Below are 71684 nucleotides of genomic sequence, written 5' to 3'. Positions count from 1 at the left end.
ATAATTTAAACTACACAAATAAAGTAACTTGAAATAATCTAAAAGATAATTGATACATTCCCAAAATCATGTCCTGCAATAACTCAACCAAAATAGATAGTCTTAAACTCAACCAAAAATGGTGAACTTTTCCAAATTCGCTAATTTTTTTCAATTTAGATTGATTAATTATTTAAATTGATGATTTTTTAACTCGATGATCTTTTTTATATTCGATGAAACTTTTTCATATTTGATAGTCTCTGTTCTTTTTCATATTCGATGAAACTTTTTATATTCGATGAAACTTTTAAATAGATAGTCTCTGTTCTTTTTCTTCCAAGACGTTCTTCCAAGACGAACTACCCACGGGACGTCGGGATGAGATGTTCGTTCTTGATTTCTGCGAGCCCTGTCGGCATCGATGGGCGCGGGGACGAGGGCGGCTATGAGCGCAGCGACGAGCGCAATGCTTCGAGCGGAGGGGGCAGTAGGCGGCGACAGGAAGCGAGGAAGGCGGGCGCGGCGCGGGAAAGATGAAAGGATAGGGGTGAACCCTTTAGTCGCGGGCGAGGGCGACGGCGGGCGGCGACGAGGGCGAGGGCGACGGCGGGCGGCGTCGACGAGGGCGAGGGCGACGGCGGCGGCAGGCCTTCGGCGCGCGCGGCAGAGAATCGGAGAAGACGAGAGAGATGGAGAAGACGGCGGCAGGGGAGGCGACCCGCACTTGTATTTATAGCCCCCCCCTTTAGTCGCGGTTGGGGACGCGACCCGCGACTAAAGGTACCCTTTAGTCGCGGGTCGCCTCCCCAACCGCGACTAAAGGGTTTTTGGCGGGTTTTTTGCGTTCCTGCGCCCCCCCCCTTTAGTCGCGGTTGGGGAGGCGACCCGCGACTAAAGGGTAACCTTTAGTCGCGGGTCGCCAGACCAACCGCGACTAAAGGCCCCCCCCAAATCTTCTTTTATTTTCAGAACCTTTTATCTTTTTCTTTTCAGAAAAATCATCATTGCTTTTATAGAAACTTCAAACATTTTATTTTCTGTTTTCTAAGCATATTTTCGTAGGAAAAATATGCATAGAGACAATACATTGAATCTCCCTAAAACGGGACAGAAAAAAGAGAATCCATTTAAAGGGAACATTGGCCACAGCCTCTCTCCCCCCCGGCCTGGGCCGGCCTTCGGCCTCGACCCATCTTGCTCACGCCAGCCTGGTGCGGTGGCTGTGATGCCCCGCTGAGAGGCCTCTCGCCCGAGCCGTGAGCGCGCCGCCCCTTTCTTCTCCTATCCGCCCGCTGAGAGGTCGTTTTTGCGTTCCCCGCGCGCAACGACCTTTAGTCGCGGTTGGTCTGGCCTTTAGTCCCGGTTGCACCAACCAGCCGGGACTAAAGGTTAGATGACCAGCTCTGGATTCCTCTTCTTCCCGCCATTTCTTCCCTGTCTTCCCGCCTCTTTCTTCCCGCCACTTTCTTCCCGCCTCCTGTCTTCCCGCCTCCTGTCTTCCCGCTCCCATTTTTCCCGCCATTTCTCACTACATATATGTAGCCCGGCTTGGCCAGCATTATCACATCTCTACAATCTCTCATCACTCTCTCATGGCTTCCACCGCACCCACTCTAACCTACCAGCAGGTGGAGGAGCTTTGCGCCTCGAACTACCCTTGTCCACCGGGCTACCGCGTCCCCACCGGCTGGAGCCTAAGCGCCGGCGGCGTGCCGGTCCCTCCCGTCCCTCAGGGTACTGCGCGCTGGGCGGCCATCACGAACCACTACTACCTCGACCTCACGCCGGAGCAGCGGATGAATCCCCGCTGGCATCCCGATAACCAGCATACTTGGGACGCCTTCTTCATCAATCGGCGTGAGAGGGCGCTCGCCAGGTATGAGGAGGACGGTCTGCCTCCTGGGAACTTCCACGAGGCCGGCCGTCGGCTATGGTGGTACGGCCGGACTCTGCAGAGCGTCATGGACTACATCACGGCCGGCGATATCCCCCGCCTGCGCTACCCTCAGTTCGAGCCACGAGCGCCGCCCGACGACAGCGACGACAGCAGCGACGACGACGGCGGCAACTTAGAAGGCGACGACTACCAGTACAACGACGACGGCGGCTATGAAGACTACGAGTATGCATATTATACGCCTAGGCAGGAGTATGACTAAATCACTCCAAATTTCATGTATCATCAGTGGTATCTCGAATCATTCGAAAATGGACACCAAACACATCACGGGTAATATAATTCACATGATCCATTCAACAAAGTTTGGTACAATAAATTATTACACATCATTTCTTCCCTTGTGTCCCTGCTTGCTTACGATTGTGCCGTATCCATGGAGCATCCTCATCATTTAACTTAATGCTTGGGTCGGTGTTCACTTTGAAGGGCGGAATTTCAGCAAACATATTATAATCTTCTGACATGTCTGTCTTGTCCTCCACTCCCACGATGTTTCTTTTCCCTGAAAGAACAATGTGGCGCTTTGGATCATCGCATGATGTACTGATCGTTTTCTTATCTTTCCGTTTCCTCGGTTTGCTACTCATGTCCTTCACATAGAAAACCTGAGCGACATCTTTCGCTAGGACGAATGGTTCGTCAAGGTAACCAAGATTGTTGAAATCCACCATTGTCATTCCGTATTGCTGGTCCACCTTTACCCCACCTCCTGTTTGTGCTCGTAGGTCAAATTCCTCTTGTTTGTGCTCATCCCACACACGGACACCACCCCGCAGCTGTAAAAGTTCATCAACTAATGGCCTTAGGTACACATCGATGTCGTTGCCGGGTTGCTTCGGACCTTGGATGAGCACTGGCATCATAATGAACTTCCGCTTCATGCACAACCAAGGAGGAAGGTTGTAGATGCATAGAGTCACGGGCCAGGTGCTATGGCTGGAGCTCTGCTCGCCAAAAGGATTCATGCCATCCGTACTTAGAGCAAATCTTATGTTCCTTGCGTCAGCTGCAAAATCTTTGAACCATCTGTCGATCTTTCTCCATTGCGTTCCATCTGCGGTGTGTCTCAACTCCCCGTCCGACTTACGGTCCTCTTTGTGCCATCGCAACAACTTGGCATGCTCTTTGTTCCTGAACAGACGTTTCAACCGTGGTATTATAGGAGCATACCACATCACCTTGGCGGGAACCCTCTTCCTGGGTTTCTGGCCCTCAACATCGTCACCAGGGTCATCGCCTCTGATCTTATAACGCAATGCAGTGCATACCGGGCATTCATTCAAATTCTCGTATTCACCGCGGTAGAGGATGCAGTCGTTGATGCATGCATGTATCTTCAGAACCTCTAAACCTAGAGGGCAGACAACCTTCTTTGCTTCGTACGTACTGGTGGGCAACTCGTTATCCTTTGGAAACATATTCTTCAACATTTTCAGCAAGTTTTCAAATGCCGAGTCAGCTACACCTGCCTCTGCCTTCCATTTCAGCAAATCCAGTGTGCAGCCCAGCTTTTTCAGACCATCATCGCATCCGGGGTACAGCGCCTTTCTGTGATCCTCTAACATGCGATCCAAATTCTTCCTCTCCTTTTCAGTTTCGCAGCGTCTCCGTGCATCAGCAATGGTCCGACCAAGATCATCAACGGGATCATCACGTGCCTCTTCTTCACCTTCCCCTTCACCTTCAGCATCCTCCATGAAAGTATCACCGAAATGAGCAAGATAGCTTTCATCGATGAAATCATCCCCTTCTTCATCTTCTTCCATTATAACCCCTCTTTCTCCATGCTTGGTCCAACAATTATAGCTTGGCATGAAACCGTGCCAAAGCAGATGCATGTGAACATCTCTTGAGGAAGAGTAACCCTTCTGATTCTTACAGTTAACACATGGACAGATAACAAAACCCCCCCGCTTGTTCGCATTAGCCACTACGAGGAAATCTTTCAAACCCGTAGTGAACTCGCCGGAGAGTCGGTTAACGTACATCCATTGCCGATTCATCTGCATTATTATAATATAAAATATATAATTAACCATCATGCATTTGTTAAACTAACTAGCTACAAACAATATAAATTAAACAATGAACTACACACATGCATATTTTATCAATGACACATCAAAGGTTCATCAAGTTGCTAACCGCGATCGAGGAGTGTGGCTCCAACACTTCATGTCATGTTTGTTTCATGCTCTTGGGGCATTTCATCAAACACCTTATGTGCATAAGAGGAACCAAAAGCAAACCTACACCCACTTGTGAAGAGAATGGCTCCAAATGGCTAAGTGTTGGCTGCTGGATGGGTATATATAGGGGAGGGGCTTTCGTTGCAGTTGGCCTGGCAAACCGTGACTAAAGGTGCCCGAAGGCCTTTAGTCGCGGTTGTCCTGGCCAACCGCGACTAAAGCCCCTCACGTGCACCAGCTGGCCACCGAGCGCCCTGGGCCCAGGCCTTTGGTCGCGGTTCACCTCCAGAACCGCGACTAAAGGTCCCATTAGTCGCGGTTCCTACAGCTTCGCGACTTATGGGGCTGGACGGAAGCCTGTTTTTCCACCAGTGCCCTGCAACTGCCTGGAGCGCCCCTGCCACCCGTCAAACGCACTTCCAACCACAGCTTCAAGCACCGCAAGAATTCAGAGTGGGGATGGCCGAACCACCGCCCCTGCGCCGCCACCTCGACAATCCAAGAATACCCCAGTCGACACAGCCGCTGCGAAGCGGTTTCTGGCCGATCCTCGGCTGTCGTCCCCGACTTCCAGCACATAGGTAGTCATCTCCTCTAGGATCGACGGTTTCCCAGAATACACTAGCCTAGAGCGTACACTCCATCATGGTCACCAGAGCAACAGTTTCCTTCACGGCACCTGAGTACTCCAACAGCTACTTGTTCTTGTCTTTAGTTTAGATGATCTATTTTCTGAGTTGCATCTTGTTGTGCACATACCAGATATAACTCGATCAAAAAATACATTCGTACAGGCTCCAAGAATTATTTTATCCAATTAGGGTTAGCAATCAATGTAGAAAAGAGTTGTCTTAAAAATGACTTGAAAGAGACGATGGTTAAATAAGATGTCGCTTCTTAACACAGCAAGATGATGCGAAATGCTCTCGGCATCAAAAGCCTGTCGAGACCTTGAGTATGCACACATCCACATGGGGTCTCAAGCCTGTCGGGACAAACCTTTTCAACACCACATGTGTCTCAGGCAGCGCGACCATCTTTCTCCGATGATGTTCATCGTTTCTATGGAACCCTTGCAGGGCAACTCTGACAAAGCCACCAATGAAGGAATTCTATCTCACGTTGCGCAGCCCTCTGCCAATATCCTGTATGGAGATGATGCTCTCTGCGAACATAGGCTAAAGAAAGACGACAAGCCTCCAAGATCCAAAGAACCATCCTTTAGGTACTCATCTCCTCTAGGACCGACGGCTTCCCAGAGTACACTGGCCTCGAGCGCCCAATCCATCATGGTTGACCATGCAGTGAACTTTTCGCAGTTGAATCGTGGATACTACGTTCTCACCAAAGCAACTTCAAACTTTGGAGGACAATGAAAGATTCTAACTAGAATTTGTGAAAAAACTTTCAGATTGTTTCATGAAACATAAATACTGAAAATAATATTTTTACTCAAAAAAATCTCATTTTGTACATTTATGTTGGACTGAAATATCTGAAAGTTATTTCCCACATTCTAGTTAAAATGTTTTGATGTCTTGCAAAGTTTGAAGTTTAGATGTTGTCTTATTTAGAAGAAGCAAAAAAGAGAAAATATGATGCTGTAAGTTATAGTTGTATAGTACGGAACTCAAAGCAATATTGAAGGGTAAGGATAAGGGGTGTCCGAAAGCCCGTGCTATAAGAATCCACTATCCTATGCAAACTGCTTGTTCTTGTCTTTAGTTCATATATATTCATGTCTCCGTCCATGCAGGACTACAATTAGGCTAGTATATGTTCTCGTCCCAATCCCCTCTTAAATACCGACTCTTATATTCCTACCCAAGCAACGTGGTGAATTAAAGATGGATGCAACACAAAATTTACATCATACGTCACTGTGAATGATAGTACATGATGGTTAACACTTAGAAGCATGAAAACCTGAAACCTTGTAGGAGTAACAAGGATGCCTGCCTATTAAATGGATGAAGTAAACCAAGCACAACCGTTGTGATTTGCTATCTTTTTTTAGAAAAGGAGGTCGAGCCCCGGCCTCTGCATCGAATGATGCATACGGCCATATGTGATTTGCTATCTGCAAAGACTAAGCACGGATCCAATCCAACAGGTAATAGCTAAGCTAGCTAGCACCACCAATATATATATATATATATATATACCGACCAATGATGAACGTGTCTCTTATATCATGTGCTGCATGGCGGGCGGCACGGTGGAGCCTTCGACGCGGCCCTGCTGCTTCTGGAGCTCCAAGTTGGCCTCCCACCCGATGTCCATGACGAAGCCCCGGTTGCGGAGCTCGCGGTACTCCTGGCAGATGGCGCAGGACTCGAGCCAGAAGTGGACGCAGCAGTCTGGGCAGGGATTCTCCTGGAGCCCGTACTGGGCGCGCATCTTGGTGCGGTTGACGCAGGAGTAGATCCACTGGCACTCCCACGCCGTCAGCACCCCAATTACCACATACAGGCATGCGGCAGAGCCACTCGACGTCGCCCCCTTGTCCAGGATCTCCGCCACCCGACCCACCACGATGCACGGGCAGCACCACCCCAGCAAGCATACTCCGTGGTCCTCGGCGCAGTCGAACAGGCCCGTGGACCAGGGGGTGGTTCCGGTCTCCATGCCGGCTTCTGGCGACCTCTTACCAGCCGGCGGGCTCGATCGGAAGTGAATGGACCTCTTCCTCCTGCAGCTATCCGGCCACCGGCGGAGCGAGGGGCAACCGGGTGACCTCCAGGAGGGCCAAGGCTCCTGTATATAGATATATCATGAGACGCCCATGATTAATTAGCCCGCACTATTGTTAGCTCTTTTTCCACAGGCAAAAATAGGTGCACATGATTTCCATGCATGTTCCATCTCCTGATAAAAATAGTATCTACCTACTCCTTTTTTTTACATGATTATTACTGATACGATTCCTTAGTTAGTTGATTACTGATACGATTCCTTGACTCAGTAAACTAGTTTCTGCAATTAACATGGTACCTGCTGAATCTTGGAGCATAAGTATTGTTAGTTAATTTTGCTCCTGAACTTGGGAGCAACCCAGTGAATTTATGGTGATGGCTTGGTAGAGTTTGAACAACTCTTATTAGATATTATCGCTGTTTAGTAAGAAACATGTTGCTGTGTCTAGGTCGACTGCCAAGGCCAGATATAGAGCTATGGCTCAAGGGCTAAGTGAGATGTTGTGGATCAAAAATTTATTAGAAGAATTAAAGATATGGAAGACTAGTTGTATGAATGTGTGGTGTGATGTGATAACAAATCAGCAATCAACATAGCGCACAATTCAGCTGCAGGATGATAGAACCAAGCATGTTGAAATAGACAGATTCTTTTTCAAAAAAAAACTTGACGCTGGGATCATGAAGATTGAGCATGTGAGTTATGAGCAACAGATTGCAGACTGCTTGAATAAAGTATTGAAAGCTAAAGAATACAATCTGATGTGTGACAAGATGGAAATGATAGATATCTATCATCCCTCTTGAGGAGGAGTGTTGTATGTGTGGCCCATATGATCCTGGCCCACTAGCCATGTGGCTATCTGACCTAGTGAGAAGATAGATGGGGATCGAGCAGTGTGTGAGTAGCAAGCCAAGAGACATTGCCGATGTTGCTCCAGGTACGCTCCTCCTCCAAATTCAACGAGTTTACTCCTTGGATCGATGGCTAATGAAAGAGCAGCAGAAACTGCAGAAGAACCAAAGTTACTAGATCTGTTAACTCTCACGAATTTGTAGTACAGGTATTCAGTCTGGGATTAATTAGCTGTGCTCCATGGATTCCAACTTTAAAAGCCATGTTGTGAAGACAACTCCTCTATCTGATTGTTCAGCACAGTTCGGAATAAATCAAAGTGCAGTCGTGCAGAGCGGATTTGGTATTTGAATCTTAGACAATGCAAAGAGTTCCATTGATCTTGCGGCTCGGCCAATGCTCAGGGCCAACAATGCATGAACATTACAACATCTTCTGTCAGACGGCGGCATAAATACCATAGGTTCAGCTTTACAATGTTTCCATAGGTTCAACTGAAGAAAGTCCCCATCTATCACGTCTGTTGCCCAATCCGATGAGCATTGCTAGACCATGTACCCCTTCTTAGTGTAAAGAGAGGTAACATGGGTCAGCTACCAAGTCCCCGAAGTAGAGACTGGTAACCACCATCATACGTACAATTTCCGTGAACTTGTTTGCTTCAGTAAACCAACCATTTGGTGATGTCTGCCATGTAGGGTCGTTGGTATCCGCTAAACACCATTGTACTGGTGGTATACCTGAGTGGATCCTTAATTGTTGAGCTCCTGATTTTAACTACTCGATGTCACGTTACTCACAGTTTCTGGTCAGTTTTGTGTATCCTAACTATGGTCGGAAATTTCTTGTTCTACCTGTTACGCGACCGATGATTTGGTCAAGCTTCTAGATACTTGGCTGGATCGATGTGATTGGAGATTTCGAAATCCTTACTTGTGAAATATAAATCAGGGGAAGACAAACGAGCCATGTGTTGGGAAAGGATGAAAGCATCAAATATTTAAAGAATTTATAAGTTATTACTGTAAAGTTTGGTTTAAGCGTATGCCTAAGCAGGTTCGAGCTGCGTGTTATATAGAACAGAGATTGCAGGATCTGGCTGTTGGTTGTTAGATTGATCTCCAAGCAATATCTATACAAAAAGATAGAGATCAATCTTAACCTCCTAACCACCAGAGTTTACATAACACACGCCGACCCTTATTTCCATGTATTCGGTTTATATACACACCGAAATACATGTTTACAATATATACTTTAACACACACCCTCAATCATAACTTCACCAAGTTGAGATTGTGTTTGAATTCTTCCATTTTTTGCCAAGACAAGGCTTTGGTGAATACTTCTGCTATCTGGTAATTAGTGGGGATGAACCGAATATCAAGCAGCTTGTTTGCTACTCGTTCTCGCACAAAGTGATAATCAACCTCAATATGTTTGGTCCTTGCATGAAATACTGGGTTTGCTGACAGATACTTAGCACCAATGTTATCACACCAAAGGCGTGCAACTGAAGAATGATTTACACCAAGTTCATCAAGTAGGGCTTGTACCCAAATTAACTCAGTTGTGGCATTTGCTAATGCTTTGTATTCAGCTTCAGTAATTGACCTTGACACAGTTGCTTGCTTGCGTGCACTCCAAGATATGAGATTTGGTCCAAAGAAGACAGTAAATCCTCCTGTAGACCTTCTGTCATCAGGACAACTTGCCCAATCAACATCTGAAAATGCACTCACCATAGTTGAGGTTGATCTTGTGAATTTTAACCTTGTACTCATTGTACCTGTGAGATATCTCAGAATTCTCTTAACAACAGCCCAATGTTGAGAAGTAGGAGTACGCAAGAATTGACATACCTTGTTTACTAGAAAACATAGGTCAGGACGTGTAAGAGTTAGATATTGTAAGGCACCTACTACACTTCCGAATTTTGTAGCATCTTCAGCTCACAAAAGTTCACCTTCTTCTTTAGACAATTTTTCAATAGTGGACAGAGGCATGTTTGAGATTTTGCAAAGCATCATACCTGCCTTTTTTAGTATATCTGATACATATTTCTCTTGACTAAGAAGTATACCATTTGTTACCTTCTTAACCTCTATTCCCAAGAAGAAATGCAAGTCAGCAAGATCTTTTAGAGCAAAGTCCTTTTGAAGATCTTCTAGCAATACATTTATTGCCTCCTGTTATGAACTTGCCACAATAATATCATCAACATATACCAACATGAAAATGGTAACATTGCCTTTCTTGTAGAAGAAGAGTGAAGTATCAGCTTTGGAAAACTAAAAACCAAGCCTTATGAGTTTTGTACTCAGCCTAGAGTACCATGCTCTAGGTGCCTGTTTCAAACCATACAATGCCTTATCACGCTTGCATACATAATGATGTTTGCCTTTCACCTCATACCTAGGTGGTTGTCTCTTATATACTTCTTCCTCTAGAACGCCATGAAGAAATTCATTCTTCACATCCAATTGACGAAGGCTCCAATTGTTTGATACTGCAATAGAGAGAACGAGTCTGATAGAAGCTTCTTTCACAATAGGACTAAAGGTGTCCTCATAGTCTATACCATATCATTGTTTAAATCCTTTTGCTACTAATCTGGCCTTGTACCTATCTATCTCTCCATTTGCTTTCTTTTTGATATAAACCTATTTGCAATCAATAATGTTTCTACCTCTTGTAGGAGTAACTAGATTCCATGCCTTATTCTTCATAAGAGCTTTATATTCCTCATCCATTGCATTTTCCAATTCTTGTTTTCAAAGGCTTCAGCTAAGTTAGAAGGCTCACCCGTGATAGCTAGACCTCCAAAACGATGACCTTTGTCATACCTGACTGTACCATATGTACGAACTTTCGGCATAGTGATACCATGCTGCGATCTTGTTCTCTGCGTTGATGCCAGAACTGCTACACGCGTTGATGCCAGAACTGCTATAGGTAGAGACAATTCAGAGAGATCCTGAGCAGCATGTGTATCAGCAATCGGTCTCGAGATCATTCTGCACCCGCTGCTGAGCAGCCATTCCAGTAGATGACCCACCTGAGCCAAAACCGCTAGATGACATGGTAGGCGAGGATTGCACAGCAGACGATGATGAATCCATCTCGGGACTGCTGCCTGCACCTGAACCATCCTTGTGTTCCATGTTTGTCCCTTGCTGCACAAAATCTTGATGCAAAACTGGATTTCCTCCAAAGTTAATAGCAGGATTTTCATGAGAATTACCCAAGCGATCATTAGCTATATGTTCGTCCCCATGATCAAGAGGATTAGAAGTTTATGAAAGAAGAAGAACTTCCGACCGAAGAGTGGCTCCGGCGTATGGATTCAGTTGAGCAAAAGGAAACACCGTTTCATCGAATACAACATCCCGTGAGATGTAGACATGGCGAGCAGCAACATCAGGGCATTTAAAACCCTTGTGAAGATTGCTATATCCAAGGAAGACACACTGTTTGGATCTAAACTCGAGCTTGCGAGTGTTAAAGGGACGAATATTAGGCCAACACGCACAACCAAAAGTGCGAAGGGCATGATAGTTGGGTACTTCATGGAACAACTTTTCTAATGGAGTTGAAAGGTTTATCACCTTTCTCGGAGTTTGATTTATCAGGTATGTAGCAGCAAGAAAAGCCTCATCCCAAAATTTCAAGGGCATGGAGGCATGAGCGAGGAGGGACAGACCAACCTCGACAACGTGACGGTGTTTTCTTTCAGCAGAGCCATTTTCCTGATGAGCATGCGGGCAAGAAACGTGGTGTGTGATGCCAACTTGGCGAAAGAAGGAGTTTAGTCGCTCATACTCACGACCCCAATAAGTTTGCATAGTGATGATTTTACAATCAAAAATCCGCTCAACTAGTGCTTGAAATTCATGAAACACTTGAAATACTTCAGATCTATGATTGAGAATGTATATCCAAGTAAATTTGTTGAATCATCAATGAAACTGACATATATAGTAATTCTTTTTATTGATAGAATCATGGGCAGGCCCCCATACATCAGAGAAAATAAGCTCTAAAGGAGCATTGGAAACACTACTAGAGTTCGGATAGGGAAGTTCATGGCTCTTGCCTTTTTTTACAAGCATCACACACTCCCTCTTTATTCAACTTGCTATTTGAAAAGGGAATTGTCGTGGGTATAAGCCTGACAGTAGATGTGTAGGGTACGAAAAGGATGGGCAGAGTCCTAGCTACGGCGAGGATGTATGAGTTCAGGCCCCTCTGCGGTGGAGGTAATAGCCCTACGTCTCAGTGCTCAGGGAGCTTGTTGTCGAGTGGAATAGGGAATACAATGAGTTGCTAACCCCTTTACCAGCGGGGGAGGGTGGCTTATATAGAATGCGCTGCCCTCCACAACGGTTCCGGTACAGGGGTGGAGTAGTGGCGATTGAATGCATACGTTACAGGTAACGTACGACCTAAATGCTAATAAATGCACCTGGAAACGTACGACCGTTTCCCTCCAGGGGGGTTACGATGTACCGAGTGGTATCCAGTCGGTCAGCTTGATATCCTCCGAATGTTAGTCCCCGACTAGATCATCGAGGACCTGTTACCGACTGGATGATGGGGACTCCTTAATTCAGTCGGAACTGACTAAGGCTCTTGTCCTTTGTGAGGGGTAGTCCTTGGGTAGGACCTACAGGTCAGGCCTATGACCCTATCCTAGGACTATAACCCCATCATTAGTCCCCGAATGGATTGGGGTTGGAACGACGAGGCAATGCTTGAAGTTTGAATCCGACTGGAACGGATTTGGCTTGGGCGTTGCTTGCCTCGATCCATTTTATCTTTTCTGACCAACGATCCGAGTGGAAATTTCCGTGGAACAACCTGTCGGATACCGAGTGTTTTCGGGGTATCTCTTGACGCGACCCGTCAACTCACAGCGGCGGATTTTCCGGGATCTTCAAATTTCGGTTTCCGCGCGCCCAGCGGGGATGACGCCGGCGCGCTCGAGTAGCGCCTGACGCCTCGATTCTCGCGCCTTCAACTCCTCCACTGATATCGCCGCGGCCGGTCGGGGGATAAGGTTTCGGGTCCACTTGCCAGCGACCCAGTCGGAGCCTTACTTAAATCCCGGCCGCAAGGGTTTTTCGTTACGCCCGCCGGATCTCTTGCCATTGTTTCGTCCTCCTCGCCTCTTCCAGCGCGCCTGTCATTGCTTCGTCCTCCTCGCCTCTTCCAGCGCGCCTAACCTCTCCACTCCTCCTCCCTCCCAGCGAACTCGCAACTTCCGCCATGACCAAGGGTCAGACCAGCAAGATGGAGGCGAGGAAGAAGAAGGGGAAGGCGGCGGCTCCTGCTCAGCGGCGGCAGCGGCCGTTGCCGGCGGGGTGGATTCAAGGCGACTTCCTCCCCTCCACGGTGACGGAGGGGGATCTGCTGCAGCTGGTGGAGGACGGGATGATCGTCCACAAGTCTTGGAGGCTGCCGGCGGAGAATGAGGTCGAGCCGGCGCCCCGGGAGGGGGAGCGCGTCTTGCTGCTCAGCCATGTCTACCGAGGTTTCTCCCTGCCCCCGCATCCTTTCTTTAAGGGCATCATGAATCACTTTGGGGCACACCTTCACCACTTCCCTCTGAATGCCATCGCCCATCTCTCTGCTTTCATCGTTATGTGCGAGTGCTTCATAGGTTGCCCCCCCCATTGGGGGTTGTTCAAACACATATTCTCTGCTAGATCTCAGACTATCAAACGACTCAGCCAGTTGGATGATAAAACGCATCTTCAACAACTCTGCGGAGGCTTAGGTTTCCAGAAAAAGAGTCGGAGTAGTTATCCTGCTCTCCAGCTGAGCGAGTCGGTCAGGAACTGGCAGTCGACGTGGTTCTATTGCCAAGACGTCGCCTGTCCGAATGCCTCCTCAGGGCTGCCCCCTTTTAGCCTAGATCGTCCCGCTCCACCTAAGCAGCTCGCGCTCACGAAGGCAGAGAAGCTCGACATCCAGCCCCTGGTAGACGCGCTCGTGGACATCGTCAGGAGGGGAGTCACCGACATGGATTTGCTAGAGACTTTCCTTGGTCGGCGCATACAACCGCTGCAGGCCCGCGACCACGCCATGTGGCACTACTCGGGGGTCGAGGACTCCACTCGGACCAACGTCTTGAGTGTGACCGAGGAGAAGGTGGCGTCGTGGGTGCTCCAGATCACTGGCGCCTGCGAGAACCCCAAGGGGTCTCGGCGAGTGAGGGCTTTCAGCGCGGACAATCCTCCTCCGAATCGGGTGAGTACTATGCGCCGAGTGCACGTATCTGTTTTGGTTTCATTGCTTTTTTGAATCTCTGTCTGTCGCTTGATGTCACCGACTGTTTTTCACGCAGAAGTGGACCAATTGGTTTTCTCCTATCACGAACGGAAACCCGGACGAGGAGGAGGAAGAAGGTAGCCAAGAGGGCAGCGTGGAGAGTGCTGAGTATGTCTCCGACAGCGGGGAGTCGGAGGAAGAGATTAGCGAGGAAGAGGAGGAAGACGAGGAGCAGGACTCGCCGCCTCCGCAATTAGAGCATCGGACCAAGCGCCGACACGAGCCTGCCGTCCCCTCGGCTCCTCCGGCATCTTCGAGCGCCCCGCCGGCTGCTCCAGCGGTTCTGAGCGTTCGGAGCACCAAGAGGGCCAGGGATGCCGTCGCTGAACCTGCGGGTCAGTCTTCCAAGGCGGCCAAACTGAGTGGGTCCAAACCTCGGAAGGCTCTGCCGCGGATGAGGGTTGTTGTCCCCGTCACCTCCACGTAAGTGTATTGATCTTCTAATTTCTTCTGATATCCGAGTGAACTCCTGTTTTATTGGTCGGATGGATTTCACTCGACAGAGTCGCTACTTCTGCCACCTCTCCGGCGCGCCAGGAGGACGACCCCATGGACACGGACAACGTCGTCTCGTCCTAGCCAGGTGCGTTGTAGTGACTTCGAGTGTTTTATACTATCGCGTCTCGAATTCTATCTTCGGTCTTGTCCTTCTCTTTTTCTGAGATCTCGCGACATTCGGTCTGGCAGGGGCGATTTGCGTGGGCGAGGGTGACCAGGAGGAACCCGAGCCCGCCGCAGAGCCTATCCTTGAGGCCGTCCCGCCAGTTGCTGCTCTCGCCGCTGACGTGTTGCCGACTGAGGCGTTGCCGCCGACCGAACCGGCGCTGGTGGTTGAAGAGCCGACTGGAGCGGACCTTGGGATGCCTCAGGATCTTCAGACGATGCCAGGCTCGTCGAATGTCGAGTTCAACATCCAGCGTCTCCCGGAGGAGCAGGTGGGAGCGACCAAGGGAGCCATGGTGCAGGTGGAGCTGATGACTGGAGAAGCCATGAGGGCCTATGACTCCGTCGCATCCTTGTACCAGCAGAGCTTGGAGCTGCGGGATGATATCCGAGTAAGTGGGCTAGTAAGTATTTACTTTTCTCTTGTAACCCGCTGGGTGTTCTTGGATAGCATCTGTTGTTTGCAATGGGTTCACTCTGAGTGAACCCAGTGGGTGTAGTCCCCGAGACTTCTGCCGAGTGCTTGCACCGGTAGTTGTCTTTATACATATTGTCTTTGCTTTGGTCAGGTCTGTAAATAATATGACCGACTGCGAGCAGTTGTGGCACTCGGAGTGCACTTACTGTAAGAGTCCCCGAGAGTAATTTGTACTCAGGTCGGGTAGTGTTGGCCTCGTAGGCGTAGGTTGTAACATGCATCTCAATAGGGCGGGCCTGCTTGAGTTGCATACCAGTGGGGTCACTCTCAGTGAACCCACTGGGTGTAGTCCCCGAGACCGCTGTCGACTGCTTGCTTCGGCAGGGGTCTGAAGAACTTAGACTTTTATTGTTGAATTATCTGATTGCCTCTTGATGCTGGCTGGCAAAAAACTTGTGAGATGGGGACCGCATACGAGACTCTGAGGGCGGAGAAGATGCAGTTTGCTGGTGAGCGGGATGCGGCACTGCTTGCAATGGATGGTATGAAGGTGGTGCTGGCGGAGCGAGAGAAAGCGCTGGAGCAGGCGCGTGAAGCCAACAAAGTGCTGATGGAGGAAGTTGAAAAGATGAAGAAACAGAGGACTGCTCTCACGGGTGAGATGGTCGTGCTGAATAAACGATGCATAGCTCAGGAGAAGTATGTCAGCGACTAGGCTCGGCAGATGATGACGCGTCTGGCTGGTAAGTCCTGTTTTTCGAGTGCTTGTGGTATGTGCGTCACACTCGGCACTTATTGTTTGCTTGTCCTGTTGTCACAGATTTTTGCTTTGACGCTGAAGCTGAAGCAGCTGATGTGGAGCGGTCGATTCTCGAGAACGTTCCACTCAACGAGGACGCCAATCGGGATCTGCTCCGGGCGCACATCCGCGTGGGCAAAGTTGGCCCTTTCATCGGTCGACTGAGAGAAGTCGTCGGCTGAATCGAGAAGGAGCTTTGGCCAGAAGATGAGTCGCGGCAGGAGATGGAGAACCTGATGGCTCGGCTGGAGGAGATTCCGAACCGAGTTCAGTCATGGAAGAAATCGGCAGCTCGCTGTGGTGCAGATGTTGCTCTGTCCCTGGTCCGAGTCCATTGCAAGGAGGTGCGCGAGGAGAAGCTGAAGACATTGAAGGTGGCCAACACGAAGAAACTTTGATTTGAAGACTTCATGGAAACCTTCCTTGAAAGTGCCACCCGCATCGCCGACGGAATCGACCTGGACACCTTCGTGGAGCCCTCCAGCCCTGGCGTTACTCCAGACAACGCGTAAGAAAACTTGGTCCTCGATATGCCGAGTGTTTATTTGTAAGAAACTTTGGCCACTCCTGTTGGCCGTCACATTCTTGTTTCGGTGTGGGTAAGCTTGATCCACACCGAGGCAGTATCTTTGTTTGAACTTCGAATCGAATCTTTTGCTCTTCTGTTGCAATGTTGACTCGAGTTTTTGTTTGGCATTTGTTGGTGAAACCAAAAGCAAACAATCGGAACATGTCAGTTGTCTTGACATCTGCATGAGCCTCATTGAGGGTCCGTAGAATTGCCGATTGGATCCGTATTAGCACCGAGTGAATCGGTAGGATCACCGAGTGGACCGGAAGGCCGTACTCGGAGGTCGAATGGTACTTGGGCGATGCGGGATCGCAGCTAGGTTGTCGAGTGCAACTATGAGGTCACACTCGGGGCGAATTGGAACTGATGTAGTGGTCAGTTGTTTTGACATCCACATGAGCCTCAATGAGGGTCTGCAACTCATGTAGTTGTCAGTTGTTTTGACATCCACATGGGCCTCAATGAGGGTCTGCAACTCATGTAGTTGTCAGTTGTTTTGACCTCCACATGAGCCTCAATGAGGGTCCGCAACTCATGTAGTTGTCAATTGTTTTGACATCCACGTGGGCCTCAATGAGGGTTTGTAACTCATGTAGTTAAGCGATTCTGGATCGCAGCTAATCCTCCGAGTGCAGGCTCGGAGGAAGTTGATACTTAGGCGATTCTTGATCGCATCTAAGTCTCCGAGTATGACATTTTGTGTGCACTCGGGGAAAGTTATTCCTTAGGTGATTCTTGATCACAGCTAAGTCCCCGAGTGTGACGGTAAGTGCACACTCGGAGAAAGTTATTTCTTAGGTGATTCTTGATCACAGCTAAGTCCCCGAGTGTGACGGTAAGTGCACACTTGGAGAAAGTTATTTCTTAGGTGATTCTGGATCACAGCTAAGTCCCGAGTGCGACGTTTAGTGCACACTCAGAGAAAGTTATTTCTTAGGTGATTCGTGATCACACTAAGTCCCCGAGTGCGACGTTTAGTGCACACTCGGAGAAAGTTATTTTTTAGGTGATTCTGGATCACAGCTAAGTCCCCGAGTGCGACGCTTAGTGCACACTCGGAGAAAGTTATTTCTTAGGTGATTCTGGATCACAGCTAAGCCCCCGAGTGCGACGTTTAGTGCGCACTCCGAGGAATTTAATACTTAGGCGATTCGGGTTTGTGGCTAAGTCTCCGAGTGTGACTTTAAGTGCACACTCAGAGAAATGGATTACTTAGGTGATTCTGGATCACAGCTAAGTCCCCGAGTGCGACGTTTAGTGCACACTCGGAGGAAGTTAGAACTTAGGCGATTATGGATCGCAACTAAGTTTTTTTTTTGTGTGACCGGAGTCAGCGACCGCGGAAGAATTCTGAATCTGCAAAAACTGAACCTGCTTTATATTATTTCATCAATACTTGTTCTTTACACTGCTTCAGTCGACAATCAGGAGGTCTCCGTTCCACGCACGCGGTTCGTCCGTCTCCCTCTGGATGCTGTAGAGTCTGTATGCTCCGTTGTTCAGTACCTTGGAGATGATGAAAGGTCCTTCCCAGGCCGGAGCCAACTTGTGAGGTCTTTGCTGATCCACTCGGAGCACCAAGTCGCCTGCTTGGAACGCGCGACTCCTGACGTGGCGTGCATGAAAACGCTGCAGATCTTGCTGATAAATGGTTGAGCGAGTCAGTGCCATCTCGCGCTCTTCCTCCAGAAGGTCTACTCCATCTTGCCTTGCTTGTTCTGCTTCAGCTTCGGAGAAGAGTTCGACTCGTGGCGCGTTATGAAGCAAGTCACTCGGAAGGACCGCTTCTGCTCCATAAACGAGGAAGAACGGTGATCGCCCTGTAGATCTGTTCGGGGTTGTGCGGAGACCCCAAAGCACTGAAGGTAACTCGATGACCCATGCGCCAGCGGTGTGTCCCACCTCTCGCAGGAGTCGGAGCTTCAAACCTTGAAGAATAAGCCCATTCGCCCGCTCAGCTTGTCCATTGGATTGAGGATGTGCTACGGAAGCAAAATCCACTCGGATACCTTGGCTTGCACAGAAACCTTTGAATATGTCTGAGTCGAAGTTTGTCCCACTGTCCGTGATTATGCTGTGAGGTACACCAAATCTGGAGATGATGTCTCTGATAAACTTGACGGCTGTTGAGGCGTCGAGTTTCTTAATGGGCTTGGCTTCGATCCATTTCGTGAACTTGTCGACTGCCACCAACAGATGTGTGTATCCCCCTTGGCCTGTCTTGAATGGTCCGACTGTATCTAATCCCCAAACTGCAAACGGCCACACAAGAGGGATTGTCTTCAACGCAGATGTTGGCTTGTGGGACTTGTTGGAGTAGAACTGACATCCCTCACATCGGTCGACCATATCTTTAGCCATCTCGTTTGCCTGCAGCCAGAAAAAACCAGCCCTGAATGCCTTGGCGACGATTGCTCTCGAAGAGGCGTGATGACCGCAGGTCCCCGAGTGAATATCTTCCAGGATCAATTGCCCCTCCTCTGGGGAGATGCATCGTTGGAGAACGCCTGAAACACTCTCCTTGTATAATTGGTCATCAATGACAGTGAATGCCTTCGACCTGCGGACTATCTGCCTGGCCTGGACTTCGTCTTCTGGTAGTTCCTGTCTCAGGATATATGCAATGATCGGCACAGTCCAATCGGGGATGACAGCAAGAATCTCCATGACCAGATGAACCACAGCAGGTACATCGAATTCAGTCGGATCTGTTGAACTCTTTGGTTGTAGTGGCTCTTCTGTAAAAGGATCTTCTTTGACTGAAGGGAGGTGAAGGTGCTCGAGGCAGACGTCACTCGGGACTGGTCTCCGAGTGGATCCGAGTTTTGCCAACTCATCAGCTGCTTGGTTCTTCAGTCTCGGAACATGGTGAAGTTCTAGACCTTCAAACTTCTTCTCGAGCTTCCTTACTGCATTGCAGTATGTGGTCATGGTGGGGTTCCTGACGTCCCACTCTTTCATCACTTGATTGACCACCAAATCCGAATCGCCGTAGACCATCAGGGGACGGACGCCGAGTGAGATGGCCATACGCAACCCGTAGAGGAGAGCTTCATACTCTGCCTCGTTGTTGGAGGAATCGAAGTGTATCTGCAGCACGTACTTGAGCTTTTCACCCTTTGGTGATATGATCACAACGCCAGCGCCGGAGCCATTCAACATCTTGGACCCATCGAAGAACATTGTCCAATGGGCCGAGTAGATGTGGGTCAGTTGCTGTTGTTCTACCCATTCTGCTATGAAGTCAGCCAGAGCTTGAGACTTAATAGCTTTCTTGGCCTCGAACTTGATATCGCAGTACAGCATCTCCATTGCCCACTTCGCCACTCGGCCTGACGCGTCTCGATTGTGGAGAATTTCCGACAACAGAGCATCAGAAACGACGGACACCGAGTGGTCTTGGAAATAATGGGCCACCTTCTTCGCAGTCATGTAAATCACGTAGATAAGTTTTTGATAATGGGGATACCTCTGCTTGGAAGGGGTCAGGACTTCAGAGACGTAGTACACTGGCCGCTGAACTTTATATGCTTTGCCTTCTTCTTCTCGTTCGACTGTAAGAACAGTACTGACGACTTGATTTGTAGCCGCGATATACAGAAAAAGGGGCTCTTTACTGAGTGGAGCAGTAAGAACCGGCTGGGTGGAAAGTAGGACTTTGAGGTCATCAAATGCGACTTGGGCTTCGTCTGTCCACTCGAAAGTATCTGATTTCTTCACGAGTCGGTACAGAGGAAGCGCTTTCTCGCCGAGTCGACTGATGAACCTGCTCAAAGCCGCTAGGCAACCTGTGAGCCGTTGAACATCATGTATTCTGACCGGCCTCTCCATTCGGACGATGGTCCCGATCTTTTCGGGGTTGACGTCGATCCCTCGTTCGGAAACGAAGAAACCGAGTAACTTTCCGCTGGGAACACCGAATGAACATTTGGCGGGGTTGAGCTTGATATCGTACCTACGAAGGTTGGCGAATGTTTCTGCCAAGTCAGTCAGCAGGTCAGAACCTTTACGTGACTTGACTACGATATCATCCATATACGCCTCCACATTCCGACCAATCTGGCCGAGGAGACATTTTTGGATCATGCGCATAAAGGTAGCTCCTGCATTCTTCAAACCAAATGGCATAGTGATGTAGCAGAAGCACCCAAATGGGGTGATGAAGGCTGTTTTTAACTCATCGGGACCATACAGACGGATCTGATGATAGCCCGAGTAGGCATCAAGAAATGACAGACGCTCGCAACCCGCAGTCGAATCGACAATTTGATCTATGCGGGGGAGCGGAAAATGGTCTTTCAGGCAGACCTTATTGAGATGTTTGAAGTCGATGCACATTCGGAGCGACTTGTCCTTCTTGGGCACCATGACAACATTGGCGAGCCACTCGGAGTGGTGAACCTCGCAAATGAAGTTGGCTGCCAACAACTTGGCCACCTCCTCCCCGATTTCTTTCCTCTTGTGCGCGGCGGACCGGCGCAAGCGCTCTCGGACGGGCCGAGCGACGGGATCCACATGCAGTCGGTGCTCAGACAACTCCCTGGGTACACCTGGCATGTCAGAGGGTTTCCATGCGAAGATGTCCCAGTTCTCAGGGAGGAATTGGGTGAGCTCGGCTTCCTATTTAGGATCGAGGGTGGTGGAGATGTTCGTCTGGCAGCAGTGTCGTCCGTCGGGTGGATGCTGACCTTCTTCGTCTCTCCCGCCGACTGGAATGCGGATTCAGAAGCTGGCTTCTTTGAGCGCATCAGGTCGGCGGGGTCGACTGTTTTCTTGTACTCGTCGATCTCGAGGACGGCCATCTGTTGGTCGGCAATTCTTGAACCCTGCTGCAGGCACTCTTTGGCTCGCTGTCGATTGCCTGTGATGGTGATCACACCCTTCAGGCCTGGCATCTTCAGCTTCAGGTATACGTAACATGGACGGGCCATGAAACGCGCATACGTTGGGCGACCCAGAATTGTGTGATAAGCGCTCTGGAAGTCGACCACTTCGAACGTTAACTTTTCCTTGCGGAAGTTCTTGTCAGAGCCGAAAACAACATCCAACGCGATCTGGCCGAGTAATTTGGCCTTCCGTCCAGGGACGACTCCATGGAACTGCATGCTGCTCTCGCTGAGTTTGGACATCGGGATGCCCATCCCCTTGAGTGTGTCGGCGTACATGATGTTCAAGCCGCTGCCGCCATCCATGAGGACTTTGCGCAGTCGGACTCCTTCCACCACTGGGTCGACGACCAGAGCCTGTCTCCCCGGGGTGGGTACATGTGCTGGATGATCCGACTGGTCGAAAGTGATCGCAGTCTGAGACCATTTGAGGAACTTGGGGCTGGTTGGAGTGGCCATGTTAACCTCCCTGTTCACCAGCTTCAGTCGACTCTTGCTTTCGACGTCAGCAAAAATCATGAGTGTCGCATGGACTTGGGGGAACGGATCCTCCTTATCCTCCTCATCTTGTTCATTGACCTTCTCACTCGGTTGCCCTTCACCGAACCCCTGGATCAGGAGGCGGCACTGCCGAGTGGTATGCTTCGGATATATGGGGTTGCCCTCTTCGTCCATCTTCGTATGAACCGGGCATGGTTGGTCCAGGATGGGATTATTGAACGGCTTCTTCTTGGGGGTAAACTGCGCCTTCCCTTTGCCCTTGAACTTGGCATTGGTCACGACTGCAGCTTCTGCTTGCGGAGTGGATGGAGCTTTTTGCTTTTGCTTCCGAGTGTTGCTTCCATCTCCTTCGCCGACTGTCTTGTGCTTGCCGCTTCGGATGCGGTCCTCTTCTTTGCCATTTGCGTAGCGAGCTGCTATCTCCATCATCTTGCTCATGGAGATGTCACCTGTTCGACCAAACTTCAGGTACAGCTCTCTGTACCGCACGCCTGCCTTGAAGGCGCAGACTACTTGATGCTCGGTGACGTTCTCCACCGTGTGGTAGAGAGTTGTCCAACGCTGAATGAAGTCGCGCAGGGGCTCATTCGGCTTCTGGACGCAATGCTAGAGCTCCACGAGGCCCGCAGGGCGCTTGCACGTCCCTTCAAAGGTCCTGATGAACACTCGGGCCAGATCCGCCCAACTGTAGATGCTCGAGGGGGGCAACTGATTCAGCCACGCTCGCACCGAGCCGTCGAGCATCAGAGAGAGGTGCTTCATGGCGACATGGTCGTCCCCTCCTCCGATCTGGACTGCCACTCGGTAGTCATCTAGCCATGTTTCCGGCTTGGACTCTCCTGTAAACTTACTGATCCCGCCGCCAATCGGAAGTTGGGCGGGATGTCAGCCGAGCGGATGGCTCGACTAAAACACTCGGGACCAGACACAATGGTCCTGCTTCCACTTGGACGGTCCATATCGTGACCATCTCGGTGGGCTCGGCCCCTGTCGACTCTTCGCTGGGCGATACGCCCTCTTGCGTCGGGTCTTGGGTTGTAAGTGTCGCCGACCGAACGCCGATCATCATGATGTCGGGACCCATAGGGCCCACCCCGCGGAGGGGTGCGTGAGCGGCGGCGATCTTCGTGAATCACGGAACGGCTGCCTCCCCTGTGGCGCTGATGGGAACCAGGGCTGTGAACCGACCGATGCGTATTCGCATGAACGAAACTATTATGGATCCTATTGTGCGACTGGGAGCCGCCGAATTCTGTTGCTGCGCCGTGTGCAACAGGGCTCGGATCTGCTCGATCCCTCTTCCTGCCTCTGAATCAGTCGGCTGGAGGGAATCGGCTATCTTGGCAGCCGCAGCCAAGTTGAGGAGGGGTGTGCGGAACAACTCCACGTTGCTCCGTCGAGTGTGCCGACTGGCAGAACGGCGAGGTGGACGGCGCGCACCGGATGTTTCGCCGACCTCGCGCTCGCTTCGGCCAGCTTGACGGGGATCTTCATGGGAGTTGGCCAAGTGTACTTCTGCTGCGGGCCCGCGACCCGCATACTCGGAAGGAAACTCAGTCGGAACCGAGTCCGAGTGCTGGGACAGCGGGGCAACCACAACGGACTCTAGAACCGCCACTTGTGAAGATGCGTTCTGGCGCGCCTGGGCGTGTTGCACCCAACGCTGGAGCCGCGGACGGCGAGACCGCTTGCTGCGGCGCGTGACGGCAGTGCGGGTCGACACCGGAGTCGACTGTTGGAGAAGAAGAATGCCGCGGGCGCCGGCACGGAAGTGCGTAGCCCCACGACGGGGAAGTGCCTCGACGTTGAGAGGAGCATCCCGAAGCCACGCCGAATCGTCGACGATGAAGGAGAGAGCGCCGAAGAAGATCTGGTGACCCATGCTTGAACCTCCACCGGACGACATGACAAAAGGAAGTAGTCGCAAACTTGCCGGAAGTCGCTTAGACGCCTGCCCCAAGGTGGGCGCCAACTGTCGTGGGTATAAGCCTGACAGTAGATGTGTAGGGTACGAAAAGGATGGGCAGAGTCCTAGCTACGGCGAGGATGTATGAGTTCAGGCCCCTCTGCGGTGGAGGTAATAGCCCTACGTCTCAGTGCTCAGGGAGCTTGTTGTCGAGTGGAATAGGGAATACAATGAGTTGCTAACCCCTTTACCAGCGGGGGAGGGTGGCTTATATAGAGTGCGCTGCCCTCCACAACGGTTCCGGTACAGGGGTGGAGTAGTGGCGATTGAATGCGTACGTTACAGGTAATGTACGACCTAAATGCTAATAAATGCACCTGGAAACGTACGACCGTTTCCCTCCAGGGGGGTTACGATGTACCGAGTGGTATCCAGTCGGTCAGCTTGATATCCTCCGAATGTTAGTCCCCGACTGGATCATTGAGGACATTGTTACCGACTGGATGATGGGGACTCCTTAATTCAGTCGGAACTGACTAAGGCTCTTGTCCTTTGTGAGGGGTAGTCCTTGGGTAGGACCTACAGGTCAGGCCTATGACCCTACCCTAGGACTATAACCCCATCAGGAATTTTATTTTTCCTAAGAACATGCCACACGATTTGCAAAGACGGATGACCTAATCGATTGTGCCACCTTGATGAAGAAATCTTGGTGGCGCCAAAATCTTATCTGCCCGGGCTCAACGAAGCTGATGCAAGGGGATAAAGACCGGCTCTACACCTGCCTTGGAGGAGGATGTTCCTCGTTGCCTTGTCCTTGATAAAGAAAAGCCGAGGGTGAGTCTCAAGAAAAACGTGGTTATCATTGGATAAACAATGAGCATAGACAAGATTTCTTGTAAGACCGGGCGAATAGAGGACATCCTTTAGATGAAGATTACGAGTGGGAGTTCAACATAAGCTTGACCAACATGAGTAATTTTCATACCTGATCCATTTGGCATGTTCACCTGATCATGCCCATTGTACCTCTCCCGCATGCACTACTGGAAAACAGTTTTTTGCCATCTGCCTTGTCTTTGCCGTCTGCTAGCTGATGGCAAAGAGTGTCTTTGCCGTCAGCTTCAGCAAAACAGACGGCACAGTATAGGCTGATGGCATACAGTCTTTTTGCCATCTGTCATCTCTTTGCCGTCTGCAAGCGGACGGCAAACAGTCCAGAGGCAGACGGCAAAGATATAGATAGGCCCACCTGACCGCGGGGTGGCTAGGTCAAACTGGAGTCGGACCTTTGTCGTCTGCTAGTGGTCGGCAAAGAGTCCGGAGGCAGACGGCAAAGAGTCTAGACTCTTTGCCATCCGCCGGCAGACGGCAAAGCGCTAACTCCGTTAACGGCTCCTTCCCCCCCCCCACCCCGCCCCTCTCTCTCTCTCTGTAACGGCTCACCCCGCGCGCCCCTCGCTCTCTCTCCCCACCCCGCGCGCCCCTCTCTCTGTAACGGCCGCCGCCACCACCGTCGCGCCGCCGCCCCCGTCGCGTCGCCGCCCCTATCGCCCCTGCCGCCGCCCCTGTCGCGCCCCACTGCCGCCCCTGTCGCCCCCGCCGCCGCCCCTCTCTCTCTCTCCCCCCACCTCGCCCCCGCTGCCGCTGCCCCACCACCGTCGCGCCGCCGCCCCTGGCGCCCCCGGCGCCGCCCCGCCACCCCCAACACCCCGGCCCCTCCACAGCCGCCCCTCTCGGTGAGCCCCCACACCCCCAACCCCACCCCCCCCCACCCGCATTATTTTTTAGTAGTTTTATTATTTTTTAGTAGTTTCAGTAGTTGTTACTGTTAGTAGTTTTAGTGGTAGATTTAGTTAGGTTAGTAGTTTTAGTTAGGTTAGTTAGTTAGCTTGGTTAGTTAGGTGGAGGAGGAGAAGAGGAGAAGAGGAGGAGGAGGAGGACAAGAATAGGAGAAGAAGAAGAGGAGTAGGAGGAGGAGGAGAAGAAAAAGAAGATGAAGAAGAAGAAGAAGAAGAAGAAGAATAAGAAGAAGAAGAAGAAGAAGAAGAAGAAGAAGAAGAAGAAGAAGAAGAAGAAGAAGAAGAAGAAGAGGAGAAGAAAAAAATAAGAAGGAGAAGAAGAAGAAAAAGAAGAAGAAGAGAAGAAAAAAATAAGAAGGAGAAGAAGAGAAGAAGAAGAGAAGAAGATAATAAGAAAAAAATAAGAAGGAGAAGAAGAGAAAAAAGAAGAAGAAGTTGATTTTTTATTGTTTGGTATTTAGTGGTAGCTAGATTCTTTTTTAGTTACTTAGTGGTAGATTCTGTTTTTGTTATAGTGGTAGATTCTGTTTTTTGTTATTTTTTTGCTGTTTAGTGCTATCTAGGTTTAGCGATAGGTTTAGTTAGCTTGGTTAGTTAGGTTAGTTAGTTAGTTAGCTTACTAGAAAGAATAGGAAGAAGAAGAAGAGGAGGAGGAGGAGAAGAGGAGAAGAGGAGGAGGAGGAGAAGAAGAAGAAGAAGAAGAAGAATAGGAGGAGGAGAAGACAAAAAGAAGATCACATGTTTGGTATTTAGTTTTTTGGAATTAATTCATAGTTTTAGTGGTAGATTATGTTAGTTAATTAGTAGACTTAGTGGTGGATTCTGTTAGTTTATTCGCCCATCATTATTGCTTAGGTTCAAGACTACTTCAAAGAAGATCACATGTTCTTTTGTTGAAATCAAGTCTATCAAAATAATGTATCGTCTATACTTATTGGTACCGGAGCAAAACAGGACAACTTAAATAATATTGCCATCCTCAAATGTAGAAAATATCGAAAAGTTTTATATGACCTGAAAAGTAGTATAGGTAACCTGGAAAGTCCTCTGGACCAAAAGGGCAACTTCTGGACCTGCGAACTTTGCGTGGTAGGTGCATGTCCATGCACCAGGGTAATTAACCCAACAATGACATAATTAGCCCATTTAGCTCCAAAATACCATAATAAGCTCAAAATGGCATAAGAACCTTGGTTAGCTCGTGAATATTATATACTTAGCTTGTTTTCCTCTAAAATGACATAATTAGCCCATTTAGCTCAAAAAAGACATAATTAGGTAATTTAGCTCCAACAAGAGGAGAAGAGGAGAAGAAATAGGCAAAATGAAAAGATAGAAGAAGAAGAAGAGAAGAAGAAGAAGAGAAGAAGGAGAAGGAGGAGGAGGAGGAGGCCAAGGACCTTCTAGTCCTTCTCCTCCTCCTCCTCCTTCTTCTTGATTTCTTCTTCTTCTCCTCCTCCTCCTCTTTCTTCTCCTCTTTCATATTAACCTTGCTTTAATTAACCCAACAATGACATAATTAGCCCATTTAACTCCAAAATACCATAATAAGCTCAAAATGGCATAAGAACCTTGGTTAGCTCATGAATATTATATACTTAGCTTGTTTTCCTCTAAAATGACATAATTAGCCCATTTAGCTCAAAAAAGACATAATTAGGTAATTTAGCTCCAACAAGAGGAGAAGAGGAGAAGAAATAGGCAAAATGAAAAGAAAGAAGAAGAAGAAGAAGAAGAAGAAGAAGAAGAAGAAGAAGAGAAGAAGGAGAAGGAGGAGGAGGAGGAGGAGAAGGCCAAGGACCTTCTAGTCCTTCTCCTCCTCCTCCTTCTCCTCCTCCTCCTCCTTCTTCTTGATTTCTTCTTCTTCTCCTCCTCCTCCTCTTGCTTCTCCTCTTTCATATTATCCTTGCTTTAATTAACCCAACAATGACATAATTAGCCCATTTAGCTCCAAAATACCATAATAAGCTCAAAATGACATAAGAACCTTGGTTAGCTCATGAATATTATATACTTAGCTTGTTTTCCTCTAAAATGGGATAATTACCCCATTTAGCTCAAAAAAGACATAATTAGGTAATTTAGCTCCAACAAGAGGAGAAGAGGAGAAGAAATAGGCAAAATGAAAAGAAAGAAGAAGAAGAAGAAGAGAAGAAGAAGAAGAGAAGAAGGAGAAGGAGGAGGAGGACGAGGACGAGGAGGAGAAGGCCAAGGACCTTGTAGTCCTTCTCCTCCTCCTCCTTCTCCTCCTTCTCCTCCTTCTCCTCCTTCTTCTTGATTTCTTCTTCTTCTCCTCCTCCTCCTCTTGCTTCTCCTCTTTCATATTATCCTTGCTTTAATTTCCGCAACAATGACATAATTAGCCCATTTAGCTCCAAAAAGCAATAATAACCTCAAAATGGCATAAGAACCTTGGTTAGCTCATTAATATTATATACTTAGCTTGTTTTCCTCTAAAATGGGATAATTAGCCCATTTAGCTCAAAAAAGACATAATTAGGTAATTTAGCTCCAACAAATGATATATAGTTCACCACACATATACTTAGCTTGTTTTCCGCTAAAAATGACATAATTAGCTGAAAAACATCATATTTTGTTCTTCTTCTAACTTTCTTATTCACATTTTTGCAGATTGGATATACTACATGCATGGAAGCTGGCATTCATGGAGTTGAACAATGTCGATGGATGAACTTTATATGTATATCATCTAGTTTTCATTTGAGTTGATGAACAATGTCGAACTATATGTATATGTATATATGGATAAACAGTGTAATACTTGGTTTGTTGGTTCTTTGGATATATGGGGATGTACATTGGTGAATCATATATGTGTGGTGAATTATATATATGTGTTGGCAAGTATATGTGTGGTGAACTATATATCATATATGTGTGGTGAATTATATAAATGTGCTGTCAAATATTTATATATATATATATATATATATATGTGTGTGTGTGTGTGTGTGTGTGTGTGTGTGTGTGTGTGTGTGTGTGTGTGTGTGTGTGTGTGTGATGTGAAATAATATAAAACAAAAAAAACAGAAACTATATGGGCTCTTTGCCGTCTGCCAGCTGATGGCAAAGACCTGTGCCATCAGATGGCAGACGGCAAAGGTGCCGTCTCGAGCTCTTTGCCGACAGCTCCTAAGGAAAGCTGGCGGCAAAGAGCTTTGCCGTCCGCCTTGCGCGGGCAGACGGCGAAGAAGGTCCTATGCCGTCGTAGGCTGACGCAGAAATTTTGCCGGCCGTGATAATCTTTGCCGTCTGTGATATTGTCTTTGTCGTCCGGGATATTGTCTTTGCCGTCTGTGATGGCAGACGGCAAAGAAGCTGCTTCCTGTAGTGATGGTGAGTTTGTCGAGCTCGTCGGTGATGTGATCGGTGGCTCCGGTGTCGACTTACCAGTTGGTGTCGACGCCGTAGGACTGGTTGGCGATGGCGTTGGCGCTTTTGTCCTTCGTGAAGGCGATGTCGAAGCGTCTGTAGCACTCGATGGCGGTCTGGTTTGGCCTTTTGCAGATTTGATAAAAGACCTCCGGGAGCTCATCATGTCCACCCCTGTTGCCACGACCTTGGCCGCCATTGCCACCGTGGCCATTGCCACGGCCATCATTTCCTCCATTGCCACGGCCACCTCCGTTGCCACGGCCGCCTCCGTTCCTGCCGCGACCTCCGCCACGATTGAAGCCTCCCCCGCGGCCGCCAGGAGAAGCAGCATTGGGAGAGGAGTGAGAGGACGAGTTCCCCTCGAACATGGCGAGGCGACTCTCGAAGTTGATGAGCTGGGAGTAGAGCTCGTTGGGCTGGATGGCGACGGTCCTGGCATAAACCGAGGAGACAAACGACATATAGTCGAAGTCGATGCCAGCAAGGCTGTACGACACCATGTCATCATCCGAGAGGCTTGCCGATGGCAGCCATCTCATCCCCAAGGGCCTTCATGCGGCCAAGGTACTCCAAGATGGTGGAGTTCCCCTTTTTGGTGGTCGAGAGGGCGATCCTCGTGTTGACGATGGCCGCCTGCATCTGCGAGATGAGGATCTCCGTAATGGCAGTCCATGATGCTGATGCGGTGATGCAGTTTGTGATCTGAACCATCACAGGAGGTGAGATGGAATTGAGAATAAAACTCAGAACCTGAGAGTCACGAGCCCTATAGATCTCATATGCCGGGTTAGGCAGATCGGTGAGCTTGCCATCCTTGTCAACGACCTTGGGTGTCGGTTCCTCCCTGTCTGGGTTGAGGTAGGAGACCAGCTGGGCGCCACGGATGGTGGCGAGGGTTTGCGCATGCCAGACATTGAAGTAGGAGCGGTGAAACTTTTCAGCAATGGGTATGAGGACGGGTGCAGCGGCGGCGGCGGAGCTTGAGGAAGACATGGCGGCGCAAGGGAGATGTGCTAGAGGAACTAGGCTCTGAATACCAAGCAAAGTTTGGTATAAGGGTATGCCTAAGCAGGGACGCGCTGCGTGTTATATAGAATAGAGATTACACGATCTGGTTGTTGGTTATTAGATTGATCTCCAAGCAATATCTATATAAAGAGATAGAGATCAATCTTAACCTCCTAACCACTAGAGTTTACATAACACACGCCGACCCTTATCTCCATGTATTCGGTTTATATACACACCGAAATACATGTTTACAATATATACTTTAACAATTACAAAGAAGAACACCAGTATGGATATATGAAGTCAAAGTTGTAGAAGCCATCTAATTTAACATATCCACCTAAATTCAAGGTTTAGAACGTAATAGGGAGATGTATTTCGGCTACAGTTGTTTTACCAATAAAGTCAACTGATTTTACGGGAGAAAACAAGCATTTTACATGTAAAGTGATACAAATAACGATACATGGCAAAGCTAGCCACATAGGTACAAAGGGAGACAGGCTGCGCTGCTACTTTGTACAATAAAGAGAGACTAAAGTTTAACACATGTGTTTATCAGTAAGAATGACTATGGAGAAGTGTGTATGAAAGATAAGTTTTCAGATCAATAATCACAGCCCTGCTGAAGTTTGAGCTCTTCCCTACATGGATTATATTCAAGTAGTAGATGAGCTTCCCGATATAGCTTGAAGCAATCTTGGCATTGGGGGCATGTCAAGGTCCACTAGACCCTCAAGAACCTGAACCACATCACCCATTGTCGGACGATCAAAGTCATGATCTTGAATGCACCAACATGCAGCTTTGCATGCTCTTTCAAGCTCCTCTATATTGATATCACCATGTAACCGTTCGTCGACCAAACTCCCAACATCTCCCTCAAGAAGAGTACGCGCAGCTTGCACAGGAAAATAAACATCATGATCACTGTTGCTTGTGCATTCTTTAGATGACGAGTTCCTCCTTCCAGATATTATTTCTAACAGTACCATTCCATAACTATAAATATCAACTTTTTCCGTGATTGCCACTCCACTAATCCATTCAGGCGCAAGGTACCCCACCGTTCCTCTCATTGTTGTCAAAACTCGACTGAAGTTCCTTCCCATAAGTTTTGCCATCCCAAAATCTGCAATTTTGGGGACAAGGGAAACATCGAGAAGTATGTTTTCTGGCTTCATATCACAATGTATTATGCAATCATGACAACTCTCATGCAAGTAGGACAATCCTTTAGCAACACCGATGGCAATTCGGTACCTTGTACTCCAATCCAGCATTGTACCGTTGCCTTGAAATATATGGGCATCAAGAGAACGATTTGCCATGTGCTCATAAACAAGCATCCTTCGATCACCTTCACAGCAGAAACCAATCAGTTTGACTAAGTTGACATGCTGGATCATTCCGATTGTACTGACCTCAGCCCTGAACTGTTTTTCTCCTTGACGTGCACCATCAAGCATCTTCACCGCGATGGCAGTCGAGTCACGCAGAATCCCCTTAAAAACAGAGCCAAAACCACCTCCACCTAGCTTCTCCGAGAAATTTTTAGTTGCATGCTGCAAATCAACATACTTAAATGCTATAACTCCGCAGGCATCTTCGGTGTTGTTAAGTGGATGACCACACCACTTCCTTTTTCCCATCGAAATAATCAATAGCATCACCAACAAACCAAAAGCACCAACAGTGAGACCGATGATTAGTCTTCTTCTTCCTCCTTTTGTGTTGTTACCCAAACTTTGCACCTCTCCAGCAGCAAGACGAAGGAAAAGAATCTCTTCGTTAATATTAACAGTGCCATTATTATACTGCTTTACATTAATAAGTTGACCATGCCAGATAGAACAACCACTCTTGCCATAGGAGTAGGCATTGCATGAGCAGTTTCTTAGACAAACCTGCATACACTCTTGTCTACTCTCAATCGTTTCCATGCTATGTGCATGATATGGCAATGTAACACTAGGTAGGGGAAAGAACTGGTCGGTTAACACTGTCAGGTTACTTCTATTGCTGCCGCAATGTTCAAGTGGAGTGTTTCTAATACATCCCCCTCTTCTATCGTCCAGCTCCCAGTCTACTGGTGACTTCACGGAGAAGCCTTTCATGCAGTTACACAACGAAAGCGCGCTGTCGCTGCAGACAGAGAAAGGCCCGCAAACAGCGAAAACATCACATGAAGCCTTGGGCTGGATATATATGGTTTCCCAATCTTGCAAGCTTTCAACCCAAAGAAGTTGCTTGATAAGACCAGAGACATCAAGGAGGCATATTGTTATGACTGTCGGATCCGAAGGGGTATAGGTGAAGTACTCCTCTTCATCATTGTCGATGAATTGGATATGGAAAAAGTTTGTGCTTGAAGACTCCGGCACCAAGTTGAAGTACTTCCCATTCCATTCACCAGTGGAAAAGTACACTATGGATGAATTACAAAGCTTACCAAAGTACTGCCGACCACCAGTGGGGTCTAGCTCCACACAGTACAGGCCTGGAGCTGGGTTTATCTGGTTCTTCTTCGAAACCAGACTGTACTTTTGTCCGGTGACCTTGTTCCGGCCGACCTTTGCACCCGGGAGGAAAACATCAGTTGGGTGATCAAAGCTCTGCCACCACACAATGGATGTGTTCGAGGCGCCTCGAATGACAAGATTTCCATTGTCAGAGAGTGCCGCCATGACAGATTTTTTTTTGTTAGCTCTTCTTCTACCATTGACTATTATTATTTGGCTGGACCAGATTATAGATTTAGAAGCATGGTTTAAGATGACAAGATTGCCATCCCTAGAGATTCTGAGCTTGGATAATCTAAAGTTGGGGTCACTGATTGGTTTCTCTCTGTTTGCAATCCATACATGAGTGAACTTTGGGATCTTGTTGAACCATATGCCTAGATACCAATTGGGCAAGGTAGTGTTGTCTGAGAAGGACTTACTACTCTCTGATGTGAAGAAGCCGAGCGCGAACTTGCCGTTCTTTGAGATGAGCCTGTCAGTGCCCCTGAGCTCTTGGCCTTCTGTCAGCGTGCTGCTGCCATTTGCTGCAGCAGAGCACGCCACCGGAGGAACAGATATGACAAGCACGAAGACGACGAAACTAGGAAGCATGGTGGGTTGGGTTTTGTTTTGATGAATCCTCTGAGAGATGGAGATTAAGAAATGCAAACATGTTTTATATATAGGGTGAAGTAACTACAGTGGTAAATATGATAGTGGACAAGTCCGCATCTATTTAACAGACAATTGTACTCTACCGGTCAAGTTCAGCATTTGCTGTAAAAGGTACAGAAACAGAAGTCCGTCAACGGCATGCGACCGGCAAATTTCTGTGCATAATTCATATTCCAAATGCATGTTGTGTGCACACTAAAAATTCTAATAAAAAGATGTGTATTTGTTTGCACAAATAATGGTGAGAGGTTAATGTACCAACTAAAGAGAACACCTTTTTTGGTATAAGACACAGATTAACACATATTTCCCCACAAAAGAAATCTAAACACATATTAGAGCAACTCCAACAGACACGCTATCCGAGCGGCGTGCTGTAAAAACCTGCTTTTAGCACGCGCTCGGACCCGACTTGGGCGCTCTAGCAGCCGCGTAAAAGTGACGCGCGCGCTATATACTTGATTCAGCGCGCGGATCAAAACGGCATCGAGCATTGCGTATTTGATGCGCCCGCTCGCGCGCACTGCACACTCTGAGCTAGTGCAGGTGAGGCTGCTGGATTGGGCGCGGCGCTAGCGCACATCTGTTGGAGCAAACACAAAGTTTTAAATAGCCGACTATAGCCCAGCAATAGCGGGGCTATAGCTGTTTCAGCAGGTGCCGCTATGTGGCATAGCCCGCTAAACTTACGAAATAGCGGGCTATAGCCTCGCTATAGCTGATTTTGAGAGCCGCCGCTATTTGGCATAGCCCACTATTTAAAACACTGAGCAAACGTCCTCCAACACGCTAAAAGCATCTGTTGGAGATGCTCTTATACACAATATTTCAGATTCTAGATCCAAACTTTTAAGGAAGCCTGTTTTTAACTTGTTGGTGGGTTTTCTCCAGGAAGGAACAGAAAATAATTTGGCAGCTGAGCATGGCAGGCAGGACCCTAAGACACACGGCAGCAAAGTGGAAACAAGTGATCCACTTAACCAACTTTTGACTAACTTTTTGTTTGTGGAAAAGTTTGATCAGTGACGGTCAGTTGAGGCAAAGAACAGTGAGACGTAAATATAGAAACCAAACAACAAGGAAACTCCCTGAAAAAAAAACAAGGAAACAGTGATGGTGAAGCTTTGATTAAAAAAACGTATTTGTTTTCAGTAACAAATAATAGTGAGAGGTTCATATGGAACCAAAATAGTACATCATGTTTTTGGTATAGGACAGAAACAAACATGTACTTTTCACACACTCCCCAAAAAGAAACATAAATTTTTCACCAGATAATCTAGCCAAAAGTATATTTTTTTGTCAACATTTAAAATTTGCCACTGTTTTTTCTCTAGGGAGAAATATGGAAAATCGTTTGACAGCTGAGCATTAGAGACAGGATCCTATGACACGGCAGCAAAAAGGAAACAAATGTGCCTGTTAATTAATCAAGTTTTGACTAGCTTTTTGGTTTGAGGAGAAGTTATGACTATCAGTCAATGCAAGACCTCCTACTGCTGGTCAAGTTAGTTTGATATCTTTGTCTTGGACTAGACGAACAATAGTATGCCATATCTATCATTGTCTTCTAGAACATACTAGAAGTAGAACTGAAGTTGTATTTTATGTTGTTAGCTGTGAAGCTGTCCAGCTTAGACCTGAACAACATTGAAAATGTTATGGTGATGCTCAAGCAGTGATTGTTTTACTTTTTATTTCGAAGGGCCGTTGGCCGATCTTTATTAGATAGGGAGAGAATCTACAGGAGACTTTATTTGCCGTCAAGACCAGAAGGTACTTGACAGAAACAAAACCAAGAAGGCTATAGCAGACCACAACCACAGTAAAAACTAGTACATCAACAAAGGGGGGGGGGGTATTAACCCAACTCTGCAATGCAGCCAACAGATCGGCACATAGTAATGTCTTCAAGCAGTACGTCGTGTACTTTTTCAGCACTGCTTGCCAGTTGATCAAACACTCTGGAGTTCCTCTCCTTCCACAGTCTCCAGTGCATCAAGATTGCAATAGTGTCAAAGTTGCGACGCATCAGTTTGGGTATGCTAGCTCTGGCCTGTAGCCACCACTCCTCCGTGCAGCCATGACGATCGTCTGGCATAATGAACTGGTTCCCCGTCCAGATCTTCAGCAAACTCCAAAGCTGTTGCGTGTACCAACGGTGTACAAACAAGTGCGTGCAATCCTCAAGTTGTGACAGACATATATAGGGGGCAGGAAGGATTCCCCGGCCAGCCTCTTCTTGCAAGATTATCTGCTGTGAGATACTTGCCATAGACCACTAACCACATGAAAAATTTGCAACGTGGCGGCGCCTTGGATTTCCAAATCAGCTTGTTGCAAGCAAACCTAGTATTGGCCATGAACATCAGCATGTAGGCGCTGCTGACAGAGAACTCTCGCTCCTTCGTGAGCTTCCAAAGTGCATAATCTCGCACTACACGCGGCAGATTAGTTTCCCGAGTGATGTCCCAAACTTCAAGATAATGCGCCACAACCTGAGATGTCCCTAGTCCATACTTGATTCTCCAGGGCTCCCCGAACCGAGAAGTCGGACTCCTTGACAAAAGGGAACAGGGTTGGCGCCATAATAGCGATCAAGCGGCCATCCGGGAGCCAGTTATCAGTCCAAAACCTCCTTGCACCACCATCCCCTAGTGATATTGACGAGGCGGCGTTAAACATCGCCTGGATTGCTTTCTCCGTCTTATCCGGCAACAATTTCCATGGCCTAGGGTGTTCATCCCATCTCAGCCATGGCCAGCAACATCGAAGATCCCAACCAAACTACCTCAGATTAAGGATGCCGAGACCACCACACTCTTTGGGGGAGCAAACTTGTGCCCAAGGCACCAATTAGCAGTGCCCACCACTGATGTCTTCCTCACCCTTCCAGATAAAAGCTCGCATCTTATGTTAATGATTTTGATAGCCCAAACCAGCAAGGGAAGGACCGCCATGAAATGAATCGGTAGAGCCATGAGTACCGATTTCACGAGCATTAGTCGTCCAGCAGCTGGTAGCAATTTTGGGTTCCAACCTTTCATCTTGTTTGAGTACTTGTCCACGAAGGGTAAAACATGTTGACGCCTCAAACGAAAGACTGAAAGGGGCAGCACAAGGTATTTGATCGGGAAAGGATGCTGCTGACATTGGAAATGATCCCGCCACATAGGAGACGACCAGGTCGTCACATCGAATGCAGGTGATAGAACTTTTCTGGAGGTTGATGTGAACGCCAGAAGCTTCCCCAAATAGCTTTAGTATGACCGAAATAACCTGCAGGTCATTGTATTGTGGCCTAAAGAAGAGGACTGCATCATCGACAAAAATGGAGGCCCTGGGTACGTCACTGCCAAAGCCAAAGACCGACACTGCCCTCCGCTGATCTGCCAGACGAAGCATTCCTTGCAGCACATCCATAGCAAGGATAAACAGGGCCGGGACAGCGGGTCCCCTTGTCGAACTCCCTGCCCCAGAGCGAAGGGATTGCCAAGTTCCCCATTGATAAGCACCGAAGAAGAGGGTGATCTCAGCAAACCACAGATCCACGAACACCACTTGTCCCCAAATCCTTTGGCCTTCAACACCTCCAATAGGAAACCCCAAGATAGAGTGTCGAAGGCTTTGGATATATCAATTTTCATGAGCACCGCTTGTTTCATCTTTTGGTGAAGAGCACGTGCCGAATTGCGCACAAAATTAAAATTCTCGTGGATGCTCCTCCTGCAAACGAAAGCTCTCTGGGCTTGGGAGATTAAAGATGGCAGAGAAGGTGCCAGCCGAGCACCCCAGAACCTTGGCAAAGATTTTTGCAACCCTGTGGATCAGGTTGATCAGCCTGAAATCCCCTAGCTGTAGTGGATCCTAATTTTTAGGAAGCAGGGTAATGATGGACGAGTTAAAAGCATCAAAGGAGTAGAAGCGACCCTCAAAGAGTGCCTGCGGAACTGCCATAAAATCCTTTGCAATAATCCCCCAACAGCTCTTGTAGAACAGCCCCGAGAAACCACGAGCATGATCAGCCGGCATGTCCAGAATCACTTTCCTGAACTCCTCCTCCGTGAATGGCGCTTCCAGCTCTAAAGCCACCTCGTGGGGAATCTGATGCATATCAAGCTCGTTTAACCTCACCCGTTCCAATGAGGCCAGAGCCAGGCATTTCCCCTTGAGTATCGCCTTCAACCTCTTTTCTATAGCCAAGAGGGCCCTAGTTTCTTGCGTTGTGTCAAGACGCAGGATCACTTCTTTGGCAATCTAAAACTGAATATTCATGGTACTCGATCTACATTCTCTGACCCCCGGCCCACCTCCTGGGTGTTTTGGCCGTCCGCTGTAACTTGATGCAGAAAATCTTCGCTCTATCGTTGCTGGCCACCTCCACCTCCCAAGCTTGCTTGACTGTATCATGGAACCCCGATAGCTTGCACCAGAAGTTCTCTAAACAAAAATGATGCGCACGCGGTCGAGCAGCAGCACAGTTGAGCAGCAAAGGGTAGTGATCCGAGATGTTGGACCTGAGAGGCAACAAGTCACTTATGGGGTAAACATCCTCCCAATCATTATTAAAGAGCACACGATCCAGCCTTGCTATAACAGATCTCTCCTGGTCATTACACCTGGTATACTTCCTGCCCACCAATGTCATGTCGTGAAGCTCGAGGCTGTTGATAATATGCGTGAATTTATTTATTAATGAACGGTTCGCCCTCCCACCGTTGATCTCTTCAGTATCTCTAAGAAGGCTGAAATCCCCATTGATGATCCAAGGAAGATTCACCAGCTGTCGAGTAAGCTCCAACTCCTGCAGAAACCGCACCTTGTCATCCACCGCTTGCGGGCCATAGACACAGGTCATCATCCATGCCTTTCCATCCCTTGGAGAGTTGGCAACTCCCGTGATCGAGAAAACTCCTTTGTGAACCACATGGGCACGCAGAACAACCGAATTCCATGCCACCCTGGGTGCCCACCGCAGGCAGGAACTCAAAGCCATCAAAAGTCGGCCCCAAAGCCTGACATACCACAAACGTCTCTACCAACTCCAACTTTGATTCTTGAAAACAGACTAAGGAAACATTATATGCTTGCATGAACAGCCTAATCGGAGCACACCTCGCGGGGTTGTTCAAACCTCGAACGCTCCACACCATGACACCTAATGACATAACTGAAAGCAAGCAACCCGCCAAACAACACTAATGGGGATTATGCGCCGCATGGCTCCACCGCATTCGGAACTCAACTGACAGGCCAACGAATCCCTCCAGCGCTGGCTCATCGAAGCCGTCCCCCTCCGGATTGAAATGGGCCGCCACTGCTCTGGTGTGATGAGGAGCCAGAGGCTTGAGAAACAGCTTCAGGTAAGCATCTAGCGCCTCCTGTGACACATGTTCTTCTGCTTGAATGACGCCCATGCGGTGAAGCAGCACTCTGATTCAGCTTGTTGATCTTGGCACTTCGTCTTGGAGTAAACCCAGGTGGCAGTAGCTTCTTGCGTCTTGCCGGAACCGATGTTGCCGGTCTTGGACACAAGATGGACGGAGCCGGCGAAGAGACGAGGCCCTCCCGGAGAGTGTCAACCGCATTTTTTGGCCCAAACTACACGTCATTGTCAGGTATCAGCTGATGGGGCTTCAAGGGGACATCCATGGGTGTGCTCACCAAACTATCCTCGCTGACCTCCGAACCAGTCGGCCTGGCAAAAACAAGGGGCCGGGGCTAGTCGTGTCCATGCTCCTGCCACTTCGACTGGGTCTCCTCTCCGCGCTCCTGCATGTTCAGTTGGGTCTCTTCGGCCATCACGGTCTGGGATTTGTGACGAAAGCCCACCTCCCTGCCGACCAGCATTGCCGCCGTTGCCGGCTCCTCCATCCGTGACTCCATTTCATTAACGACCACCGCACTCCCAGCCGGGCTAAAAGATAGGCGGCGGGGCGACAGGGCGCACAGCTGCCCCACCGGCCCAAGCTCCGGAGTTAATGCTCTAGCCATCGGGCCCACTCCATAGAGAAAGCCCCCGGGGAGCGCAACGACAAAGAACGGCATGGCGCCGGGGTGTCCCCCAAGCATATGGTCCCACCGCCGTGGTGGTCACCGAAGACAGCACCCTGGGCCTGTCCCCCTGCTGCTGCCCCCTCCATGGACAGCCCTGGCGTGTCGACCTGCCTTGTCTAGCCCCGGATAGTGGTCGCCACAAACCCCCCATCGCATCGCAGTCGCCTTAGAGAAAGGGCCTTCCCGCCACCAACGAAGAGCGTGACAGGGGAGGAACCCAAACGTCGACCGGCGGCCTTCCCATCCGCCCGCGGGTGAGGGTGAGGGATGCCCCCCGAAGGGGCGAGTAGGCCATTCACTCTGCGGCCGCCCCACTCGCCAGCAATGCCGAGGCCGCCAGGACCCCCGAAAGGGTGGCCTCCAGAGCGAGGCCTGAGCCGCGTGACGCCTCTGCCTGTGCCGTCAATCCTTCCACTGATGAAGTCCCGCCAGTAGTCATGCCTCCTGGTGAGATCTTCGTCATCATCCGGCTCACAGTTGGTGTTGAACTGCATGTATGGCATCGTCCGATCCACCATGTCTAGCACATAAATTGTTAGAGGGTGGATCAGAGTTAGCCGCTTCGTTGGTGGCGCAGGGTGGCTGGGCTCTACGGGCCAATCTGGATCCACCGAGTTTGGAAGTCTCGTGGGTTCCAGAACCTCTAGGTAATAGATCTTTGGGGTACCAGAGGGATTCCGCATCCAAGCCGTGACATCCAGCTGCCATCTATCTTCCTGGAGGAGAATTTCAATCAGCTGCCACTGCATGTTGTTGATGAGCTGGTTGACTGCGCCCCATTCCCACGCACTTGCCGGTAGACCCTCGATGACGATCTTACAGAAGAAATCCATCTTGCTGCTGGAAGCGTGCGCGCTTCGGTGCTAGCGCTGGAAGGTGATGGGTGCACCGGCGTAACGGATCTGCCCACTGCTCTTGAACACCCGATCGCAGTCGTCCGAGGAGGCAAAGTGAAGGAAGAAATCTGTAGGGTGGGTTGCCTCCACCCTCACATTCCTTCTTTCAACCCCATAGATCCGGCCCACAACCTGGAGCAGAGCACCTGGCAAGACTGCGGGCCGCATGCTCTGCATCGAGGAAAGTTGGCCCGGTAGCGGAAGTCCGCTTCCGGTGCATCCATGCTGGCAGAGCGAGAGATGATGCCTCCCCCCTCTTCCGGCGCAAATCCATGTTACCGTGGGTGTACATCTCCCCCGGGGAATGATGGTGCGCCAGAGGCGGGTAGTGTGACAGCCCGATGCGACGTTTCAGAAGATTCCCCTTCTTTCCGTTTTCGTCGTGCGTCTATTTTTTTCTTTTGTCGCATCATCATCGCATCATGCGCATCATTAGCATTGCATCGGCATCCCGTTGCCGCCCTTTTTCAAAACTTGCATCCGTTGATAGTTGCCGGTTCTCGTCGTTGTCCACTCTGAACCCGACCGCACTCGCACGCGCCCGCGGCATCGTCGAAACCCCTGTATTTAAAGTGTGTTTAAAACTTTCTCTGTTTGGATTGGAACTTGGCGTGCGGTCGCAATTAGTTGTAGCTAGGCCGCCTGTCAAGTTTCGTCGCAATCGGAGTCCGTCTGGTACCCGAACGGTCGACCGTAGCGGCACCGTAGTCGGTCTACCGTCTGACGTCTGTCGGTGTTTTAAAATACGTTGCCGGGTCGCCCGTTTTCCCTCTCATCTTCGCCTAGCCCCTCTGCACAGTGCGTCGACCCTGCGCGCGGCCCAGTCCGAAAACCTCCCGGAACCCGAACCGGTCGCTCGTGACCGTTGGGTCCGGATCAATCCCATTTTACCGCAAACAGTCATCAGTTTGTCCAATGGTCTCCCTAACCTAGTTATTTTCCGACCGTCTGATTTAATCGGAGGGTCCAAATACCCCTATAGACTAATGCTTTTACTTTATATAATCCGCTTAGCCCAGATCAGACCAAAACCTAGGGATCCTCCCTGTCCCTATCCAGCCGCCGCCGCTAGCACCTGGTCTCTACCTCGTTTTGCCAAGCGGTCCAACCGCGGCTCACCCGCAGCCCTCCCTCTCTCGATCTGGGAGCTGGCCCGATCCTGGCCGCAGCGAGGAGTCCTGTGGCCGCGCCTCCCAAGCCAGCCAGCTGCCGTGCCTCAGCGCCGCCCCCTGCCGCCAGTCAGCGCGCGCTTGCCTCCTCCCCGCGATCTGGATCAGGGATCCAGATCGGGAGCCATTCACCGCGCCGCCCGAGGCTGCGCTGGCCTTGCTCCCCCCCCCCCCCCCCCGTTGACCGCGCAGCACCAGCTCCCTGGCCGTCATCCCCGCTCGCCCCACCGCCTGGGACAGCCGCCTGCCCGATCCAGCGAGCAGCGCGCAGCGCCTCCCTCCCCTCGGCGCGTTGACCGCGGCCCAGGGAGCCAGCTGGGCCTCGCCCAGCGCCAGGCGCGCCCCCGGCCCAGTCTGCCCCTGTCAGCAGCCTGCCTCGCCCCGGCCCATCACCAACCGTCCAGCAAGCCCCTTCCCCAACCGCCAGCCCAAGGAGAGGTGAGATCCCCCCCCCCCGTTGACCGCGCAGCACCAGCTCCCTGGCCGTCATCCCCGCTCGCCCCACCGCCTGGGACAGCCGCCTGCCCAATCCAGCGAGCAGCGCGCAGCGCCTCCCTCCCCTCGGCGCGTTGACCGCGGCCCAGGGAGCCAGCTGGGCCTCGCCCAGCGCCAGGCGCGCCCCCGGCCCAGTCTGCCCCTGTCAGCAGCCTGCCTCGCCCCGGCCCATCACCAACCGTCCAGCAAGCCCCTTCCCCAACCGCCAGCCCAAGGAGAGGTGAGATCCCCCCCCCCCCCCCCGCGCATGTGCATCTTTTATCTAAGTTGCGCCCACTCTTCGGCCCAATAGGTTTATTATGTATTTTAGGAATTAATAAATTCCAGTAAATATCCGTATATTAAAACGCCCGTAGTTTTAAATCCGTAAGTCGGATCGCGACATATTGTATATGATTTTGGGGTAGTTTTGCGCGTAGATCACGATTTCACAACTTGCATAATTGTTTGACGTTGTTTAGCATGCCGGATGCCTAGAATAACGTGTTGTCTTAATAGGATATAGTTCGTATTTAATTTTCGCGCAAGTCCGGATTGATCGTATGCCGTAGATAAAATGCCCATGTTTTAGGAACCATTATTCCATGTATTTTAGAGCAGTCATTTGTATTTTTTTGCGTGTACGGAATTGCGGTAGATTATTTTCCCGTATATAGGTTGTTTTCCCGCATTAATGTGTGGCTTTAATTTTGTGTTGCAACCCCACATATTTTATATGTTTTCGGGGTAGGATTTTTCTGTGCAATTAGTTTTAGCATTAGAGCAAGTTAGTTCGCGAGATGTTTTGCCGTGATGCCCTTTTGTTTAATTCGTAGGATTTATATCGTGCTTCGTTTGACGGAGTTGTCAACTAGAGAGTTGTTCTTGGGTGTTTAGACTAGCCCCTGGTATTTTTAGATGCAATAGAAATGCATGTTTAGGTGTGTTTTGATTGCCCTCAAGTTGCTAGAAATAGTGCTGATTTTGAGGAGCTGAAATATTTCTAAGTCTGGAATCTGTTATATTTTGTTGCTGTCTTGTCTTGCTTGTATCTTGTGATGTGTAGCTCTTTTGAGGTTGGTCCAATGGAGTTAGTTGTACCCCTTGTGATTCTCTAGCATGCTGTAAATTTTCATGCCATTCGGAGTCCTGTAGATATAGGTTTTGCTGCTGTTAATATAGCTTCAGATCGAAAACTGCACTTTCATGAGGTGTAATTTTCACTAAGTCTGAAATAGTGTGTGAGATGCCATTTTGTGTCTTCTTTTCCTAGTGCTCCTTGCTGCCATGCTAGTTGTTGTTAGTTGTTTGTAGTAGTGCTTCTTGCCCTCTTTCGTGCCATGCCTTGCTTGAGTTTATCGGAGTTGTGTAGCTCGTAGTTGTAGGGCGTAGAATATGCTATGTGGCTGATTTTGACAGATTGTAGTCATTTCTTGTTTTGCTTGTAGATGTTGAACCGTAGCTCCGTTTTGATCGAGTCCTATATGAAACTTGCTTAGAATCTCGCGTAGTTTCATTTTCTCTTGCGGGTTGTATGTTTTGAAGTGCTCGTGACCGTCTTTGCACACATATTGCATTCATGCCATCATATCTTGCGGTGCTTGTAACTTTTGATCCGTAGCTCCGTTGGAGATATTCTTTATGTGTAGATTGCTTGCCATGACGCGTAGAATCACGTGAGCCTATTTGTTTTGCTGTTTAACAACTAATTAAATGCATTAGTTCAGATCTGGACAGAATTGTAAATTAACATGTGAGGTCATCTCGGAGGTGCTATATGTCATTTCCGACCTCATTTAAAATGCCTAGATAGGTAGATTAATTACGCTTCACCTCTTGCCATGTTTAATCACATTTAATGTTGTCGTGTATCTAATCGGGATAGAACTAAATGATTAACGTGGAGTTTCGTCAATATGCAACTCGTTGCATATTGAACTTCACTTAATGTGTAGTGTTTGATTGTGTGATTTATCATGCCGTGACTTGCTTGTATTCAGCTGTTCATGCATCATTTTTGTTGTGCATCGTGTGGTGAATTCCGTGTGTTGATTTGTGTTTCCGGTTTGCTCCGTCTCGATAGAGTTCCGCAAGCGTGTCGGATGTGAGGACCCGTTCGACTACGTCGGTTCGTCTTCTTCACGGAGGCATTCTTCTTCCAAGCGGGATCTCAGGCAAGATGACCATTTCCCCAGATACCATTACTATCATTGCCATGCTAGTTATTTCGATGCTATCGATTATGTCTCGTTGCCTACCACATGTTAAATATCAGCCTCTCACAATGCCATGATCACGTTCAACCTGTTCGACCTAGCAAACCACTAATTGGCTATGTTACTGCTTGCTTAACCCGGTGTTAGCGTTGCTAGTTGCAGGTGCAGTTGCTTCCATGTGAAAGCATGGGTTCCTTGTTATATCACCATATTAATTGCTATTTTAATTTAATGCACCTATATATTTGGTAAAAGGTGGAAGGCTCGGCCTTTTTAGCCTGGTGTTTTGTTCCACCTTTGTCCCCTTAGTTCCGGCTACCGGTGTTATGTTCCGTAATTGAGCGCTCCTAACACGATCGGGGTTGTTATGGGGACCCCCTTGATAATTCGTTTTAGATTAAAGCTGGTTTGGCAAGGCCCAACTTTGGTACTACATTTGCCTAACAACCTAATAATAATGCATAGGGGCCTGCCGGCACCCGCGGACTATTTTAATCAACCCCCGGGCCAGTGCTCCTAATAAGTGTTGGTCCCACCTGAGCGATGTCCGGCGCCCCTCTGGTCACCCGGAGGTTTAGCGATCCCGACGTCTAGCTCATCCGCCGTGTCCTGAGAACGCGGTACGCGACTCCTATCGGGATCGTCGACACGTCGGGCGGCCTTACTGGATTAGTTTTACCTTTGTCGAGATATCTTGTGCATCGGGATTCCGGTGATGCTTTGGGTAATCTCAGAGTTGAGGTTTTCCACTAGGGAATCCGACGAGATCGCGAGCTTCGTGATTGAGGATTTCTATGCGGCTTGTGGTAATTTGTGATGGACTAGTTGGAGCACCCCTGCAGGGTTAAATCTTTTCAGAAAGCCGTGCCCGCGGTTATGTGGCAACGTGGAAACTTTGTTTAACACTGCTTCTAGATAACTTGAAGTTAACTTAATTAAAACTTGTCAACTGTGTGCGTAACCGTGACTGTCTCTTTCGTGAGTTCCTTCTCCGATCGAGGACACGGTGGGGTTATGTCTGACGTAGGTAGGTGTTCAGGATCATTCATTTGATCATCAGTAGTTCACGACCGATATGCGTAGATCTTCCCCCTCTTATTCTTGTACTCGCAAGTTTAGCCACCAAATATATGCTTAGCCGCTGCTGCAACCTCACCACTTAACCATACCTCACCCATTAAGCTTTGCTAGTCTTGATACGTTTGGAAATGAGATTGCTGAGTCCCCTGTGGCTCACAGATTACTACAACACCAATTGCAGGTACAGGTAAAGGTAACTTGACGCGAGCGCGTTGATTGTTCATTTGGAGTTGCTTCTTCTTCTTCTTCTTCTTCATCGATCTAGGATGGGTTCGAGGCCGGCAGCCTGGGATAACAAGGATGGACGTCGTTCTTATTTTGTCGTTTGTTTTCGTCCGTAGTCGGACCCTGCTCTTACTCTTGATGAATATATAATGTACTGATGTGACTCTGATGTAGCTTGTGGCGAGTGTAAGCCAACTCTGTATTATCTCTTCTTTTCAGTACATGTACTTGTAACGATATCCATTCTTGCGACACGACGAGATGCGCCTCTATCCCTGACGAGGCCTTCGTGCCAAATTAAGGATAGGGTCGCATCTTGGGCGTGACAGGTAATGACCCATATCCAGGGGGAGGGAGTTGGTGCCAGGCCGAGCTCTCAGCAGCAGAACAGCGTGGTCGAGCCGCTTGGATCTCAGCGGGGGCGTGGATGAGTAGCACTGCCTCGGGAAAGGTGGGTGGGATTAGTACTCGCAACGTAGTGCTCGGCGGAGTGAGTGGACCAGTCCCGAGCAAGATGACCCGTGACCCAGCAAAGGTGACAGCGAATCTCCCCAGAGCACTTGGCCTTTACATACCCGGGTTCGAGGAATTTAAAACAAAGGCCTGGCAGCCACCGTGGAATCAGAGGCTTGGTGGCGGGCTCCTGACTGACGACCGGCGCCTCCGCAGACGGCGAGAGCGATGACGGTTGCGCACTTCCGTCCATCCGTTAGAGCATCTCTAGTAGAGCCCTCAAACCCTTAAAAATAACCGCATTTTTACAGTTTTCATCGACAAAACGGCGTAGACTAGAACCCTTAAACCCGTAAAAAAATTAGAGGTCCAACCCTCAAACCCCTTCCCAGCCTGTAGAAGTGAGGGTTGGGAGGGAAAACTCCCCCCAACCCGCACTCCTCTTCCCACATCGCGCGGGAGGGAAAACTCCCCCCGCCTCCCCAGCTCCTCCCGCCGCCTCGCCGCCATGGAGGCTTCCCCCGCCGTCGCGCCCCCGCCCGCCGCTGCGCCAGCCGCCCCGCCCGCCCCCGCCCCCGTCCTGCAGCCGACCGTGGCCGACGTGGTGGCGGCGACCCACGTCAGGGCCAAGCGGCGGCGGGCGGGCCTCGCACCGCCTCCTGCCGCCTCCCCGGCTCCCGCCCCGGCCACCGTCCCCGCCGCGCCCGCCCCCAAGAAGAGCCGGCCGAAGGTGTCCTCCCGTGGGCCGCGAGGGGCTTCCTCCAAGGTCGCCGGCGCGTCCCCGAAGCGGAAGAAGGTCGCGGCGCGGAATTAGCCCGTGGCCCCGCCTGCCGCCGTCGCCGAACCTCCTCCCGCCGCGCACGAGGTGTTCGAGGAAATGGCAACCCCATCCTCGTTCATGGACCTCCTTCAAGACGCGGAGGTGGACCTCGGGGCTCCGCCTCTAGAACCCTTTGGTGAGGAGGTTGAGGAAGATGAGGAGAATGAAGGGGGTGACGAGGAGGAGGTGGCCGAGATAGGGGAGGAGGCATTCACCGCCACTTCCGGCCCACACGCGCGGTCGACAAACTACACCGAAGCGGAAGATATCCTCTTGGTTCGTGCTTGGGCATCTGTGGGGATGGATGCAACCACCGGCACCGATCAAACCGGTAAACGGTATTGGCACAGGATCGAGGACAACTATTGTAGGATCAAGCCGAAGAATAGTGGGTTCATCTCTCGCAGTTTCCGGTTGCTTCAAGGCCGGTGGGATTTGATGAAGCCCGCTTGTGCTCGTTGGAGTGCGTCCATGGACCAAGTGAGGGATGCACCACCTAGTGGAACCGTGGAGAGTGACTATGTGAGTACATATCTCTTCACTATTTTGATTATGTGTGTGTACTATGCTATTGGTGGGTTCTTATGTGATTATGTGTGGTTGATAGGAGACAATTGCCGGCATGAGGTACAAGGAGATGGCCGCTTCCAAGGGCAAGCCATTCCCATTTAAGCATGCTTGGGCAATTCTTCAAACCTTTGACAAGTAGAAGTTGAGGGATCAAGAGACCGCACCCAAGAAGTCGGCAATGCTTAGGATCGATGATAGTGAAGATGAGGAGAAGGAGAGGAACTTGGGCAAGCCCGAGGGAACCAAGAAGGGCAAGCAAAGGGTGAAGATGGAAGGAGAGGCATCAAGCCTAAGGGAAAAGATGGAGCAAATGATGAAGGCAACAGAGGAATTGACAAGGAAGACATTGGAGACGAAGATGGAGCAAAGCGCAAGGCCGACTTGGAGGAGAGGATGATCAAGGTGAAAGAGGCAAAGGTATGGAAAGAACTCATGGTGGAAGAGAAGGAGCACATGATGATGTCCAAGAAGGACATGGATGAAGAACAATTGCAATGGTGGAAGGACTACAAGGAGGACATCGCAGAGAGGAAGAGGATATTCCGTGGTGCGTCCTCTACTCTTCGAGGTGACACTCCGATGAGTGGTGGTGGCGATGGCGGTGTGGAAGACTCCACCACCGGCGACAATGGAGGTGCTTGATGGACGTGGAAGTGGTCTAGGAAATGGCGTCAAGTGCAACTTTTTGGTCATGGTGCCGATGAGAGGGGGAAGATGATGATTGTGTGATGTAAAAACTATTAAACCATGCATCAATGATCTTTATTTCCGTGTTTGTTTGAAGGTTTATTATGTTTTTCTAGTGAAAATTGTGATATGCCAAATGACAGTTTTAAGGGTTGGGGTTGGGGCAAAGACTAGAACCCTCAAACCCAACCCTTATAACGGAATATTCCGTTATAAGGGTCGGGTTTGAGGGTTCTAGTCTTTGCCCCTGTTTTTCAACCCTTAAAAATGTCAAAAATGGCCAATTCTCAACCCTTAAAACTGGTTTTAGATTTAAGGGATTGAGGGTTCTACTAGAGATGCTCTTAGCTGGCTCTAGATCCATAGAGGTAGGATGCGAGCGGCCCGGCAGAGGCGCATCAAACGATGAGGCAGAGGCGGGCGCCGCGTGGCGAGGGGCATTATCTGGCCGGCGGGCATCAGCGTGAAGACCCGACGGGTGAGGCTGGGACTATGTTACGCGGCAGCCGTGGAGAGGGGTGGCCGGAGGAGCGTGGGAGGAAGACGGAGACATTTTACTTTGTGTCTCTTAAAAATTCAGAACTAGCAATGGATAGTGATTGTTTTACTATAACCATTATTGTTCTGGCGAAATGTTCAACTCAAATTAAAGCGGTGTATTATGATTTATGAGCAGGTCCAAAATGCCCCTCATGATCCCGTGTCGTTCGCTCGGGGCGACACGAGCGGAGCCCCAAATCACCGTCGTTTAGTGACGGCGGTGCAAAATCGGCCCAGTCGTGCACCCAACTCCTCGTTTAGCATTGGTTTGGTCCAAAATAACAGTCGGTGAACCCGAGGCGAACCCAACCCCTCGGGGGAGCCTGGGAGCGCAAATCGAAGCGAAAAGCCAAGCGGATCCGCTCTATTGTCGGCAGTCGGGCCTATTCCCGCTGTTTTATCCCCCTTCCTCCGCCCTTTCCTTCCTTTTCCCCGCCTCCTCCCACTATTCTTCTCCCGCTCCTTCCATCTGGCCTCCATGCCATCGAAGAGGAAGTACACCTTCCCTCGCCCCGCCACCACCGCCGATTCCAGCCAGCCGAAGCAGAGGAAGTCGAGGAAGCCGAAGCCTAGGCTAGCGGGCATTTCAGACGTCGAGTGAAGGGCGGATGTCCAGCACCGGGAGGCGGTCACAACAGACCGACGAGGAGGCTCGATGCCAAGATGATCAAGTGCGTGCCGGAGGCAACGACGGCAGTGGCCGCGGTCGATCGGGAAGAGGCGTCCCGCGCGGCTATTATGAATCCGCGCGGCCGCAACCCGCAGGCCGCATGGAGGGGTCCCCAGCGTGTTGCATCGTCGGCCAACGTCTCGCCGACGATGCCGCCATGGGGGTACGTGCCTTCGCCTGGCTACTACGATGGCGACGCGCATGGCGGCTTCAATCCCAACACTTGCCCGACTCGGCTCCTTTTCAATACTTGCTCGCCTCCAGCTCCTGAAATGATGAAGCTCGCAAGAGTATATATAATACAAAGCAATAAACACAAGGAACCCAAGACAAATATAGCTTGAAACTAGTGATGCAAACAGGTCACCTATCGAGTAACCACACTTTCAAAAAACCAGTTCATTGTTTGAACAAAAGAGGGTTGTTTGAGAATGTTAGGCTCACAAAATTTGTGCCCCTACTTGCAACATGATGATAGATTACCACAGAGCACCCAGCCTGGTACCGCCAAAGCGGTGAAAATATGAATATTCCCATTCTCCCCTTCTTGGCACAAAGGCAAACTAGAGCTATAATACAAAGGCATTGATTTCACAAAGAAAGATAACCCCATCAAGGAGCCTAACATCATCACAAAGAAACTATATAGACATCTAAAAGGCCTAGAAGTAGCACTGTGCTAGCCATTTTAAGTTTTGGGGCAATGCAAAATGTTTCCATATTTGCGTTGAAATGAGCATGTGAGGTATTGGGAATTTGATATTCAGTTGGATGGAGCTTCAGTGTATGCACAACAAGATAGTTTGATGGTGCGATGGACGAGACCTGTCCATGATGAGTTGAAACCGAATGTTGACAGGGCTTTTCACTTCATACTAGGACAGATGTAGGTTTCTCGATGAAGAGGGCCCTGAGCAGTGTATCTAGCCAACTTGGAGCTGATGCTGAAGCTGGCGATGTATGCCTTTTTCAATACTTGTTGAAACTATGAAGCTTATAAGAGTTACAAATCAATAAACACATGGAAGCCAAGATAAATATTGCTTGAAACTAGTGATGCAAATTGGTGCCATAGAGTACCCTATAACCATCTTCAGTTCAAATCAAATAAACCAGTTTTTCAAAATGACATCGCTCTTAGAAAACCATTTCAAATTTTTTTTGGACAAAAGAGGGTTTGTTTGAGAGATTGTTAGGCTCACGATCAGGCAAGAACTCCGAGCCAGTAGTAGCCAAGAAATGAAGTGGTTTTCTAAAAGTGATTGCGCGCTGCCTTTGTGTTACCACCAAGGTAGTAGCACAAAGGTAAACTAGAACAATAATACAAAGACATTGGTTTTGCAAAGAAAGTTTAACCCATCAACTTCAAGTAGCAGCTCCAACAGGAACAAATTAAACGTCACAATTCACCAAGCTAACAACTCCATAACATGTACAGCTATATATCCACCTGTAAACTTTTACATGGCCGAAAAGATATACAGCGGCGAACCCTAATACTCAACTAGTTACTCGGAAGTTTCCCGAAAACTCTCCAGATTCTATACAGGACAGGAAAGAGAACACCTTGCTCCTCTCTACCAAGGCATGACATTACATGCACGCTGTACCAACGGAAAAAACCTCACCACAGTCCAACCATGTTCCACCAGAAGTGATGGCAAATGCTTAAGAAGAATCAGCGCCGGCATCGGTGCACTTTGCCTCCTGTTGACATCGGCAGGGCTTCGACGCCATCCGCACCCGGTTCTCTGAGATCAAGCGGAAAATGTTAGGAATCTGAAAAGAAATCCACATCTTGCGATACATCAGTTTGACCGTCGGCTTACCTCCTGTGATGATTAACTTCTCAACCCGTGCAACGATATGCTTCCCATATGTGTAGTTCTTCAGTTCGTTCAAGTGCACCTTGATGCTTGACAGGATCATCTCAAAGTATTTGTCATCACAGGTCTGAAGGACTTTCTGTACGACGTAGTTGCCAAACTGATCTTTCATCAGTGTCTGCATAACAGATAGGCAAAGTCAGAATGAAGTGCACTGAAATCACTAAGGAATCGGTTCACATCGAGAGAAAATTTGCACAGCTAATAACACAGCAACAAGTTAGAACCGAGGTTTTGTCTGATAACCAATGACCCAGAAGTCAAGCACACACTAAACCTGCAAGCCTTTTCAACTCATGTACTGTCTAGCCATACAAAAAGAACAAGACACATTTTGGGGCTTCGAGAAATGACCCCACCAATCAGAAAGTTAGCTGCGAAGATACTCAGATATTTGTAGCAGTGAAGATGCTCTGCATTCTATGAGTAATAGGTTTAGTTTGTATGGAAAATATGTTTGCATATAACCAAAAAAAATGTATATATGATCTTGGGAACGCATGTTGTGGGCGATTGGTTTTGCACAGGTCAGCGTTGATGACTAATAACCAAATCTAGCAAACTGAACTCTAAGCATCACCTCCCAAACATCATGTTGTTCAGAGGGTTGCTGCAAATATGTTGACTACAAGGCAGTTTTGGTATTCATGCAAGGGAGACGTGCTTAATGCAACATATCCATGTGTATTGTCAAAGGAAATATGGTTTTCAAGATCAAAATAGTTTGATTAGAAAATATGCAGTGTGTTTGTGAACTAGGACAAACCTGAAATGTTTGACCACAAGAAAAAATCTCCCTTATAAGGACATCACGTTCTTCAGGAGTACCATAGGCCAAACATTTTTCAATGACATTAGATGCATATTTCTGCTGGCTCAAGATCACCATTTGGCCTGTGAGCTTCTGAATAATGGACGACCGTTCCTCTGGCTTCCCATGTTGCAGGACATGCTGAAGAAAATTAAAGGTTCATCAATAAGTACATCACGCCAACACAGGAAGGAAAGCAGCAATAAAATGGACAATATCATACAAGCTTCAGTTTTCAAACGGTTAATTATTGAACAGATTACATGGCCAGACAATTAGACAAGGACTGCATATTGCTAACATAACTTGCTTTGGAGCTCCAGCATTAGAAAATTGGAATGACTATTAAAAACCCTATAAGGGTATACTATGTTTATTTTAAATTGATACTTCAAAATTTTCATGGACAGATATTATCGAATTAGATAATATGGTATGACTAGTAATATGATATTATTATTACTTCTGCAATGCATAACTACGCTTATGTGAGATAACATGTTCTATATGATCAAAGTGCAGTACATTGTTAGATTTATCATAGTTGAAAAAGGCACGCCTAGGATCTAGGCCACAGTAAAACGCCTTGCGCTTAATGTGTGCACAATTGCGCTCAGGCGTTCGCTTTGTCAGAAAAGCACAAGGCAGTGGCAAAACATACAATTAAGCCTAGCTCTTTTTTTAACTTCTGAGATTTATAATAAAATGTACACAAATGTGATGTACAAGACTTTATTTAAAATAGACAACATTTTAATATTCAAAAACATGTGGAAACTAGGTTGTTAATTGATCATGTCATGTGCAAGTCTTGCTAAATGTGTATTATTTATCCAAGTATTCCTAAAACAAGCTGGTCTTTTAATTGAAACAGAAATGCCCTGCAGATAATTGCGAAATTATTTGTTATTGGATCAAATAGATTTTATACACTTCAATACGAAAGAGACCTACAACTGGCCAGCTAAGTTAAGGAAATGTATCCAACTGTCAGTTCACATGATAAATCAACACTACCTTTCTAGTTAGGATGTCACTCAGAAGTCAGAATTCAATAGAACCAAATTATTTTATCAGCAACATATGTAGATTGTTTGGCTGTACCAACCAGTGGCTTAGGGCTGTACGATGTATAAACATCATTCAAGTCAACACAGAAATAGAAAACTATTCCAGTATATACATATAGTGTACTGACATACCTGAACAACGTAGTTCCCATACTTATCTTCAGTCAAAGCAAAAGCATGCTGCACAATTTCATTCATCACAGCACTTTGAGTCGCTGGTTTACGGCAATGCTCCAAAACTCTCTGCAAATACATATTACAATCTTCTTCTTAGTTCAAAAGGGATTAATCTAACACTTTAAAAAGAAAAAGAATGAGCAATTTTTGTACCTGAATAACTCTGCAGCCATATTGGTGAGTACAAAGCTTACAAATTTGTGATAGTATAGGCTCGATAACAAATGGAATGCGATCTTCAGGAACACACTCAATGCACTTCTGAATTACATGGTTGCCATTCTGATCACCAATACAATCCAGAACAGAATCCATGAGCTCAGAAACTATATCAATCTTTGTGTCCATATCAACTACCTCAATAACCTGTCAATATTGAATATTAGAATCTATAATATAGAAGCATGCAGATACAAAACTCCACTGTAAATGTGCCATGTCAATCAAAACCCCAATGGATGAGAACTCATTCAATGCAACAACTCTTAGAAGTGAAGAACAGGTGCTGCAAAATGACTAGAAAGGGACCATGCTGACATCTATACAAGCCAATAATGATTTACTACTCAATGTAACAGGGTAAGAAAAACACCAGTCAGTAAACTTGACAATGCTGCACTATCTCTGAACTTAATCTTTGTTTAGTATGGGTTGAAAAAGTACTGTACTAGATAGGTAATTTGCAGATTCTATGCATTTAGTGGAATATATCACACTGAATATCACACTTCGATACATTTAGATTTAGGACATTCACAGAATATTTGAAGGCAGAATTTTTTTTATGGATTGGTTTTTTAGTACATTTACAGGAAAACTGAGGGAACAAATTTTGCATGACAATGCAACAGAAACAAATCATTAACATTAAACTGACCTTTTGAACAACTCTGCAACCATACATCTGACCGCTTAGAGCCTTAATATGACCATTGAGTTTATCTGCTAACTGTTTAAGCTGTCCCTCTGTAGCAAACTCAAAGAACTGTGAACAGTGCATCACAAACATCAGTATATCCCAAAAAACAAATAATTATCAAAATGCTAGGACCTGTTGATGTACCTTCTGGATCACATAATTACCAAACACATCGGTTGTTAGAGCAATAACATTGGCCAGTATCTCTGGGAAGATCTTTTCCCTATCCTCAGCAGATGCTTCTTCTAGTTTCTGTTGAATGAACCGACTGCCATGTTGATCCACACTGCGTTAAGATGAAAATGAGATCACTTCTATAGAAATACATTGAACTAAAAAACCAACTGCTCAGTAAAAGAATAATATACCTGACATTCATGACATGGCCAACTGCATCAAGTAGCTCCAAGGTTTCATCACTGTTTCTATCAAAAGAATCTATGCAGTGTTCTACAGCATTATCGTGATTGTTCTGTAGGCCCATATTCCTACCAGCTGACCTTCTATTAACAGAGAAGAGCCGTGATTGCTGGTCATCGTGACATGGAATGCTCCCCAAATTAGGATGAAAATGAGACCCTAATCTTTGCGCTCTTGAAGAGGGGAAACAAGGCTCATCATGATAGAGCCTGTTACCACTATAAGAGAGACCAGATTTTGGTACAAAACTACTTTCATTCTGCAGACACTGCCGGGCAAAATGATCCTCAAGGTATGCCTTACGATTCCTAGCCAAACCCAAGTCTGTAATGGTGTTGTTTCTATTGCTCAAGGGGTTCATCATATTTGTCATAGCTGCATCACGGAGATAGTTGGCCTCCCCACGCAAATTGCCTGACTGCATCAAAGTTAGCCTTTCAGCAAAAGATAGGTGATCAACATTATCCATGTGATGGTGATTCATCCTTGGGGCATTGGGGGCATCAATTGAACTGTTCTGCCTACGTAAGCAATTTCGACGTGTCGGGCGAAAATCCATGTGCTGGGACCTAGGTGAGTGAAAAACATTATCAGCTGAAGGAAGCCGGCTATCATCAGCCATATTAGAGTTGAAATATCTGCGATGCATAAGCATTTCATCAAGCAGCTCTTTCTCATGTCTCCTTTCATCAAGTGGTGTCCTATTAGATAGCCTCAATCCAGAGAAAGTATCTGAAAGATCAGAATCTGAGAGATAAGTAGAATCAAAGTCCCTTCTTCCAAAAGTGTTGATCTTTCCCATGTCTGGCATGAAGTGATTCTGATGCCCATAAAATTCAGCATCATGTTCCGTCAATGTTGAACCCATATCAAATGTGGAGTGGTTTGGTCTAAATTGCTGCCCGTCAAAACCTCTGGTACCATTAAGCTGGAAGCCTCCTACACCTTTAGATAGTAATGCAGAGTTACCATAATGGTCCTGAAACAAAGAACACAAAACTTGCTATTAAGTGATGTATCAATTATGAACATGAACAGCAAAACTACATAAATCTGAAATTGGTGTCATTATATGAGATGCTTTTAGTAAATCAGGATAGATGCCAAAGCTTTTCCTGACAATATTTGCAAACACCAGTTACACAATCACATAAGAACAAATACCAAAAGTTAAAACTACAAAAAAGAATGTAAGTTATGAGGCCACAAACGCAATGAGCTCACAACATATTCCATAAGAGGACCACACAAGTGCATTGCCTAAACTTTGTGTAGCTGCACGGGTTAGCATGGGTGATTTGTATAACAGGGAAAGAGGTGATAGGTAGAGTTGTGACTTTGATTTGCAGAGCACAAACCAACTGCGATTCCGGAAAACCCTACCATATTTCTCTTTTCTTCACCCAAACAAGCTACCGCCTTCCTATCACAAGGAACGACCGCAAGTCATTGGGCACAGTACCAGAGGGAAGATAATAATTGCATTGGTTCAATTTGCTGCCAGCCTTGATGGAGTTATACAGACATATGGAACTGAATTAATTAGAAAATACTGAAGAGCAATTTACCAAAATAAATTATCAAGAATATAAATGTAAAAGGGCGACATATTTGTACACTTAATAACTGACCAAAAATCCAAAATCTTGCTTGCCACATTGATGATATTTACCACACATTACATCACATAGAAGGCACTAAGTCATACCGAAACAAAGTAGTCAATGTAGGCAGCAGGTTATCGATACCTATGTTAAACAACTCGTGCTATATATTATGCTAAAGCCAAATGGTCTTACGACATTGAAACGAAAAATGATCATCAAACTAAACAAGAGAAACAGGGTATCTAGTAAAGCACAGATGCCACGTTGCCCCACGATCCAACTCATCACAGTGAACAGACACATAAATCACAACTCAAGTGATTGCCAAGTACGTAGATAACTAACGGTGGTTACAATTACAAGCTAGGCAAAATTTTGACAAAAGATGTTCCAGCTGAACACTGAATATAGTACTCCTTGTGAAAAACGAGTGTCTGCAAAGGAAATGTGGTGATTTTGAGCACAACCAAGAAGACAAGACATATTGGACAATCAAATCCATCAATAAAACCATAGACCACATATGGATCGGAAAGATAACGATGCTTCCAGCCGGTCATCAGCAACAAACACTTGATCAAGTGCCCAAGATACATGCCGACAGGAACCAAAACAGGGATGCTTGCCTGCATCTGCAACAATAGTCAATAGAGCCGATACAGGACAAAAAGACTGAAAAGAAGCACGTTTTTGGCAACTTTTCCGCGATTAGACTAGCAGCAACTTTGTCGTCGCCCTCCGTCGCCTGCATCTGCTCAATTGGAGTACCTTCTTTTTCCGAGATTTAAGAAAAAAGACAACAGTTTGCGGCCACCCCTCGCGCGAGCAGGAGAGGAACTAGCCGCGCACAGATCGGGAAGACATCCCGACGGGAAACTACTGCCGGAGCACACCGATAGATCCAATCTAGAGCACGCACGGCACGGCGACGGCGACGGAAGAGCGCGAAACAGGGCAGGACGGAAGCATACATACACAGAACCAATCGAGAAACGCTGTCCGGCCATGGAGGAGCGTCAAAGACCTTTCTTTTTTCTTTACCTGGTCGATGGCCCCGCGCCGCCGGCTGACCTCGTCGAGCCTGGCGCCGAGCCCGCCGGCCCCGGAGAAGAAGGAATCCCCGCTTCCCCCGCCGCCGCCACCTCCTCCTATTCCTCCGCCGAGAACCCCGTCGGCCGCCAGCAGCGCGCCGTCCATGGTCGGCGGGGCGCTGCCGCTGCGCAGCGGGTCCCAGCCCCACCCCGCGTCGTCCTCCCCGCCGTTCCCGAACGCGCGCCTCCCGCCGTCGCCGAATGGGCCGCCGCCCATCCCGCCGTCGCCGAACGGGCCTGGCCCCATCCCGCCGTCCCCGAACGGCGCCATGCCCGGCCCCGCGTGCAAAGCGCGGAAATGGCTGCGCGGTGGCGGCGGCGGCGGCGCTGTCGCTAGGGTTAGGGGTTTAAGCGGGCGGAGCGGAGGGGGAGGCGCGGGACGGGGGAGGGAACGGGAAAATTTGGGGGAGCGGAGCGGCGGCGGCAGGGAATGGGCCCTGGGGTATATATAGGCGGGCGGCGGGGGATAGGGGTCGGGGGTGGCGCAGGTCAAAGGCACGGACGGACGGACGGATAGTGACGGCGAGCCGGAGAAGGGACAAAGCGGCGCGGCCGTTGCTAACACGTGCTGGGCCGCGAGGGCCCGGTGGGGGTGGGTCGCCGGAGCAGCGGGCGCCGGCCCCGGCTGTCAGTGGAGGAGTGGAGACAGAGATATGGTGGTGGCGTGTGCGGGACTGCGCGGCGCGCCGCGCCGTTGAGATATGGAAAGGGAAGGGAATGGGCCGTGGGCTCTGCTCTGGTGGTAGTGGTGGTCACCATCCAAGCTGCCATTCCTTCCTTTTCTTGTTTGTGTTTTTTTCAAAGACCTGGTTGGTTGGTGTGGTGTGGTGTGGACAGAGATCAGTCAACATGTACCTTTTAAGGAGATCCATGTCCTCCTTCTTTGGGCCTTTCTTAACAACAGAGAAAATGGTACTCCTATGTTGGAGTATTTGTTGTTGTATTTGTGTTGTTTGATGACGAGGTCGGGGTTACCTTCGCCACGGGCGGCTAGCGGCGCAATCCGGGTCCTCGCGGCGAGAATGCCATCTATTTCAAATGCGTCTGGCGTCTTAACGGTAGGGTTCTATTGACGGCGTGCGTGTTTCGTTAGCGTCTGGTATGGCATGGACGTCTGTTTGTCTCCCCTCACGTGCTCTTTGGAGTGGCGGGTTCTCACGTGCATGCGCCATGCAGCGAATACGTCACTCGCGCACCCAAGGCTACGTTACGTCTGCATGTTCCATGCACGTATACGTCCGTCTCAGGTGCATCACGACAACTAGGAGCACCTGACGTGTGTCTCCACGCGTGTAGGGGGCAGTTATGCTTGAAAAGGCATGCCTTCTTTAATTTTTGATAATAATGGAAGCGTACATAATCGGATGATGACAACTATAAACTTGGTGGTTTTGCCAGGTTCTTCCGTTGGAACAATTATGGATTGGTAATCAATATTATTTGGTTTATCTACCGTGGCTTTCGGAGGAGAACGGAATTAGGGCACAAGAACATCGTGAAATGTGAACATATATTTTTTGAACAATCATCGGGGGAGCGGATCCCCATCTGAATATATTATTCAAAGGCCTAAAAGACAAGTTATATACGGGCGGCTAGCGGCTTGATCCAGGTCCTCGCGGCGGGAATGCCGTCTGCAGGAATGTCGTCTGTTTTAAATGTGTCTGGCGTCTCCATTGTAGGGTTCTGTTGACAGCGTGTGTGTGTTTCGTTAGCTTCCGTTATGGTATGGGCGTCCGTTTGTATCCCCTCACGTACTCTATGGAGTGGTGGGTTCTCACGTGCATGGGCCATGCAGCGAATACGTCACTCGCGCAATGAAAGCTACGTTACGTCTGCATGTTCCATGCACTTATACGTCCGTCTCACGCGCATCACGACAACTCGGAGCACATGACGTGTGTCTCCACGCGCTTAGGGGGTAGTTACCCTTGAAAAGGCATGCCTTCTTTAATTATTGATAATGAAAGCATACATAATCAGATGATGACAGCTACAAACTTGATGGTTTTGTCAGGTTCTTCCGTTGGAACAATTATGGATTGGTAATCAATATTATTTGGTTTATCTACCATGGATTTCGGAGGAGAACAAGATTAGGGGACAAGAACATCGTGAAATGTGAACATGTATTATTTAAACAATCATCGGGGAAGAGGATCCCCACCTGAATATATTATTCAAAGGCCTAAAAGGCAAGTTACACCGAGAGGAGAGGTACAGGCGCCAACACATGGTCACCTCCCTACTAATGTGGTCCTTAAATCTGAAGGCATAAAGCGTAAAGTACAAGATGGCGTTAGGAGGAGTATCTAGGGGCGAGTTGATCTTGTTGCGAAAGACACAAGCGTGCATGGAATCCCACAACTTCCGGAGGATGACGAGGGCAACTATGGGCCAAATGTTGATGCTGAGACCCATCGGCGTTGGAGTAGCCTAGACGAGTTCGATGGTAGGGGGTGCACAGGCCCAAGAGGGACCAGACATGCGTCGCACATGGGAAAAGGATGGTGAGGTGCGTCACGTCCTCCAGCACGAGGTCGCATCGGGGGCAGGTTGAATCCGAGGTGATGGTCTTTTGATGCAAGTTCGCCATCATGCTCAACCTATCACGACAGAGGAGCCAGCCGAAGATCTTGACCTTGATAGGTGCATTGGAGCTCCAGACGTCTCCGGCATTGAAATCGATCTCATGGTCAGAGGATAGCAGCGAGTAGGCGCACCTGAAGGAGAACGAGGAGCCATGGGTGAGGAACCTATCGTGTGACACGTCGTTGGTGATGACATCCTGCAACAAAGACAAAACAGATGCAAGCTCTACATTAGCAACATTGGTTAGGCAGTTCCGCAGAGTAGTGAGTATACCATTCTGCATGACATCAGAAACTAGGACCGAGGGTAAGGTGGAATGGGAAAAAAGGTGTGGGTAGGTGTCTATGAGTGGGGTCGAAAGAAGCCGAACGTCGAGCCAGAAGAAGGTGGGGGTGCCATTATTGGTGAGGACAAAGGATATTTTGCGTACGTGGGGGAGTTTGTGGTTAACGATTGTCCATAGGTAGGAGGGGTTATGAGGCTTATTTGTGAAGTCAAGGAAGTAGTGTTGGAAGAACTAGTTAACCCAAGGAAGGTCCGGTTTTTGGAGGAGCTTGAAGGCAAATTTCATGAGAAGACATTTGTTTTGGAGAAGCGGGTTTTTGATATCGAGACCGCCAGTATTTTTGGGTTTGCAAACATTTCTCCAAGCGATAAGGCACTTGCCCTAAGAGAAAATTTCCTCGACATCTCAGAAGAAGGATCTACGGATGGAGTCCAATCTTTTGACAATCTACTTAGGGAGTGATAACCCACAAGTGTAGGGGATCGTTTGTAGCCTTTTTTGACAAGTAAGTGTGTCGAACCTAACGAGGATCTCAAGGTAGAATTAATATTCTCTCAAGTTCCATGGACCACCGATACAACTCTACGCACACTAACGTTTACTTTACCTAGAACAAGTATGAAACTAATCTACGGGAAAGAAACTAGAAGTGCTTAGTAGGTGTAATAGATAGTTTTGCAAGGTAATAAAGAACAAGTAAATACAAGTTAGGTGTTGTTTAGATAAAAACTAATAAGTAAGTTGTTTAGTAGAAAGTTTTTTTGTATAACGCAAAAGAAGAATTGCACACAGGCAATTGAATATAACATGATAAATACTTATCATATGCAATGAGGGAGAGGTATACGCTAACACACTTTTCGTATTTGGATCATATGTATTTATGATTGGACCTCTAGCAATCATTCACAACTACTAGAAATCATTAAGGTAAAATCAACTATAGTATTAAGCATCAAGTATTCTTTACTCCCATACGCACACAACTTCCTTACTCGGGTGTAAACTTCTGTCACTCTAGTCACTCTAGTATGGCAGGCAGGTTTCAAAGTAATCCAGGAATGGATCACTGGACGGCGGTCAAGAATATTCTGAAGTATCTAAAAAGGACTAAGGAAATGTTTCTCGTTTATGGAGGTGACGAAGAGCTCGTAGTACAGGGTTACGTCGATGCAAGCTTTGACACTGATCCGAATGACTCTAAGTCTCAAACCGGATACATATTTATTATTAATGGGGGTGCGGTAAGCTGGTGTCGTTCCAAGCAAAGCGTCGTAGCAGATTCTACATGTGAAGCGGAATACATGGCTGCCTCGGAGGCAACTAAGGAGGATGTGTGGATGAAGCAGTTCATGACGGATCTTGGAGTTTTGCCGAGTGCACTAAATCCAATAACTTTGTTCTGTGACAACACTCGTGCCATTGCTTTAGCAAAGGAATCAAGGTTGTTGGGGCATAGTTTATGCCTAAGTAATTTTGGTGATTGATGACAGTACCATACAGGACTAACCGTGTGTGTTAAGGTTTCAGATAACACACGTCAACGGCACAAGACGACACGTCTCCTCTCTCATGGAACGAAAGCACGGCGCTCTCTACGATTCTCTTTATTTGAGTCATAGGAAAGCCGTACTATTAAGAGGGGATCCGTAGTGGAAAGGTTTGGGTGGAATCTATCTTTGCACACGCACACTTCATTCTCCCTTTCCTTTATCTTTGGAGCGGCCCTCGCCACTTTGTTTCTCGCATCTTTGCAAAATGGTCCCCAGCGGTAGTACCGCTGGTTCTAGCGGTAGTACCGCTGGACTGCTAGCGGTAGTACCGCTGCAGCCAGCGATAGTACCGCTAGCTGGCGGTAGTACCGCCCCTGGCCAGCGGTAGTACCGCCCCTGGCCAGCGGTAGTACCGCTCCAGGTGCTTTGTTCCACCTACCTAGCGGTAGTTCATGGACGGACCTTTTTGCGAAGACTTTCTTGGCGGTATTAGTGCTTTTGCACTACCAAGGGGCCAGCGGTAGTACCGCTGGTGTCAGCGGTAGTACCGCTGGAGTCCCAGCGGTAGTACCGCCAGGCGGCGGTAGTACCGCCCCCGTTCAGCGGTAGTACCGCTGCAGGCAGCGGTAGTACCGCTGGAGCTCGGGCAGAGAGTGGGAAAACGGTCTGATTTTTCCCCCCACTATATAAAGGGTTCTTCTAGCTGAGGAACCCCATCTCTTACCTCTCTAACCTCCATTGTTGCGCCCCAAGATCAAAAGTGCCCGATCTCTCTCCCTAGCCAATCAAACTTGTTGATTCTTTAGGGATTGGTTGAGAAGGTCTAGATCCACACTTCCACCAAGAGAAAAGTTGATTCCCCCACCAATCCCTTGCGGATATTGTTACTCTTGGGTGTTTGAGCATCCTAGACGGTTGAGGTCACCTCGAAGCCATATTCCATTGTGGTGAAGCTTCGTGGTTTAGTTGGGAGCCTCCAATCTTTGTGTGGAGTTGCCCCAACCTTGTTTGTAAAGGTTCGGTCGCCGCCTTCAAGGGCACCTATAGTGGAATCACGGTACCTTGCATCGTGCGAGGGCGTGAGGAGAATACGGTGGCCCTAGTGGCTTTTTGGAGAGCATTGTGCCTCCACACCGCTCCAACGGAGACGTACTTCCTGTCAAAGGGAAGGAACTTCGGTAACACATCCTCGTCTCCATCGGTTCCACTTGTGGTTATCTCTATCCTTTACTTTGTATTTGCTTATGCTTGTGACTATATCTTACTTGTCTTAATAGCTCTCGTTGTTAGCTTCTATAGGGTTCACCTCATTGTCGTATTATTTGTGAACCCGTAGGGTGTTTACCTTAACTTGCTAAGATTATTTAAAAAGTGGTCGTTGTCTATTCACCCCCTCCCTCTAGCCAACCATATCGATCCTTTCAATTGGTATCAGAGCCACGTCTCTTTATTAAGAGTTTAACCACCCGAAGAGTATGGAAGGCGAAGAGGGAATTAATCATGGGCAACCCGAGGCCATGGACTTGACTTCGGTCACAAGGGACGACTTGAATACGGCTATGGCCGCTCTCAAGACGTCCTTGACGAACGAGGTCAAGACCATGCTTAAAGAGTTAATTGAGGGATTTAAAAGTTCACCCGGACCAGCTATAGTGGTTAAACCCACCGTTTTCGATTCGGAGGCCAACTCCTCTAAGGAAGCGGCTAAAGGTATGCAACCTCCCTCGTCTCATGAAAAGGATGGGACTGGAACATATGCCTCAGTTCCACCCCCCATGGTCTATGGAGGATCCGTTCCCGCACCACGTCTTAATCCTGTTGGTCCCCCTCCTAAGCTTGTGAAAGGTGACTTTGCTAACTGGGTATTTTCTATTAAGTCTCATTTGTATCACAGCTCAACACATTTGTGGAGAATCATTGAGCAAGGATATTATCCCCATGATCCAAGCAACCTCACTCCGAGAGAAGATGCAGACAATCAATACAATCACTCTGCTTTGTTTATTCTCCAGTCTGCTGTGCCACCTGAAGATCTTCCCCACTTACGTCCCTTCACATTGGCCAAGGATTGTTGGGAGCATATTATGGTGTTGTACAAGGGAAGCTCAAGCATTCAACGATCCAACTATGAAGTGATACTTGATAAGGCCGATGAGTTTGTGATGAAGGAAGACGAGGACCCTCGTGATCTTTATCGGAGGGTGACTGCTATTGCTGTGGCACTAAAGGATCATGGGAGTAAGGATGTGGATGATACATGGGTCAAGCGCAAGTTTCTCAAAGCCATCATGCCTTTCAACAAAGCCATGTCATCTGTCATTCGTCAGTGGCCAGACTTCCACTCCTTGTCTTCCAGTGAAGTGTTGGATGAGTTCATAGCAATGTCAATCATGAACGAAACAGCCGACAATGCTCTTGCTCGTGTTCGATCAAAGACAACTTCACCCAACCTTGCGTTGAAAGCAAGAGCAATGCTTGAAGAAGAAGAAGAAGATGAGGAAGAGGAGAGCTGCCCTGAAGACACAAAGTATGCCTATCATGAGCACATGGCTCTTGCATCAAGGCAATTCTGGGGCAATAAAAGGAACTCAAGGCCCAACTTCACCAAGAACAACTCGAGTGGATTCAAACCCAAGCAACGAGTAAGGACATGTTATAACTGTGGCAACGTGAGTCACTTCGTGGCAGAATGTCCCTATGAGAAAAGGGAAGACAACGGAGGCAAGCTCATTCGCAAAGACAAAACCAAATCATTTCCAATCAAGAACAACTTTGTGAAGAAACCTCACCCAAAAGGGATGGTGGCCCTGGAAGAGTATCCTTCCGATGATGATGGTGATGATGATACAGTGGCAACGGCAACTGTTGCTATTGCCACTACCTCTTCCCAGAAGGTGTCTCTCTTCAACGCCCCCAACGAGAACCACATCACCAAGTGCCTCACGGCAAAAGGTATTAATCAGGTAACTCCCATCATTAAGACCAACATTGCTTCTGCTCCTTCATTGTTAAATTGTGTTGAAGATAGTGATGTTGGGGAACTTAATGAGCATGATCTTGATAAGTTTCTGTGCACTATTAAGGGAGAACCCAAGAAGCACTTTGTTGCTCTCTTGGAACAACTGGGTGAGGCCACTGACCTCATTGAGTCTCATGAGGAGACCATATCCGAGCTTCAGGGGCATAGTCGTGACTATGCCGATGAAATTGCCGAATTATCTAGTGCTCTAGAGGAAGAGCGCACTCTTCGTTTGGCTCTTGAGGAGTCATGTAACGATGACTGCGCTAAAATGCAAAAGAAACTAGATCATGATGTTGTTCTTACTCGCATGCTTAAATCTGAAAAGTATGCTCTTGAGGTTGGCCATGACAGACTCAAAGAGGAGTTTGACATACTTGACAAGGCCCACAAAGCCTTGAAAGATGCTCAATTCTCTCTGAAAGAGTCTCATGATCAACTCCAAGCAAAGCTTACCAAGGAGATCTCTACTTGTCCTCCCTTTGTGTTAATTGATAATACTTGTGCAACTAACCCCTGTTGTGAGCATGTTCATCTTGTGGAGGAAAATGCCAAGTTAAAGGAGAAACTTGAGAAGGGCCTTGTGGCATGCATACAAGGTGAGAAGAGTCTGAACGATCTCTTGAGCACTCAAAAGGGTGCTGTAGGAAAGGAAGGACTTGGACTTACCTCCAAGTCAAAAGGTAAAAGGAAGAACAAGAACAAACGATCTCTCACACTCATGGACATCTTCGTCAAAGAGGGTGAGGGGACTCAGAAGGTGAACAGGAACAAGGTGGACTATGGGAACCCCAAGAAGGGCAAAACCGTTCCCACTAACACAGCCGGCAAACTCAATTCCTCTTATGTTTTATGTTGTGCTAGTGATGGGCATGTTTATGCCAGATTTGTTGGTTCCTACGATGAAGATATTGAATGGGCTATCTGGGTTCCTAAGACCCTTGTCTCTAACATGAAAGGACCCATTAAAAAATGGGTACCTAAAACCAAGCCTTGATCTATTGCAGGAGTTTGCTTCCGGTGGGGTGTCATGGTTGCTCGATAGTGGAGCAACAAATCATATGACCGGAAGCAAGGACTTAGTGGTGGATGTGCATCCTTCTCCATCTATGCCCACCCATGTCCAATTCGCCGATGCATCCTCTTCAAAGGTATTGGGATTTGGTAAGGTGGTCGTCTCTCAAGATTTATCTATTGAGAAGGTCATGCTTGTTGAGTCACTTGCCTACAATTTACTTTCGGTTCGTCAACTTGCAATTATGGGTTTTTCCACATTCTTTAATATTGACACTGTGGTCCTCCTGAGGAGCAAGACTCTTAAAGTAGCCTATGTTGGACATGTCGAAAATGGTCTTTATGTGGTGAACTTCTCAAAGCGACCCACTAAGACTGCGACATGTTTAATGGCTAAAGTTGACGTGGGCTGGCTTTGGCATCGCCGTTTAGCTCATGTCAATATGAGATCTTTGCAAATTCTTCTGACAGGGGACCATGTTCGTGGACTAACAAATGTGAGCTTTGCTAAAGATCGTGTCTGCAGTGCTTGCATTGAAGGAAAGATTCATGAAACTGCTCATCGTCCAACGACTCTTATCTACACCAAGAGGCCATTGGAACTTCTCCATATGGATCTGTTTGGTCCTCCAACATTTGATAGTCTTGGAGGCAGAAAATACTGCTTAGTGATTGTTGACGACTACTCAAGATATACCTGGGTATATTTCTTTAAAAGGAAGAGTGAAACTCAACAAACGGTCATCAACTTTGCTAATGAAGCGCAACGTCAACATGAAGCAAAGATCTTGATGATTAGGAGTGACAACGGGACCGAGTTCAAGAACTACACCTTAGATGAGTTTCTAGGTGATGAGGGAATAGAGCACCAATATTCTGCACCATATACCCCTCAGCAAAACGGTGTGGCAGAAAGGAAGAGCCGGACCTTGATAGACGTTGCAAGAACAATGATGGCAGAATTCAAATCTCCATATAACTTCTGGGCAGAGGCCATCAACACAGCATGTCATGCATCCAATCGGCTCTACATCCGCAAAGTCTTGAACAAGACTCCTTATGATATTTTAACTGGAAACAAACCCAATCTCAAGTACTTCCGGGTATTCGGTTGTAAGTGTTTCATTCTCAAGAAAGGAGCACAATTAGCTAAATTTGATTCTAGAGCACATGAGGGTATCTTTGTTGGTTATGCTACAAACTCTCATGCTTACCGTGTCCTCAACAAGTCCACCGAACTAATTGAGGAGACGTGTAACGTATAATTTGATGAAAATAATGGCTCCCAAGTGGAGCAAAGTGGTATTTGTGATGTAGGTGATGAAATTCCTCCCGAAGCCATAAGAAGAATGGGGATTGGTCAAATACTCCCCATTGAGGAACCCCTTGTGGCCGAAGGAGAAGGACAATGCTCTACTCAAGTGGAGCCATCACCCCCACAAGCCCCACACGCTTACGATGAACAAAGAGAAGACTCTCAACAAATTGGACAAGCTCAAGGTCAAGATCAATTGCCCAACAATGGTGATGTGTCCCATGATATTCAAGCACTACCCCAAGACTCCGAACCGGTTCATGATCAAGATCAAGTGCAACCCCGAGATTCAGACCAAGTAGAAGCACAAGATCAAGATCAAGAGCACCCACTAATACAAGAACAAACTAGTGAACCTGCTCAAGTCGAAGGACAAGATGATCAGGAGACTGTCTCACAATTCCCGTCTGGAGCTCCAACAACCGGCTCAAGACGCAAGGGCAAGCAAAAGAAACAAGTCGATGCTCCCCCATTATCTAATGAAGATGTCAAGCCGGTCAAGTTCCCCATGCCAACAAGATGCAAGCTTGACAGTGATCCCAATGATAAAGTAGTGGATCAAAAGGTATACCGCTCCATGATTGGATCCCTCCTTTACCTTTGTGCATCTAGACCGGATATTATGTTGAGTGTAGGGATATGTGCACGGTTTCAAACCGCACCAAAAGAAAGTCATTGCATGGCTGTTAAGCGAATCTTTCGATATTTGGCTCATACCCCAAACTTTGGCCTCTGGTATCCCAAAGGAGCAAACTTCAATCTAGTTGGCTATTCTAACTCAGATTGGGCAGGAGATTGTGTGGAGAGGAAGTCAACGTCTGGAGGATGCCAATTCCTTGGTCGCTCTTTGGTAAGTTGGTCTTCAAAGAAGCAGAATTGCGTCTCCTTATCATCCACCGAAGCTGAGTATGTGGCAGCTGCCAGTTGTTGTGCACAATTGCTATGGATGAGGCACACTTTAAAGGATTATGGTGTCACTTGTGACAAAGTGCCTCTTCTATTTGACAATCGAAGCGCCATCAAGATTTCCCTCAACCTAGTGCAACATAGCAAAACCAAACATATTGATATTCGTCATCACTTCATCCGTGAACATATCAAGCTAGGTGATATTGAGGTTCACTTCATCAACACTGAAGAGCAACTTGCAGATATTTTCACTAAGCCTCTAGATGAAGCAAGGTTCCGGGAGTTAAGGCATGAGCTAAATATCATTGATTCAAGTAATGTGGATTGAAACTAGGCATATTGTACCTCACTTTGCATTCCATCTTGGCCTAGATGTAGGCATGGACATAGGGGGAGTGTTGTTCTCTCAATGAACTTTCCCTCCCCCCATTATGCATAAATCAATCTAGTCTTTCACTTTAGCCATTGTCAAATGGCACTTGTGCTTCAAAGACGAGCATTGGTCATGAACCCAAGGATAATTCTTCGCGGTGTCATACCATTGTCTCAAACAAAGGTGGCCTCGGCCACCGCCCCTCCACCCTTTCTTGCGTATCGAAGAAAGGATATACAATGACAAGTCAGTACTTTTTCCTAGGTGCTATCCTTTTACTCACTTGTCGTGTGCCCAAGTTCATATCTTTTCCTTAGCCGCGTTGCGACATTCACAGCGGTACTACCGCCAGGGTAGCGGTATTACCGCCAGGACCCCAGCGGTACTACCGCTAGGGATAGCGGTACTACCGCCAGGATTCCCATCTAACACGACCGGCTAGGAAATTTTTAGGGCTGCCTCAAGGGGGAGCGATACTACCACTAGGGGGAGCGGTACTACCGCCAGGACCCCAGCGGTACTACCGCCAGGACCCCAGCGGTACTACCGCTGCACCTGGCGGTACTACCGCTGGCCCGTACCCCTTGGGCTATATAAAGGAGGGGGAGCCCGTTTTTCTCCTGTTTCTTCTTCCTCGCGGCTCCTCCCTCCCCTAGCCCGAAAACTCCCTATTTGGATCTCGTTTCGTGGAGCTCCTTCTCCCCGTTGGTTTGGAAGGGTTGCTCCACCTCTCCTTCCTCCTTCAAGAGCCATGAATCCCGGTAAAGCTCCTCCCTTCTTCTATTTGGTTGGTGTTCTCGTTCTAGAGATAGGAGCACTGGGGATTGAATCCATATCTTTGATCTTATGGCTAGTTCTTGGGTGGCATGAAGGAGATATTTGAGGGGAGTATAGGTCCAATAGATTGTTGTTGATTATGTTGCCATGCCCTAGGATTTACTTGTTTTAGATCTAGCTCTTGAACTTTGTTTGGATTAGATCTAAAACCTGCTCTCTCTTGCCTAGGCATGTACTTATTTCATGTTACTAGTGTTCCTCATGTAAAGTAGGGCTGGGGTGGAGTTCTTCATGTTCATATACGGCCCATGCCCTCGTAACAGTTTTTATCTGTCAGATCTGAAAAGTCAAACCCAACGGTACTACCGCCAGGGGTAGCGGTACTACCGCTATGACCCCCAGCAGTACTACCGCCAGAGGTAGCGGTACTACCGCTAGGCCCCAGCGGTACTACCGCCAGGGGTGGCGGTACTACCGCCAGGAGCATTCACGGTGTATTCCTTTTATGTGCTTAGCAACGCGTGTTTATTTCTTCTGCGTTTTCAAAGATTCGTTGCCTTGACTCTTTTTGTCGCCTCTTTTCGCTGTGTGTTTTGTGTCACAGTTGGCTCTCGCCGTTCGAACCCCCCTCGTGACACGCAGTCAAAGCAGTATCGCAACCAAGAGGCTCCCGAGGGGTCTGCCACCTCAGGTGTGCAACCCAAAAGGCAGTCCTTCAAGAAGGTCGCACACAAGGAGAAGAGGGTCAATGTCCGTACAATGTCCCCCAAGGACTTTCTGCAGTTTCGCACTCAGAACCACTATCTCAACGAGCGGGCTGTGATCAAGGATGTTGACCATGTCTGGGCAAGGGATCAGTGCCGGATCTACCGGGATGTTGTTGCACATTTCAAGAAAAACTATGTCTCCGTTCAGTGGATTGACCTAGCCCATCTTCAGCGGAACCTGGACTATTTTGGTGATGCCCTCTCTCTGATCGACAAACTGGGCATCAAGGACATCATCACATACAAGACAGATTTTGATCCCACTGCTGTTGCTCAGTTCTATGTCACGGTCCACTTCTCTCCAGATGCAGAGCGCTCTATGGTGTGGATGACTGGGACTCAGAAGATGACCGGTACCTGGCGTGAGTTCATGCAATTCCTCAACATTGACTTCCAGGGAGCTGACACTCCACTTGGGCTACGTCCTCATGCTGCAGCCCCCACCGATAGGGCCCCCGCAAAGGACAGACTGCAGAAGCTCTATGTGAGGAAGGGTGTGCTTCCCAAGCATCTGGACATCATGCACCGGATCCTTCGCAACACCCTCTTCCCTCGCATTGGTAACTTCGACGAGGTTCATGGTTCCTTGGCTGAGATGCTGCTACTTTGTGAGGAGGCTATGTCTTAGGAGTCTGCCCCTTTGGATATTTCTGATGTGATGTTCACGGAGCTATGGAACTGCATCATCATGCGTAAGGTTCCCATCTACGGGCCCTATATGTTCGCATATATTCGCCATAAGTGGCAAGAGGCTTTTCCGGAGGAGGTGCTCTACGCTCAGTCAGACTACATTGTGCATGACCCGATCAAGCTTCGCGTCAAGGACAAATAGGCCAACCCATCCACTTCCTCTCAGCACATGGATACTGATACAGAGACTGCTGCTGACAGAAGAACCGCCTCTCAGTCCCGCTCGCCTGCCATGCCATCTTGGGCTATCAAACTACAGGACAAGATGAAGACCCTTTTCTGTATGCAGGCCAAGGGTCAGTACCAGACGCACGTGGCTCAGAAGGAGAGCCGCCAGAGGCATAAGCGTGTTCTCAGGACCCTGGATGTGGACATCTCCAGCGGCTCAGAGGACGACATCACTCCTGAGGCTACTTGGATGCAGGCTCAAGGATACCAGTGGTCTGGCGATGAGGCGGAAGAGGAGGAGCAGACCGATTAGGAGGGGACAGATGAGTCTGGTGATGCTGAAGATGAGGAGTAGCTACCTGTGCCATTAGGTGTGCCCCTTTTTGGTGTCTTGTGCCAAAGGGGGAGAGAGTCTAGGATTTGCTTTCATATTCGAACTTTGCGTTTCTTTGCTTTATTTCGTGTGGTTTGCTTCGAACTTGGTTTACTTCTAGTTTGCTATCTTTTGTGAGACATGAACTTATGTGAGATTTATTTCCATCATATGTTGTGAGTCATATGCCCCGTATTGTCATATATCTCTATCTTTTTGTTCTCATATTATTCTCTGTGCAAATCGGTATTGTCATCAATCCACCAAAAAGGGGGAGATTATTGGGGCATAGTTTATGCCTAAGTAATTTTGGTGATTGATGACAGTACCGTACAGGACTAACCGTGTGTGTTAAGGTTTCAGATAACACACGTCAACGGCACAAGACGACACGTCTCCTCTCTCATGGAACGGAAGCACGGCGCTCTCTACGATTCTCTTTATTTGAGTCATAGGAAAGCCGTACTATTAAGAGGGGATCCGTAGTGGAAAGGTTTGGGTGGAATCTATCTTTGCACACGCACACTTCATTCTCCCTTTCCTTTATCTTTGGAGCGGCCCTCGCCACTTTGTTTCTCGCATCTTTACAAAACGGTCCCCAGCGGTAGTACCGCTGGTTCTAGCGGTAGTACCGCTGCAGCCAACGGTAGTACCGCTAGCTGGCGGTAGTACCGCCCCTGGCCAGCGGTAGTACCGCTCCAGGTGCTTTGTTCCACCTACCTAGCGGTAGTTCGTGGACGGACCTTTTTGCGAAGACTTTCTTGGCGGTATTAGTGCTTTTGCACTACCAAGGGGCCAGCGGTAGTACCGCTGGTGTCAGCGGTAGTACCACTGGAGTCCCAGCGGTAGTACTGCTGCATCCAGCGGTAGTACCGCCAGGCGGCGGTAGTACCGCCCCCGTTCAGCGGTAGTACCGCTG

The 71684-nt window shown here is 48.3% G+C and overlaps 2 protein-coding genes, 1 non-coding gene and 1 pseudogene across 3 annotated transcripts; all 4 read right to left on the bottom strand.

Moving 5' to 3' along the window:
* Nucleotides 1–5877: 5877 nt before the first annotated feature.
* On the bottom strand, nucleotides 5878–6867 carry LOC123429208 (cell number regulator 2-like). Its single transcript, XM_045113262.1, has one exon. The coding sequence runs from the start codon at nucleotides 6757–6759 to the stop codon at nucleotides 6319–6321; it is 441 nt and encodes a 146-aa protein (XP_044969197.1). The 5' UTR covers nucleotides 6760–6867; the 3' UTR covers nucleotides 5878–6318.
* A 22473-nt stretch (nucleotides 6868–29340) lies between these two features.
* Nucleotides 29341–29477, bottom strand: LOC123433783. The gene has a single exon (XR_006625096.1). It is a non-coding gene; the product is annotated as a small nucleolar RNA Z247 (small nucleolar RNA).
* Nucleotides 29478–30631: 1154 nt separating this feature from the next.
* LOC123431405 lies at nucleotides 30632–33088 on the bottom strand (annotated as a pseudogene).
* A 17252-nt stretch (nucleotides 33089–50340) lies between these two features.
* Nucleotides 50341–59864, bottom strand: LOC123424994 (pumilio domain-containing protein C4G8.03c-like). The gene is made up of 10 exons (XM_045108672.1): nucleotides 59475–59864; nucleotides 56940–57614; nucleotides 54240–55270; nucleotides 54016–54157; nucleotides 53830–53937; nucleotides 53106–53318; nucleotides 52908–53018; nucleotides 51661–51846; nucleotides 50838–51012; nucleotides 50341–50759 (listed from the first exon to the last, which is right to left on the bottom strand). Exons 1-10 carry the CDS (start codon nucleotides 59862–59864, stop codon nucleotides 50677–50679), a joined length of 3114 nt encoding a protein of 1037 aa, XP_044964607.1. The 3' UTR covers nucleotides 50341–50676.
* Nucleotides 59865–71684: the final 11820 nt, after the last annotated feature.

The sequence above is a fragment of the Hordeum vulgare genome, chromosome 2H, assembly GCF_904849725.1.
Source record: "Hordeum vulgare subsp. vulgare chromosome 2H, MorexV3_pseudomolecules_assembly, whole genome shotgun sequence".
Taxonomy (NCBI): domain Eukaryota; kingdom Viridiplantae; phylum Streptophyta; class Magnoliopsida; order Poales; family Poaceae; genus Hordeum; species Hordeum vulgare.
This window is presented reverse-complemented; position numbering and strand designations above follow the sequence as displayed.

Excerpts from the sequence above, each read along its gene's own strand:
- LOC123424994 (XM_045108672.1), bottom strand. The coding sequence starts at position 59,864 with ATGCAGAATGGTATACTCACTACTCTGCGGAACTGCCTAACCAATGTT. Across the intron at positions 55,271-56,939 it reads GGCGCGGGGCCATCGACCAG|GACCATTATGGTAACTCTGC; the intron begins GTAAAGAAAAAA and ends TCTTTGTTTCAG. Across the intron at positions 53,019-53,105 it reads ATGGCTGCAGAGTTATTCAG|AGAGTTTTGGAGCATTGCCG; the intron begins GTACAAAAATTG and ends ATGTATTTGCAG.
- LOC123429208 (XM_045113262.1), bottom strand. The coding sequence starts at position 6,759 with ATGGAGACCGGAACCACCCCCTGGTCCACGGGCCTGTTCGACTGCGCC.